At 39.0% G+C, this 72,089-nt stretch overlaps 3 protein-coding genes across 5 annotated transcripts in view; all 3 read left to right on the top strand.

Moving 5' to 3' along the window:
- Positions 1-2,912, top strand: part of zgc:153044 (uncharacterized protein LOC751678 homolog) — a 6,285-nt gene extending 3,373 nt beyond the window's left edge. For both annotated transcript variants that reach the window (XM_036599042.1, XM_036599041.1), the window contains one exon: positions 732-2,912. In XM_036599042.1, the coding sequence (XP_036454935.1) occupies positions 754-1,293 (540 nt within the window). In that variant the 5' untranslated portion in view covers positions 732-753 and the 3' untranslated portion in view covers positions 1,294-2,912. The remainder of the gene's footprint in view (positions 1-731) is intronic.
- An 11,794-nt stretch (positions 2,913-14,706) lies between these two features.
- Positions 14,707-27,780, top strand: tmem116 (transmembrane protein 116). Its single transcript, XM_036598869.1, has 11 exons — positions 14,707-14,873; positions 15,708-15,754; positions 15,843-15,906; positions 16,026-16,154; positions 20,404-20,508; positions 20,608-20,657; positions 21,091-21,174; positions 22,507-22,642; positions 23,423-23,567; positions 24,384-24,463; positions 25,343-27,780. The coding sequence occupies exons 1-11, from the start codon at positions 14,787-14,789 to the stop codon at positions 25,514-25,516; spliced, it is 1,101 nt and encodes a 366-aa protein (XP_036454762.1). The 5' UTR covers positions 14,707-14,786; the 3' UTR covers positions 25,517-27,780.
- A 4,059-nt stretch (positions 27,781-31,839) lies between these two features.
- Positions 31,840-40,916, top strand: LOC118827569 (acyl-CoA dehydrogenase family member 10-like). Of its 2 annotated transcripts, none has more exons than XM_036598979.1 (13): positions 31,840-31,968; positions 32,806-32,970; positions 33,241-33,389; positions 34,138-34,332; positions 34,471-34,629; positions 35,964-36,123; positions 36,820-36,943; positions 37,061-37,129; positions 37,591-37,772; positions 38,091-38,256; positions 39,664-39,806; positions 39,970-40,134; positions 40,562-40,916. In XM_036598979.1, the coding sequence occupies exons 2-13, from the start codon at positions 32,820-32,822 to the stop codon at positions 40,669-40,671; spliced, it is 1,773 nt and encodes a 590-aa protein (XP_036454872.1). In that variant the 5' UTR covers positions 31,840-31,968; positions 32,806-32,819; the 3' UTR covers positions 40,672-40,916. The 2 variants fall into 2 exon arrangements, with proteins under 2 accessions (XP_036454872.1, XP_036454873.1); XM_036598980.1 differs by lacking the exon at positions 31,840-31,968 and adding an exon at positions 31,998-32,124.
- Positions 40,917-72,089: the final 31,173 nt, after the last annotated feature.

The raw sequence follows: 72,089 nt of genomic DNA, 5'->3' as shown, positions 1-72,089 counted from the left end.
GGTGCCAAGTCCTGCTGGAAAATGAAATCTGCATCTCCACAAAGCTTGTCAGCAGAGGGAAGCATGAATAAAAAACTAGAAAAAAATAGGAAGCCTACTTTAGCCTCATCTAAAGATAAACATTAGCCATGCCCGTTACCCTTGGTCGGGCCTTCAAAAAGAAAGTTGTAAGTTCTATGGAAAGGGTATAAAAATTGCCGACATCCACTTCGCAGCCTGGAACAGTACATTTCTGCACATAGTCCGCCATTTTCTTGGTGTTGCTCTGTTGCCGTATGTATATTTTGGGGGTGTATATAGTACTAAATAGACAACAGTGTAACAGGTTCACGGTCAGTTCTATGTACCGACACTGTTCTTACTCAACTATGCTCATGTAAATACAGTTTTCCATTCTATGGCGACTTTAACATAACATTTGTTCATCCTTGCAGCAGTAGAGAGTACTTATGACCAGTAGCAAGTGAGAGAGGTTCCTAGGTTGTTATTTTAGTACATTAAGCCAAATTAAGCCATGTCTATTGCAAGTGCTACAGCTGTAATGTTCCAAATGTTACCCATGCTAATAATTTTTGCAACGACCACTTGTCAGTGCACAGGGCTGAACAATGTACAACACTGCTGGACAATGTACAACACGTCTGTGCTTGAGTAAAAGTACTTGTCAAAGTATTTGTACTTCATTAAAAGTACTGCAGGTAACTAATAATGTTCCTAAATGTTCTCTGTAGGTAACTCCCTGATGGAAACACCATGTCAGTCCCTGGATCCCGACTGTCAGGGCTGGGTCAGATAACCGACTACCTCTACATAGGCAATGCCAAAGCAGCCAAAGACAGCTCAGTTATAACTCGCCTCAACATTAACTGCATTATAAATGCCACGCTGGACGACAGCAAACCTTGCCTCCCTTCTGTTGATTATGTCTGGGTGCCCGTCGCCGACTCCCCTGAAACCCAGCTCGAAGAACACTTTGACACAGTGGCGGACAAAATTGATAAAGTGAGGATGCAGCATGGTAGGGTTGTGGTGCACTGCTGTGCCGGTGTGAGTCGCTCAGCCACTTTGTGCCTGGCCTTCCTTATGAAACACTGCAGCATGTCTCTGGTGGAGGCACATGGACTCGTGAAGTCAAGAAGACCGATTATCAGGCCCAACGCTGGTTTCTGGAAACAGTTAATTGAATATGAGGTGAAGTTGCGAGGAACACGCTCTGTGATGATGGTATCTTCGCCCGTAGGGCTGATTCCAGACTTGTATGAGAAGGAAACTAGAGGTTTGATACCCTTTTGACACACGTTCTGTGGTCACAACCACTGAACCAGTTCTGTGTAACTCATTCCCAGAATGTACACATTTTTGCTCTATTCCAGTTCCCAAAACACCTGAATCGAGCCATTTAAGGGACATTCTGGCTTAAGTGAAAAATTAGTCATTGTTTGCTCACATCCTAAAGCAGTGCCACAGTAGTCTTTAGAGGGAAAGTTTCCAGATTTAATAACTAGGAAAAACCCTTTTGATGATGTTTTTGAAGGTGGGAGGACCTTTTGAAAAACTGCAGCTGCTTTGAGAGGCAGGCTGAAAGGCAGATAGCTAACATTACTTGCAGAGAGCCAAAAGATCAGGGATGAACACTAATGCAGAAGGTTTAAAAAACATAGATCTAACATGGAATACATGCAAATAATAAAGCATAAACATAAATAAAAACATGAAAAAGAAGTCCAGCAAGCAAACATAAGCTAGGCTAGGCTATGCTGTGCTAACTTAATTGCATTTTGCAAATACATCTTACATATTGGATATTGTAGTGGGAGATCACTGATGAACGAAAACACCAAAACGGAAAAATCATGTAACTATGTAAATTGTGTAAAACCAATAAAAGAACAGGGAAACAATGCTGTGCTGCAAAATGCTGCCTAACACATTAAATAAAATATAATATAATGCTCCTCTAAGAAATCTGAATAACTAGTCTTAATGTGGGCTGTATGGAGGGCCCGGAGACTAAACTGACAATAACTGCAGCATGGCATGAATTAGCTCTAAATGCTAACTGCGCAATATGTACAAAATGGCCTGTTGCAATTATATTATAAAAATATTATGAAAACCACATCAGCGAAGCCTTAATGTTACGTGGTTAAAGATTAGCCTGCATTATTTTTGAAAATTAAGACTTTATTTATTCATAGAAGCCTTTGTGATTGGTTACAGTGCACAGGGAACACGTTAATTTGCATATATTAGTGTTTTGAAGGCCAGTATCATGATAATAATTTCCAAACGTGCAGTTCTAATGCTAACTGTTCACTTTGAAGCTAGAGAATACAATTAACAACATTCCTAAATGGGTTTATACATTTTTGACTATTGTTGCCTCAAATGACCAAGCTTTTTAAGATGGTTCAATATGATTTTATAAAGTTGAAGTTTATTAATTGATGTGAAAGTGTAAATAAAAAGCTATTTATACTTGTTCTATCTTTACTTGCTTAGCTGTTGTAAAATAGTTGCAGTGATAATTTTCTTAAACCTGTCTTTGGGTTTTTGTAGTTCGGGCATTTATCAGAAGATGGCAGTAGTGCTTTTAAGTCAAAAAATTTTATTCCCTTATGTCAGTTTAAGCCCAATGTTCTCTTACACCTCTTGAGTTTGGGTCATTTTCACAACACTTCTGGGTCAAATTGCCTGTTCCTCTTCATGCACAATCGAATATTGCCAATATGGTTTCTGCCATAGTGTCCCTGTCCTTTGCATTCAGTTAATTGACTGTTAATTGTTATTGTTCCAATATTATCTGAGGATTAGTCATTATTGTTATTATCTCAGGTACACTGGCAGGGAAGAATAATTGCTCACATGCCCATGTCATACAGTTTTATGTGTTTGTACTGTCTGATCACTTACAGGAGGTATAATAGATATTAGAACAAGACAGTGCAAAATGCCACACAGTTTAATAACTGAAATTCTGTGTTTCCTATTTTGCCTTCATTCTTCAGTTATTATTACAAAAACTGACCTTTGAGCTTTTTATTTTTTGACAGTCTAGCAAAGATCAACACTTCGTAGGTCACCGAGGCTTGAAGACTACCTCACTCTGCTTTGTCATACTGTCCTAAAGTGCTTTAACATGATTTACAGGAACTACTTCCCACACGTTCTTCAGTGCTGTCCTCAGACCATCCATATTGTGTGGATATTTCTTCTCCATTCATTTCACAAATGTAGCCCCACAAGATCTCAGTGGTTTTTCATCATTTAAGTGAACAGACAGTGAGCAATTCCTTTTGACTGCCAGTGTATGTTCTGAACAGGATTTCATGTCAGGGAGATTGTGATTACTATTGTGTTTCAGAAATGTTTAATATTATATAAAAAAGGGTTAGGCAGCAGTTACTCAAATTGTGATGTACGCTGATTAGCCATAACATTAAAACCACATTCTTGTCCATTTTATCAGCTCCACTTACCAAATATGAGCACTTTTTACTTTGACAATTACAGACTGTAGTCCATCTGTTTTTCTGCATACATTGTTAGCCCCCTTTCACCCTGTTCTTCAATGGTCAGGACCCCAAAAAGACCACCACAGAGCAAATCTTATGTGCGGTGGATCATTCTCAGCACTGCTGTGTCTGATCCACTCATACCAGCACAACACACACTAACACACCACCGCCACATCAGTGTCACTGCAGTGCTGAGAATGATCCACCACCCAAATAATACCTGCTCTGTGGTGGTCCTGTGGGGGTCCTGTGGGGGTCCTGACCATCAAAGAACAGGTTAAAAGGAGGCAAACAAAGTATGCAGAGAAATAGATGCACAACAGTGAATAATCGTAGAACTACAAAGTGGAACTGATGAAATGGACTTTGAGTATAGATACAAGAAAGTGGTTTTTAATGTTATGGCTGACTGGTGTAAGTTATCACTCTGTAACTGTGGGCATGTGCTATGGAGCTCATCAAAGTTTTTCATGCTACATCGCCTGTTTACCAACCGGAAAATGATGTCTGTCTGTGCGAGGGACATTGGAGCTGTCAGAACACATGCACTCTAATTATGTTATATCACATTCAGTGGAGAATGCAGCCATTTGTGAGTTCCTTTCTGAAGTGGATGGCCATCTCTGACCCTGGCTTTGCTTCTGAGGGACACACCGCCATGACGTCAGCTGGTAGTGTTATGACATCCACTGCGGTAATTAGGGGCATAACACGTGTACGTAATGAAGACTTGCAACAATTAAAGCCTTGCAAAAGATGTCATTAATGTTAGTTACTGCCTATGGATCTTATTGAAGCCAGTGTTTTCTCAGCTTTAATCATGTGTTCTCAGTTCTCTCTAGACCAATGTATGGCCCATTTTTTCCCCCTCAACTTGGTTTAAAAGTTTATTGAATGGCTAGTACACATAGTAGGGAGCACAGAAATTAGAGTGAATGTACTTCATAATGGTTCCAAATAGAGCTGGGAGATAGAGCAAAATGTAATTTTTTAATACAGTGGTTCAGGAAGCTTTTTCTGATGCACAATGTGTCACGATATTAATTTTTTCTGACATCTGATAATTTAGAACAGACAAAGTAGTGTTACATTTTAAAATACTGTCAAAACTTTGAATCCAATTACTCACATTCAACATTTCACACACATTACTGCACTAAATCCTAACAAAGAGGACTAATTATGCTTGTTTTAATCAAATATGTTATTGGGCTGTGATTTTAGAAGTACTGATGATATCCATGATATGCTCAGAAAAGCATATTGTAATGTAATTTATCACAGTAATGATAAATAGTCATATTGCCCAGCTCTAGTTCCAAGAACAATAAAAAATCAATTTCAATTGATGTAAATGCAGTGAGGGGAAATGTATTTACAAAAACTTAATTTGTTTTGTTGTTTAATTCACTTCCAATGCATATGTCCTCTTCAGATTGACACACATCATCTCTTTTGACTTTGTGCTTATAATTATGAACCAAAAAGTATGTATTTATAAATAAAGAACAAGATTGAGGAAAGCCAAAATTATTCAGACACTATTACAATATAGCTTAAAAATGTCCACATCTTAATGCAATATCATGCAAAATGCACCTGACCTTGTCTTTGTTAAGGAAGATTTAAAGCAACAACTAGCAATCATGGTGAAGGTGAAGTAGCTTCCTAAAGTTCCCAGTTCTCAGTTCTCTAAACAACACTCAAATGGAAAACTGTACACAGCCCCTAGCAAAGACCTTAAGCATGTCTTTCAGTACAGGTGGTTTAATGATATGCAATTCGAAAGTGAATGGGCCCACAACTAAATGTTCCTGGGCAGTTGTGCCATGCAAGATTTCTCTCAGGTTAATGATGAGGAAGGTAAGGGTGAATGTAGTTACACAGAGAACAATAAGCAATGAACTGCACCCCAAAACAAAGATGTTCATCTAAAATTTGCACACAAGCATTTTTGACAAATCAGAAGTCTTTTGGAACAATGTACTCAGACAAAACAAAAATAGAACTCTTTGGTAACAACTCAGCTCGTCATGTTTGGAGAAAGAATGGTTGATCTAGGGACAGCATACAGTGAAGTATGAAGGTGGGAGCATCATGATATGGGGCTGCTTCTCTGCAAATGCTACTGGAGCATTACATGTCATGAATGGAGCGATGTACTGGTACATATTAGAGAAATTTTATCTTATTGGTCAAGAAAAAGCAGACGAGCAGGACAGCAAGTCAACAAGACAATGACCCCAAGCTTACAGCCAAAATATCTCAATACTGTTTTTTTTAAAGTAGGTGAAGATGCTGCATGACCTACCCAATCACCTGATTGAATCCCATTAAAAATTTTTAGAGGACCTTGAAATTTCAAGTCCAACAGAGTGACACTCGTAGCCTTGGGGAATTATACATACATACATCATCTAAACCGCTTATCCTACTGGGTCGCGGTGGGGTGCTGGAGCCTATCCCAGCTGTCATTGGGCGGAAGGCAGGATACACCCTGGACAGGTCACCAGTCCATCGCAGGGCAGACAAACAGACATACACAGTCACACCTAGGGGCAATTTTAGCATGTCCAATTGGCCTGACTGCATGCTTTTGGACTGTGGGAGGAAACCCACGCAGACACGGGGAGAACAGGCAAACTCCACACAGAAATGACCCTGGTCGCCCGGCCGGGAATCGAACCCAGGCCATTCTTGCTGTGAGGCGACAGCGCTACCCACTGCCGCCACCGTGCCGCCACCGTGCGGAATTGAAGATCAGTTTTGCTTTTAACCTTTGTTTATGCTTATGGATATATAATATAAAAATAACAGTGTATAATAACATAGAATACTTTTTGTTCATACCTATATGAACTTGCATGTACAAAGTCAAGTTGAAGTGCACTGAAAATTAAATATTATAAGCAAATAAAAGGCAAAAATAAAAGCTTGTGAACACTTGTTTCCCCTTACTGTACAAAGCTGCTGAATATTTGTATTGCTAACTTAGTCATTTAGATGTACAAAAATTAAGTACCAGGATATTCCAGGGTATGCTGGAATTTCTTTCATATCTTTCATCTTAAGTTAACAAAAGTCAAGAATAAAAGTGAAACCAAGCTACTACTGTAGTTTAGACTATGTGAGTAACGTCCTTGTTTTCTTTGCCTCCATGGACTCAGTCATGTGCAGCGTGTGTGGCCTCGTTCAAATATTCCAAACGAGCCTGTGTAAAAATTCTAGCCGACAATGACGCCTGGGAAATTCCAGGCACAGTTTCCAAGAAATCCTTATTTTAGTGGAAGATGTGAGAATAACTATGCCCTTCGTACCTCACTCAGCTTGACTTTAATGAAAAGGTGAGGTGCAGAGGGCATAGGTGGGTCCTGCAGCTTTTCAGCGGACAATTGTATGCAATATTTTGGCCACACCTGGTGGGTTATTGATTCTTTCAAGTGAAAATAATCACACTTCTGCACATATTAATACACAACTGCTGTTTATTTGATGAATTTAATACAAAAAATAAAACACAAATGAGGCCTGTGCAAAAGCCATGGCACATTTTTTTCCAGTATGTTAAACTCAGCAAGTTTAAAAAAGTCATATTTAAGTTTTTTTTTCCTGTAGATGAACAAAGCATGTAATTTCACTGTGGGTTTTTTTTTTTTGGCAGTATCATTTAGTGTTCTACTCAAGAGGTTGCATGCATTTTTAGCAGTTGGCTTGTTTATACAACCCTAACATATACAGTTATGTGATTGAGGTTTGAGATCAAGGACAGAGTACCTGCTCAGTCAGCTTTGAGAGTAATATTTTGATTCCAAAGATTAACAATGCTATGCAAAATTTAGGCACCCCTGGTCAAATTATGCGTTGTTGATTTTCTAAGTGAAAATAAGGTAACATGTCCACTACAGACAATCTACCTTTTTTAATTATTGCATACAATTACTGTTTATTTGCTAATAATATAATAATGCTTTAATATATTGGGAAAACAGCAAAACATAAAATCATCTGGTCTGTACAAAAGTTATGACACATTTATGTCACATAGTAATTATGCACTAAAATCTGCAGAGAAATGCCATATTTAAGTTTGTTAGCTGCAAAGAGGGGGTGTATTTTTCCTTAGAAAATCAAAAAGCATGTAGTTTGACCAAAATTGGTCAATTCTTTTTTTTTTTGCTTACAACTTTAATGGAGCAATGTGCCATCTTCACAATAATATGGAAGTGGGAGTCCCTAACTGTCCAGTAAAAATTTCCCCATGCGCACCTTTAGCCTAAGAGATGTTTATTTCTCTCAACAGTGAATAATGGAACAGCACCTCATGGACAAAGACACTAGTAGCCTTCTTGTTGGATGGACTTGGTGGATATGCAAACCTACAGGGAAACTTTTCAAATAGGAAATTGGGCCTTCCTTTGTGGCCAGGCCTGACCTTTCCACTGACCAAAACGGATTCATTTGCAGAAGGCCAGTCTTTCTGGTACTTTCGCTGGTGATGAAACTAGCCTACTGCTTGACTTTGACATGCCCAAAAAATTAAAGTTGAAAAAAAAATTAAAGCTGTTTATTGGTTTTAATGGCTGTGAAAATTTAGGTATTTTCTTTAACCAACAAGGACAGATTAGCATGGGTTGTAGTGTTGGAGTGCCATAATAAACAGGTGGCCTTGAGGATGTAAACTACTGAAGATTTATTACTGCAGTCATCGATAGAACGCACATAACTAGATTGCAATGTGTTCAAAGTGACAAAAAAGAGATAGTAGTCAGTAGATGCTTTACGATAGTTATTCTCAGTCATGAGACTCTAGTATCACTCCCCCAGCGTCCAACACACCTAATGCAACTTAAACTGATTACCAAGCCCTTCCTGACATAAACTGGATGTTACAACACGGAGGGCAGTGGTACTCAAGGACCAGGACTGAACTGAGAAGCACTGCTTTAGACTCAGTAAAGCATTTTTATATCCTTTTTTGTGGCTTCACCCAGAAACGTTCTCTCACTTCAATACCCAGCACTGGGCATACACACCAAACAACCAGTGGGAATTCCCAGTGGCAATAAAAAATGCACTGATGTAAAAACTAATGAATACCGACAGGATATTTCAGCTTTCTAGAAGTATGTTAGCTATCTGGCTTGGTTTTCTGCATTAGCCAGCTAGCAGAAAAAAATAAATAAAAACAGCCCCAAAGCACTTGTAGGCTTGCTTTCAAGAGGAACATTTAATATGGCCAAAATATGGACACCTGTCCTAATTATTGATTTCAGTTATCTAAGCCACACTCACTGCTAACAGGTGTATAAAATCAAGCACATAGCCATGCAGTCTCCTTAGACAAACAATGGCAGGAGAATGGATCATACTGAAGAGGTCGACTTTAAATTTGGCACTGTCGTATGATTCCACCCTTGCCACAAGTCAGTTTGTGGAATTTCTTCCATGCTAGATCTGCCCCAGTCAAATGTAAGTGCTATTATTCTGAAATGGAAGCATCTAGGTGCAACAACAGCTCAGCTATGACATGGAAGACCACAGAGCGGATAAAAAATCACTCATTATAGAGTTCCAAATTGCCTCTGGAAGCAACATTTGCACAAGAACTGTGCATCAAGAGCTTTAGCTGCACACAAGCCTAAGATTGCTATGCGCAATGCCAAGCGTCAGCTGAAGTAGTGTAAGGCAACCACTGGACTCGGGAGCAGTGGAAACATGGAGTGATCTTGCTTCACTATCTGATTTTAGAACATGGGTTTGGTGTATGCCAGGAGAACGCCTCCTATCAGAATGCATGGTGGCAACAGTAAAGTTTTGTGGAATGATAATGGTCTGGGCTGTTTTTCAGGGTTTGGGACCTTTGGTTCCAGTGAAAGCTAATGCTAATAATACAGCATACAAAGACATTTTAGACAACTATATGCCTCCACCTTTGTGGTAACAGTTTGGGCCCTTTCCTATTCCAGCATGACTGTGCGCTTGTGCACCAAGTGAGGTCCATAAAGGCATGGCTTGACGAGAAACTCCAGTGACTTACACAGAGCCCTGACCTCAACTGCACTGAACACTTTTGGGATGAATTGGAATGTCAGTTGTGAGCCAGGCCTTCTAGTTCAACATCTGAACTCACAAAAGCTTTTTTGACTGAATGGACACATATTCCCACAGACACTCTGCAAAATCTTGTGAAAAGACTTCTCAGAAGAGTGGAGGCTGTTATAGCCACAAAGGGGGGGCAACTCCATATTTAAGACCATGGTTTTGGAATGGGATGTCCAATAAGCTCATAGGTATGACAGTCAGCTGTCCACATACTTTTGGCCATAAAATAAAAGTGCAGTTAAGCTTACCTTGTTCTCATCCAGATTTGCACATGAATGTGATGATGATGACCATTATTCCATTAGACAGTTAGACCGTTTATTCAAATAATGTTCATTACAGTCAAACCCTGAAACCCTGAGGAGCAGTGTGTCCTGTATATCAGACAGCATCATGGTTTCTCAGTGGAAGACCCCATGTTCTATCACTGAACCATGCCCAGCTTTCACCCTTTTGTGTGTGTGTGTGTGCGAGAGAGAGAGAGACCGAGAGACAGACAGACAGACAGACAGACATAGACAGAGAGAACAAACACAGTTTATTGAATATGTGGCCGAGAGGGAAAATTCTGGTATCTCCCTTCTCTTTTTTCTGTTCATTCTTTTGTTTCCTTCTCATTTCTTTCATGCAAGCTGGTTGTGGATTATACTGAAAAGGCAATTTTGTCTGGGCACGAATAGAGTTTTTGTTCAATCGTCTTGTCCTTCTTTGAACTTTCGTTGTGTAGTGAAAGAGGCACAGATACTGCATGTTTATACTCGTCTTCCACAAATGCAGATCTGGCCTAATATCAGTACATCCTGCCAAAACATGAACAGATCCTAAAACGGGGTTTGTGACTTCATAGAAGAACCACTTTGCTATCTTGAAGAACCCTTTAGTGGATGGTTCTTCAAAGAACCATTTCTTGAAATGAGATGACCAAGTGTGAAGAAATATTAGAATTTATTCCAAATTTAGAAACATTTAAAAAGTTAAGAAAAGTTAAGAACCAATTAAAGATTGAACTGTACAATTTTAAGGGTGTAGATTTTATCAGTATAGCTCTGCAATCTTCTTCTCCTACACCATTAGAAAATGAGGTTCTTCAGTGGTTTTTTAACAAAGGCAGTGGTAATATATAGAACTAGCAAAATTTATAGAGCCATTTCAATGCATAATGCTTATTCTCCAAGTTCTATATAGCACCAAAAAGCCATAAAGCCATGGCTAAAAGTGTATGTAAAACCCTTTCGGCTACGAGTGTAGCCTATGTCACAGCAGAACTTATAGCTTGCAATAACAGGGTCCTTTAGTCTCATTGTTCCTGACCACTTCATGATTAACAGAATGTGGCATGTGAGGGTTAAAGCAAGGGCACACCCTTTTGTCCTGCAAGGAAATGGTGATTCACTCTCACAGTGTGGTAGCATGAGTCTTTTTGATTGCTATCCACTCTGACCCAAGTGTACAATATTAGAGTCAAAGAGAATGAATGGGGCTCGCATAGCTATGATGAAAACACATGGTCATTATGAATGTTTTTGTCTTTGAAAGAAGTTTATAGGCCTTCACGGAAGGAATTCCTTTGGATGTCAAGATGAAGTTCAAGATCAAGAAAAACTATGTCATCTCAAAAATACAGTAAAAATGAGCAGGACAGTGTAGTACAACACTAAATTACAATATAATAAAGCCATACTGTAAAAAATCAGTCTCAAAGGCCAACAACTGCTGGGACTTTCAGGTTCTGGCAGGGGATTTTTGGATAATATGTCCACATTGTTAGCATGAAACATAAAGAGTGGCATTAGTAAGGCTATGTGGCACTGAAATAAACCTTTTTTGACCACTGATATAAACCTGTATAAACATTTATAAAGATTATTCCATCAAGTGTGTTAGTAGTTGTAACACTTTCAGAAGTGAAGTGACATCAGAATTGAAAAGAACAGCCACTATGACATCTGACATCTTTATAAATGTTTATGCAGGTTTATGGCAGTTGTTATTAAAGGCTTATGTGTAGGTATCATGTAGTCTTTCGAAAGCTACCTTTCAGTAAAGTATGACCAACAAATAGTTTATTTTTTATCAAAGTTTATATGTTTATAAGTTTATAAGTATGACCAACAAATAGTTTATTTTTTTTATAAAATTATGCATTTTTATCAAAATTTTAATTTTTAATGTGCCATAACCAGTGGTGGTGCCATAACCAGTGGTTTTGGCTAGTTTATGTTTATGAACAGAGACCTACAGATGCAATATAGTAAAGGAAAACACATTTGCGAACCTGTGTTTAAAGCATGTTTTTATTAAACTTAAACTTGTAACTAAGTTAATTAATCTTTTAGTACTTTTACTTTCGAGTACTTAAGCACATTTGAAGGCAAATACTTTTTGTACTTTTATTCAAGTGGAAGTCTAAAGGGAGGACTTCTACTTTTACTGGAGTAATATTTTACCTTGGGTATCTCTACTTTAACTCAAGTATATGATTTGTGTACTTCGTCCAACACTGGCCATAACAGATTTTCACATGTAAATTTGTTGCCAAATGTAATGCATTAATATAAATTATAAAGTATATTTTGCATCGACATACTAATTTTATTCGTGTCCCACACTTGATATCAATATGTATCAATTGTGTGTATCAGTCTTCATGTGTGTAGAAGGAAGTTCCTGAAAAATGATAAAATCTTTTCAGTTGAAATGGCACTATATGAATGTTAAATCAACACACACTCCTGGGCTCCTGGAGCCTATCCCAGCAGTCACTGGGCAGAAGGTCACCGGTCCTTCACAGGGCAGACACACTGACATTGACACCTAGGTCTTCGGGAGGAATACCGCACAGACACAGGAAGAGCATGCAAACTCCACACAGAGGGGGCCTTGGTCACCCTGGCCAGGGTATCAAACCTAGGCCCTTCTTGTTGTTGCTGCCCGCTGCACCTCCATATGTTCTTGAGTCATTTATGGCATTTTTTGTATATATACACTGGCCACTTCATTGCGTACACCTCCTTGTATCTTTAATCATTGTCCATTTTATCAGCTCCACTTACCACACAGGTGTGCTTTTTAGTTCTATACTTACACACTGTAGTTCATCCATTTCTTGCATACTTTGTTAGCCCCCTTTTACCCTGTTCTTCAGTAGTCAGGACCCCCACAGGACCAAAACAGAGCAGGTATTATTTGAGTGGTGGATCATTCTCAGCACTGCAGTGACAGTAATGTGGTCTTATAAATGGTTTATTTTTTCACAATTTTCATTTCAACTTCATATTCCTATTAAATTTGAATGTATTAGATGTTGCCCACCAAAGCTAATGTAACAGGCCGTGCCATCTGCAATTTATACTCAAAAACTCTCAGTGTGGACGTGTTATGGCAGAGATGAGTTTGCTAATGTACAGCCAAAGCTGCCTGTAGTTACAGAAACACTGAAATACACCAAAGTAAATGCATGTAATGTAACAGCAGCATAGAATAGCACATGTAGCATATAGGTAGCCCATTAGAAACAGCAGCATAATAATGTTTAGCATAATTTATACCGGGTAACAGGAGTGGTAAATGTGGATAGTCCAGAGAAGTTGACTAGTGAGATAGGGAGAGATTTTGAACAGTGAACTCATGTGAGTAACTATAAAGCCATCCTAGTTCCTATTATTAGCTCAGGTTTGTTTTGATACTACTTTTTTTTATCATTGGTCATAAAGATATACATATTCTTTGACACTGATGACCTGCTCCTACAGATGATATACTGTAAATTGAGCAGCATTTTGCTTGTTTGAACTTATAGACCCTCTTAACCCAGGAAATACTCTGGTAATTTTTCAAAGAGAGGAGGAATAGGTTACCTTTTCTTAGGCACACCTACAAATGCAAACAATTATGCTAGGAAGAGTTACTACTGACACACATTCATGCAGCATGAAAATCTGTGACTAAGCACTGAGATTAGTGCATCTGTGCAGGATCACGCACCCCATGCCTCTGTACACGCTCTCAGAAACAGCACCACACTCTTACATCACTTGACTTCTTTTTACCTATTTTCTGAGGATCTGTGAAAAAAAAAAATCACATGGTACGTCCACTGTGTTTTTCAGTTATCAGAAAGTTTCTTATTTAGCTCATGATTTCATATGAAGCTTTTAGTTGAAGTCACTGGTATGACCTATTTTATTCTTAGGTAACTGTGAAAAAATAGAATACAAATGGATTAAATTACATATTTTAGTGGATATTCCATGATTGACAACATGTGGTTTGATACTCTGTAGCAGCCATTTTGTAAAATGCATTTTTCATTAAAAATGTCACTGGTGTTACTGTCACTGGTGTTACCTTTCCTATGTATAACACCAATGAGGATAACACCAGTGACACTTATGGATAGATAGAAAAGTGGACGTGTCTGTAGAATGACTCATATAATGACCATTTTGACTGAAAACTAAATAAATGGAGGGTGCTCTTAGACTTTTGCACAGTACTGTCATTATTAGACCTGTAGCATGCTCTATTCTTGACTATTCCAAGTTTAATTCTATGTGATTTCTGTAGTGCTTTTGCAACAGACAGTATTTATCAAAGTTCTCAGTCAAATGCTGATCTGGGATCAGCTTAAGCTGGTCACGTGGCGCTGAATAGGGTTACATAGACTAATGAGGCTTGATATTAGATCAGTGTTCTGAATCTCAGATACTTGATAACAAGTGTCACACAGTAGCTTTATTGTACATTCAATAAAGCAATAGTTCTTTAATTTGTGATGATAGCTTCATAGATAAGTATCTCAGCCAACTAGAGGAAAGTCCATATAAGGAAATTCAACTGTGGGCGTGACTGCTTCATTTGAGCGGGGAGTAGATCCACTGTAGCACGATTTGCGTGAGTTATTTTTTTCCGCAACCGTGTTCCAAGCCCCGCCTCCTACGCTAGGATTGGCTGATTATTTTATCGCTGACTGCCTATGAGTATCAGAGCCATATAGAGAGAATGAATGAACTAGTAGCCAATCCCAGTGCAGGAGGCGGGGCTTGTTATGTTTATGAGAGGGAGAAAAGCAGCGCGCGCTGTCTTCTTACGTGTCAGTGCAGCCAACTGCAGCAGCGGTGTCATTTAAAGGACTTTATCTTTATGATTCTAATTTTCTTTTAATTAATGTTTCAAGACAACTTCAAGATGGTCATGCTCTTCCAAAACAGTTCTCAGCAGAACACCACCTTGCCAACTGAGAACTGGACAGCTGTGAGTATTTGTGTGGTTATTTACGTTTTCCTATAATTTCTACCAACTCGTGAAGTCATCATATGTTTAGAGGGAATATATCAGAGGATAGCGTAGCAAGAGCTAGTCATATTTCATTACATTTCGAAACTTTTATGAAAATTATGAAATTAGGTAAACGAAGCTAAAGTCAGCTTATTCGCTAGCTTCTTGTTCGATTTGTCCTGTTCCACCTTAAATGGTGCAGTAGTTTCATTGTGGCGCCTCAGGCCATAGGCTCCAGAATGTATCTGCTGCACCATTTAAGGTGGAACGTGAATATTCGAACAAGAAGCTGACTTAAGCCTGGTCCCTTAAAAGTCTGTTGAGGTTCTTTTACGCGGGTAAACACCAGAAGTGTGCACCAAACTGAAAATGTGGTTTGGCATCATGTTCTTCAGCCTAATCACAGATTTGTGCCTAGCTAAATATCATTGTCCTTTAGCCCTTGGTCATACACGGGAAGAAACTCATAAATGCATTGCTTTAGTTTAGATAGTGAGATTAAACATTAGGCTTTTTGTGAGTCCATAATGCTTCCCATATAGAAATCTGATGTATGGTTGCATATTTCAAAAGACATATATTAGCACATATAGATTTATTATCCCTTGTTTGCATGAGACATGTCTCAGACAGACAATATATATGAGATCAATGTATTATGCATAAATGTCCAATATTTGATACATACATATGTATAACATATGTACATCTATTTTGAAATACATGCCTGACCCTTTATGATGTCTGTGCATATATGGCCATATATCAGATTTGCATATTGGTTTTAATTTCCCTTTTTCCTTTGCAAAGGTCTATTCAGCAGTGCGGTGGATTCAAATGATAATGGCTATTCTGAGGTGAGACCATAAGAAAACAAACATATACATGTGTCTTTTTGTTTGTTTGTTTGTTTACTTGTTTCTTGACTTTCTTGGCTGGTTTCAGTATTTTAGGCTCAGGCTCCATAATCTTCTACGCCGTTTTCCAAAGACTTGTAAGAACATCTGAGGTAAGAAATACACATTATTTGTCTTATAAGCCATTTCATGCCATCATTGTGAAAGTGCAACGGTAACTGACCCAGCTGGTGATCGTGAAAGTTACCAGATGTCATGCTCTTTTTCACAGGTGCAGCCTCTCTTCCTGCTGAGTTTAACAGACATGCTGTTGGCTGCTAGCTGGCTGTGCGGTGCTCTTCTCTTCAGCACATCCTGTGACTCCTATGCCACCTGCTACAACCTCCACACAGTGGAGCAGGTAATTAGAACTAATATCATCCGGAATTTAACACATCGTTTCAATATTAAACCGGACATTCAATATTATCACCCTTCACTGTGTCTCAGTTCGGGCACTATTCACTATATTCTTACTCTATACACTATTCACTATATCTAGAGATTTGGGCCTTTGTAGGGAGGTATGTAGAATTGAGCGCCATCATTTTGCATTTAACAGCAATGAAAAATGAACATGCAGTGCCTCACGTCATTGAATCCTAAGCTGGCAGTTAGCTAACGTTAGGTAACTAGCTACTTATGCTGTTAGCTAACTAATATTAGCTATAACCTAACATGCCTGGGTTCCATTGTGATATTTTGACATACTTAGCTGCATATCGCAAATAGCCTAAAAGAAATTATGTCACAAAAAATACAGATACAAAGAACTTACATTTTAAACTTAGAACATTTAAGACACAAGTTTCATGAACATTGCACCAAAGAAGAAGCCACTTGTGATTATTTTGTATTTTTAACTATTCTGTACTGTGCTATTGGTGATTCTTAAGAGTTAGATGATAACGGCTGCAAATATTTCAGTTTGGCTGTTTAGCTGCTGATCATCCCAAAAAGGGAACTAACTTTAGTTAGCTACAGGGACATTCCCCATGAAGCAACTTCACCCAACCTACGGATGGGTTTGAACCTTTGATCTTTAGAGCCATATCCAAGTTTTGGGAACTGTTTCTCTGCCAGGTCCAGTTTTTAGTGTGTAAAATAGTTTGTGAATTTATGGTTCTTTTAAGCATGTTTATGCTACTTCTAGAATTCCTGATTGAGTCTTTAGTCCTTTTTACAACCGTTCATACTTATCTAGGGTTGTTAGCACCCTAACACTTATACATGAACAATAAACTTGACCAATAAACTGTCATGATAATGTAAAATGAAAACATTATTGACTTTAACAAAATAATGGTTAGTTATATTTTGATATTTTGTTTTAAACTCTTAAACATGGATGAGGTAGGGTAAAAAAGGTTTGCATTTAAGTGCTGAATGCAGTTTACTGTTTTTAATATGTGATTTTAGGCAGTATGCTTAACCATACCTCCTTAAGAGTAAATAATTTGTTAATGAATAGATCTGAGTTATATTGTTAAAAAGCCTTTCCCCATTGGGAGGATATGGGATGCTTGCCTGTGTCACGAGTTTGATCTGGAAGGTTCATTCCTATCTGGTATTATAGTACATGCTGCTGCATGTTAGCAGTGCACTGAAATCTCCAACGTCTGGCTTGAATTATGGAACACATTCTGATGCTGAAACGAGTCATGAGGGCATTTGAGGATAGGAGGCAAAATCTTTTGGTTTTGTGAGTGGAGAGCTAGGCATGTGTTTCTGTTTATGTGCACACTTGTGTTTGTTGCTTTTATAGCAGCTTTTATGAAACATTCCCACCAAACTCTGTACTTATGAAAGTGAAACTCTGCCAGTTTCAGCCAGCCTAAGACCAACATGGTCTTTTAGAGCAGGTTAACCTTGATGTTTCCCATCGTTGTTTTCCTCAAAGTGTTTGTACCAGTAAACTAGCACAAATTCCCCCAAACATTTCTAGATTCTGACATGCAACCAAGTAGGACAGGCCTGAAAAGGAAGTGGAGCAGTAAATTTGCTCCAGACGTTAAAACACAAAACAATCTGCCCCACTTTTCTCTTCACGTGCCCATCAATAGAGGACCAATTGAGCTTGTTGTGTCCCACTGGTTCAGCGTAATGAGCTAAGCAATGTGGAAATAGTGTCACATAATAAGACCTCCTGAGGGCACACAGAGACAGTATTGAGTTGGTAGGTATGCTTTTTGGGATACTTAAAGGGTTGGTATTGGGAATAGGACAGTTTGGAGCACAATATAATTCCAATGGAGAATCACCATTCAGAGTGATGTGTAGTCCATGGTGAGGTGCAATACCTGCCTGGGAAACCGACCCTTAGCTTTGATTTTAGTGAGAGTTGGTTTTAGTGTCCTTATATGTAAGCAGACACTAAGTTTGTTTCTAATTTGTAGTCTGTTCAAAACTTTGGAACCACCATTCAACCTCAATTTAACCTCAATAGGACTTCAGTTTGTCAAGACCTAGATGATTATTGATTAGCTGAACCATAGGCATGGAGCTTTATAAGATTGCTATAGGAATGAACTGATAAATGCCGCTAATAAAGGCAACCTCAACATTTTCCTGTGGAAGGAAGCCGCCTTATATCTTTGAATCCAAGTTTACATGATGTTTTCTGTGGAATTGTGCCTGTTTTTGTCAGCAGAGTCTCACTTGAGTTTTCAGTGCTTCACCTGTACTGAGCAAGATGAAGTATGCCTCAGTCACTGCCCTAATAAAACCTCCATATGCATTCGGTTGCGTATTAAAGTAGAAGTGTTCTTTTTACAATATTTACAAGTACAAAATGAAATTGTGCTAACACGTTATGTAATGTAACATAATGTTAATTTCATAGACTGCTTCCACTTTTATAATAGCAAGACAAAAAACGAAACAAAAGCTTCTGTATACTTTTTACTAGTTTGTAAAACTGCAAATCACTGTGACGTACTATCAAAAGCTGAATGCAAAAACACAGATTAACGTCAGCCTTTTAAAGGTAATCATAAACCTAAGGAACTTGTACATTCTGATAACACCCAGCATGTGACCCACTTACACATGTATAGACAGGGGTGGTGATAATACAATACAGTGTACTAAACAGAATGTTTTTATATATAGAACAGTTGTAAGGTCAAAGCGAGAAGGCAAGTGTCTGCATTCAGTGTGATAAGGAGTGCCCTAAAGTCAACTGTTTTTTCTCACTTAAAAAAAGCATATTACATTTCTAGATGCATAAACCAAAAATGATATATAAGGTTTTTAACTGTGCTTACACCTATTGACAACTAAACACCAATACTGAACTTGGGCAAATAAATCAAGAATTATAAAGCTATAAATGAATGCATGTCTGTGTTAAATGTAGATTTAAAGATGTTCCAGGGATAATCTTCCATAATTTAGTATAAAAATAATAAACAACTACATAAGTACAACTTTTAAATTCTATATTTTTTAATTCAATAACTTAAGGCTCATTATCCAGTAACTTAAGAGTTCACTATCCACCACTATGAAACTAATCTGTAATATTATTGATATTCTTAAGTGAGTAAGGGAAATCTGGACCCACAATCCAGGCCTTGGAGTTTAAGGGCTTAAGACATCATTATAAGTTAGTACAGATGGCACTGATTTAATACCTAGTATCAGTGTCAGACCCATGTTGTCAGAAAAAGCTGGATCAGATTTCAGATAGGGATGCACGAATGTAGGAATTGTGGCCTGATTCCCAAATCTGCCATCTACATTTTTTCAAAATGTAGAAATTAAAACACCTGGATTAGCAATACACAGAAATGCGAATGCATTTATTTGTAGTGGGTTACAAATCCTGTAACGGGAATAACATCTGGAGTACAATAAATACATCAGATATCGGCTAAATCTAAACATCTCTCCGATAACGATCATTTATCTGATCAAATATCTGCTGATACCAGATACCATGATTCCAATATCATTGTGCATCCAATTCAAAAGCAAATCCAATCATATTCTGTAACAAATCTGGCCTGAAATAGCACAATCAGTTGCAAGCAATCATTTGAAGGACAACATAAGTCATGTTATAATTGCAACCTAGCATTAACATAAGAATGACCATCTTAAGTAAATGCTTCAGTTAAAAATACCTAATTTTAAAGCGTTGACGTTTGTAACGAGGTTTCAGTATCATGGCATCGTGCCATCTCTCTGAATGAGGTCAAAAGTTCTTGTAGTCTGGAATTCATAGTGCTCATACTATTAAAGTTGCGAGTCACTGGGATTTACCATAGATAGATATGTGGGGTGACGAGGCATTTTCAGAGCAGAATCTCTTCAGAGAGACCTTGGAATGTCGTTCAGCCTCTTGTCAGGGTGGTTTAACATGAATGCCATGAAGGCAAAGGTGAACCTGCATCATGTGGCACATGAAAACTGACACGGCGAAGGAACATGTGGTTGTACCTTTCAGCCTGCAGGATCATGTGAATATGAAAGTTGTAAAGGGAGCAGTTATGTAAGCATGAAATGTAAAGCAAAAATGACTGTTATAGTCAGATTTGACAAATCTCTCTCTCTCTCTCTCTCTCTCTCTCTCTCTCTCTCTCTCTCTCTCTCTCTCTCTCGTACAGACCCTCTACATGGCTTCATTTTTCTATACACTCAACTATGTGTGGGTGCTCTACACTGGCCTGAAGGAAAAGTATCGTCGGAGACTGAATGGTTTCCCAGCCCAGGTAATCAAACCAACCATGTTAATGACAACCTGATCATCAGTTAAACTAAATAATAATGTGTCCATATGTGATGAGCATTGAATTTTCTTCTTATTTCAGCATCCAGCTCAAGCTAAGCCATGCAGACGGTTGGCAGCAGTTGTGTCATGGTAAGCAGACCAACTTGTTTAAGACTGTTAGGGCTGTCGCTATCAATTCTATTAGCATTACAGAGTAATCTACAGCCTTAAATAAATGTTTTTTAAGGAATGTAATGGTAACACATACAACCATAAACAAAGTGTTTTTGGGGCTATATATCATCCCTTTTGATAAGAACGTATTGTCTATTTTGACAAATAATGCTCAATAATACAGCCAGACAGTAAAAACTGAAGGTGAATAACCATGACATCCCTAAGAGCCACTAGTAGCCCATATAATTCAGTATAATTCAATATAAGCCCAATATAATTCAATCATATTCCTTAAGTTATTAATAAGACATGCTATTGATCTGTACAATAGTGTTCCTAGACTGCTTTGGTGTGTTGGCACATATGCTCTGCCATTCAGTCACCCTTTCTTTCTGTTTCGTTCCAGTGTTTTGCCACTGCTGCTTACAATGCCAGTCTTCATAACAGGAAATGTGGACCAGTGCTATGTAAACTTCACCCAGCCCTACAAGTATGTTTGTCTCTAAGCCTGTATTTATCTGCGTCAGCCTCTGTTACATGGAAAATCCAGCCTTACATAACTGATGTTGATTTCTTCCCAGTGTTTTTCTGATCATAGTGGCACTTAAAGGAATAGTTTCACACAATTTCCCCAAATCAGCTAACATCAGTAGTAATCAGCATGATTACTACCCAATGTTTGCAGTAAATGTGAAAAAATATGCAAATGTGCAGATAATATGCAGACAGCTACTGTTTTAGCCATGTGATGTAATTTTGTCCAGTATTTAGAAAACAGTGTCATACAGAGCCAGAAACAACATAAGGAATTCTATTTGTAATTACTTAACAACTTGACCCAGTTTGAAGCAAGTGATGATATTTTTAAGCATGCGGTTTACACAGTGCTAATTAGTAAGGCACAAGCTTTCATTACTTGTAAGCTTCATTACCTCTGTAGCTCCGGTGCGAAACTAAAGAAGCAACCTCCAGACACCAAATATGTCTTGGCTGAACAATATATTTGAAGAAAACTGTGTAAATCTGATTTTATGCTGCAATATTCCTTTAGGAGAAGATTACGGCTGAGCCAGGATTCTCTGAAGAAGAACTTTGACGTGTTCTGGCTTTATGCGGTCGTGTGCAAAAGTTTGAGCACACGCAGTCACATTACATGTTTTGTTGATTTTCGAAGTAACACTAAATTGCCAGAGAACACACTTAAATATGATATTTTTCTACTAATTTTAGTACACAGTTTCTATTTATCTGCTGCGTTTAGCATATTGGGAAGAAAATAGATATAAAATGTGCTATAACTTCTGCACAGGCCACATTTTATGTTTTAACAATTCCCAATATGTTAAATTTAGCAAATAAAGAGTAATGTGCAGGAGTGTGTTCTCTCTAGAGGATGTATTGTGAGTTAGAAAATCAATAAAAACATTATTTGACCATGGGCACCCAAACTTACGCATACAGTTGTAGATCCAACCACAAACTCAAGCACGTTTTCATACAGTTGAACTGAGTGTGGGCCCCTGTTGTTTCAAATCATTTAGGCATATGTCGACAGATGCTGGCCAGTAAGTGGCTGGATTAGTTTGTTTTCAATTTTCACAACTATTAGTGCTGCAGTTCATCAAAAAATGCGGATTGTTGTGACTAAAAATACTTGCTGTACACTGAAACTTCAGATGATGTGATGTGAAAATACCTTTTTGGGGCTAACAGCACTAGGAGGGGATTTGTCTGCACGTAATGCTATCTAGCTCCCCCTTGCTTTTTTTTTCATTATTAGCTAGAATTCTTTAAGCGAAGTATTCCTCATGTTTACCTCCAGATGTCTGCTGTTGTACACTGGTGCTCTCTTCCTGAGCTCGTCAGTGAGTGAGGTGCTCCCAGTCTGCAAGATCATGAGTGACTATACCATTACCATCTTCCTCATCACCTTTGTCATCACCCTTATTGGAATTGTGGTGAGCTGCTTTCTATGCTGATTTCAATTTCTCATATTTGGTCAATAAACAATGAGGAAGTAGTGTTGTCATTCTGTAGTAGGCATCATGCTCATATGAGGAAATAGGAGTCTAAGCGTTTTTTGTAAATGACAAAAATTAATGACATTTTCGGAAATCCCCATGCCCTAAAGTAAACAAGTGTTCCAAATATGAAAAGCTTTGCTATAAGTACATTTTTACTCTGAACATCGCCACATCTTCTGAATGACATTAAGTCATTAAGGACCTGGAATATGACTATTGCTACACACAAGCTAACACTGCTGCACTCTGAATTCACACCAAATCACTGGCAACCAAATTACCCCACCCAAACCATTAAGCTTTAAAAAATGTAATAGTTGAGTTGCTTTGGCAGTAGTAGCTCACAGTTCTTGGTATTTTGTGGTGTTATAATAGTGTTGAAATCCTACTTTCATTTCGTTTTCAGTGCAAGAGTGTTATCTTGTAGCATGAATGTAAGCATATTGCTGAACAACCATGATCCTGTGACACTCAAGTGAAAAAATTTGCTTAGGGTCAGTGTTCCTAGTATGGAAAAGTCATCGACTACAGAATGACCCATAATTGCTTCCAGTGAACATGATGAATGAGAACTGCATCAGTGTCAGGAGTGACGTACATGCCACTGCTAACAATACTGAACCATAACCTGAACTGCAATCATATTTGTCAGTGCTATAACTGAACTATAATCATGCCATTCCTTCACTGACAGTACTGCTCCTCTTGTTTCAGGTGCTCATGTTCAAAGCGCGCTCCTTGTACAAGCGCTGTGTTACTTCTCAGGGTTTCTTCGGAGACAGTCAGTGGACCACACTGCGTGTCCTGGAACGACGTATGGTCCTTTACCCCACAGCTTTCTTTTTTTGTTGGGGACCAGGTGAGCAAAGTTTTTATCTTTATCAGTTTTTTGGGATAAAAGAGGTTTATGTAGTATTATTTTTTGGGATAAAAGAGGTTTATGTAGTATTCCAAATATGGCGTTCATTTAAGCTGCAAAAACAGTCCATTTTGAATTTGTTGTTTGAAAGGAATGCATTTAAATATACCTGCTATTCAGCCACCAGCAGTTTAGCCTCGTCCATTCACACTGAAGTTGTAAAGAGTGTTTCAGCCCAGTATGCTTTCTGAATGAAGCACAATACAGAGCAGCCAATCAGAACAGAGAAGATTTACAATTATCAGTCTTAAAGGCAGAGTAACAAGCCTGTTTAATTCTAAAGGATGATGAGAGGTAGGGATGTGTTAAATTGTTTGTGTTTTTGGTATATAAACCCTCACATAAGTCATAAGGGGGAAAAAAAGAAAATGTAGGTTACAAACTCTTCAGTAATCTTCACAGGGATTTTTCTCTTGATCTTTTAGCATATTTTAGCTACATACTTCTATGCCTACTCCTAACCATAAATGTTAACTAAAAGGGCATTCAAGTAATCAAATGTCTTTATAGCATTAGACTGTTCATGTTTTCTCATCATTGTGGACACATTCTACCCCTGCAAACAGAATACAACAAAGCACACACACATGCACTTGCTCCGTTACGTACTTGGCCACTAAACCACGCGCACATACTTTCATTACACTTTTGAGTACCATAATACGTCTTTTTTTGAAAGCTTGAAAAGCAGATATGAAAAGAACCAGATCCCTTCTGTAAGATGTTTTACAGCTTCCTCTTTCCTCTTTTGACCAGCAATTTTCCTGGCTGCCATGATGTTATTCAAACCCGAGGAAGTGAAGGGATGGGTGGGAGTCGTCCTGTATATCCTACAGGTGAGCCAAAATAAACCTGCATTGGAACAGTTATGTCATTAATACAACATAACTGATCTAACAGGGAGACCTCATGATGCATAACTGGTTACATCAATTCAGTTCAGTTTAGTTTAATTCAGTTATTCTTCAGTTGTTCTCTTGATCTTTCTTTCTCTATTTCTTGTCCTTTTCTCATCTATTATCCCTCTCTCTCTTTCTGTGTCTGTGTCCATCTTTGTCTCGACTTCCCTTAATTGAGTTTAAACAGTAATTCCAGGTAGTTGCTATGGTGTGGCTACAGGCTTGCTATGGTATTCCAGCTTGTTGATAGGGTCTTTCTTGGTGGTTGTTAGATGGTTGCTGGTTGGCTGTTGCTATGCTATTTTAGATGTTTGTTAAGGTGGTAGGCTGTTGATATGGTATCCCAGGTGGTTGCTAAGGTATTGCTAGCATATTTGTACTTGGAGTGTCCAAAAACATTACAGTGTATACTGACTGTAGTGGGATAAGAAGTAGAGGCATAAGCATTATATATAAATGAAACAACTTTCAGGATGTGAAGGAGTCCCTCATACAGTCCTATGTAAGGAAATGTGTTTGAAAGAACATTGTATGAGCACTGAAAATCAAATCAGTTAAGCACAAGCAACCTTTTCGGGAATAGGCTCTAAAAAGTTGCAAATTCTAGACTGTAGAATAATAATAAGAAAATAAAGAACAGTCTTTTGCAAGCCAACTTAATGTTATTTACAGGATTATTAATAAGCGATAATGAAAAAGGGGACATTTTTTTTTCGGTTTGATGTTTTGCCTCACTGGTTGTCCCTCAGGTTATGACACGATGCAACAAATCTTGGTGCCTGTATAATCAGCCTCTCTCTCTCCCTCTCTCTCTAGGCCTTCACCTCTGCTTCTCAGGGTTTATTGAACTGTTTGGTGTACGGTTGGACGCAGCAGCATTTCCGCTCTCTGAGCATGCGGGACGCTGACACGCAGACGCCCCTGCTACGCTCACAGAAACGCAGCTATGCCGCCCTTCACTCATCCAGCTCACAACTCCAAAATATCTGAGGGACATGAACTATGAGGACACTTCCAGCACCTCACCCTAAGCTCCAAGCAGCCTTATGACTTTTAGACTTGAGCTCTATGGGCAAAGCCCTTTTTAAGAGGTGACTTCTGAGGTCACACAAGGGTCAGTATACCTGTTACCATGGCAGCAACACCAGGTGGCCAGTCAAGGCAGTTAAAAGCAAGGACAAACAGCCTTATCTGAGAGTTCTGAAACAGCGACATGAAACAAGGAAGGTTTCCAGCACTGGTTTTGTTATGAGTTCTGCTGCCGCACCTGCTGCCTGAAGCTAAAGCGAGGGAGGGAATTCCTCTCTGGTGACTGGGGCCATATTTATAAGCTGCACAATACACTTCGACATCAAATATGCTTAGAGACTGATAAGTGAGATATCTCACTGTGTTACTATTACTCTGTATAATTCATGAAAGAGAGGAAAGTAACTCGTCTGCCAAGGTGAAGTACGTCATGGGGACTGTAGGGCTTCACGTCAGACTGAAATACAGGAATCTACAGGAAAGTGTCTCTTTATATAGTCTAGAAACAAACACCACAAATTCCACCAGCTTGTGTGAAGTCTGTTTACTGTGTTAGTGTTTTTGATGATATTAGCAATAAATTATGACTTGTTACTGCTGTGTAAGCAGAAATCTAACTAACCTAAAATGCAAATAATGTAAAATACAAAATTACAAAAGCACCATTCACTATTAGGTCAGTTACAATTTGCTGAACAGTTATTTTTATATATAAATTGGCTAATCAGTGCTTCATTAGGTTGAATCAGTACTGATGATGGAATTTCACATGGTTGGGGGTATTGAAGAACCAAACCGTTACACTCACAAGATACAATCTACTTTTGTGAGAACAAGAAATTCTTGTTACTTTGTGCTGCATTAATGTTTGTGTGCAACATATAGACATATTTGTGTGAAATATATCATGCCAAACATTGTGAGGCATGATATATTTCTTCTATAGGCCTACAAAACAATGAAACATTCCCAATCAAATAACATCACTTATTCACTGTAATTTGTCATTGCTGCCCATAATGGTGTTTTGTTGATGATAAATATGCGATTTATCATGCAGCCCTAGTTTTTACTTATTTATTTTTTAGGGACAGCGTCTATTAAACATGATCAATGGAATCAACAGGGGCTAATCTTAATCTATTGTCTGTACAATAGCTATTTCTTGCCCCCTAAAATTGTGGAATTTTAACTCATTTTAAGGAAATTGTTATTGAATGTAAGTGTAATTAATTTGAATTTAATTTAAATAATTTAGAACACAAAAATTCACATTAACATTAGATCCATATGAATTTTTTTATGGTGCAAGTCATTTTATTCCACTGATTACACAATGAGATTTATTCCAGTAGCACAAATATCATCTCAGGCCTGCTCAGTGCATTTTGCTCTGTGCTCATTTACGTTTGTCATGAGTGGAGAAAGCGTGTATGCGGTGTGTGATAAAGGGAAAGACCGAGGGGGATTACGAGGAGAGGAAGGGCTGCAGTGAAAGAGGATCTGAGAGAACAACACTGCTGTTAATTCCATCCAGAAAGAGGAAAAAAAATGCCCTTTCAGAGTGTCAGTCCTACACTTGCATACAAACAGAAACAGTGTGGATTATGGCTCTTTGCGAGTTCAGAGACATTGAGACGTTGTTGACTCAATGTTACAAAATCAAAAAACCACAACTAAGTTAATCTGTCTTAGATTTAACTGTATAGACCTGAGACTCACACAATGCAGTTGTTCATTTTCTGTCGTACCCTTTTGATTAATATTCTGCAAAGAAGCTGTATATGAGTTTTTCAGCAAGATCAGAAATATATTAGTATTATAATACTGTCCAGATCTGTTTCTAGTCTTTGTGTTTTTCTTGTTTGGTATGCATGGACTTGAGACTTCACTTGCAATTTGTTCTGTTTGGCTTACGTACATGTCTGTTGTAGCAGGACCAACAAATGAACCATTAACCGAAAATGTCAAAGTTTTCACTTTTATTCACTTTTGTTAACACACTGTAAAATCCAGCTTTGTTCTGTTTGTGTGTAAAATATATGCTGTATCACAAATATAAAGTAAACTGGTTGTCTTAAAGAGGAATTCCACCAAATGTTTCAGACGTTCTGAAAAATCTAACCATTAACATGTAAACAAAAATATTCAGAGTGGTTTGACGTGAAATGTGCCATTCTAGAGAAACCTAGAGTCAGAATTGTTCACAGTGTGGGTGATGGGAACCAGACATCCAAAGCGTTTAATACTTTTTAAAGCTACCTCACAAAAAGTTTTTTTGCATGAAATAGCTACAAATATGTTGCCTTGTTTTTAAAGTTTTTAATACTTACAACATATTCATAGCAGAGTTATATGTGCAGGGCATTGTACTGCAAAATAGCACCCAAAGAAACCTTTTTCTTAGATGCGAAACACGCATCATGGGCTTATAACATACTCATTCACACTGAACAGACTGAAGATTCTGCACAAGGGGCGCTAATAGCATTTTGATGTTAGTAGATTTTGTCACTTCAAGAGTGGTGCTTCATACCAATGATACCATGCGCTTCTTCATGACTTATCTCTATAAACATATATAAAAATCAGAACACATGGTCGTTTTGTATATCAAATATATTTGCATTGGTTCCCATCATTACTGTTGCAAAGAGATTTTTTCATTGTATCATTTTTCTACAATGAACCATTTCACATCAAACCGCTCTGAATGACTTTGTTTGCATCTCAGCGACTGAACTACGCAGATGTTTTAAACAGTTGGTGGAATTCCCCTTTCAGTTGTCTTTACTGTGAAGCTGTGAAGCTTTCATTCATTATGTAGTCACATGTTTACACAGCCACTTCAACTAAAGGTAATTTTGACTGTTTAAGCCATTAACAAATTAAAGTGTTCTACATTTAGAAGTTTTAAAAATGATTGTGTAAACCTGGATTTTCTTTTGAGACATTATTTTAAAACATGGTGTAATGTTTAGTCTGTTTGCATTGGAGGAACAATGTTGGGAATGTCCTTATATGTTGGGTATATTTGTAGTAAATACATATTAGTATTAGAGGAATTTCCAGTTTTGCAGAAGTTGAACTGAGTGAACTCTGATTTTTTTTTTTTTTTAGATCTCCAGTGTGTTTTGATTGTTGCACAGTTCCAATCCAGTTATCAGCACATGTCCTATTCAATACAATGGTTGTCATAGCCTGACTTGAAGTCATATATTCATGTATTTCAGCATCAGGGTGAAAGAACATGTTTTTTCGTGACAAATCTTGCAAATAAATATTACTTATCACTTAGTTGTGCCTGCTGTGTGGCTTTATAACTGTTGGAATTCTGGATATGCTTATGGCTGAGCTCCAGCTTGAACAAACTCAGGGTCAGCCGTGCTGCAAATGAGGCCTGCCGGGCAGTGCTGGCAGAGAGGTGATGGAAAGGGATGGGCTTTGAAGTGGTCCTCCTTTCACATGGGCTGTTTGCAAAGGGTCACTGCGTGCTATTCGGGAGTGTGTTTACATCTCTCTAAGCTTGTGCCAATGTAAACGTGCAGCCTGTTAGCAAAAACATACATCTCTCCCTCTCTCTCTCCCTCTCTTTTTCGCTCCTTTGTCTTTCTCTGCCATTTCCTCCCTCCTAACCTCTCTGCATCGTGGAAAACAGGTTACAGTTATTGCAAAGTTATGATTACTGGTTTGTATATAAACTTTAAAATGTATAGCTCTTTGTCATGATAGAAAAAACACATAAAGCTTGTAAAAGTTACATTACCTGCTACTCTGTGACATCAGAAATGCTCCATTATTTCCAGCTCTACAAATGTGATTAAACTTGTAGGCCTGCTGGTGTTAGTAAAGAGCCTGTTTTGCCCAAAGTGGTTCAGCTCCACTACTGAAGATCATACAGGATCGCAAATTTGTCTGTTGTCTGTCTGATGATCTCAGATGGGTATTTCTGACTGTAAGCTTATTAAATCCAGCTTTCGTTTTCCAAGCCAAGTAAGAAACCCTCAATATCTAATGGCTTTAAACCTGTAAGACAGTGGTGTTCAGTTCTTGTCCTGGAGGGCCGTGATTTCTGTGCTCAAACACACCTGATTCAACTTATTTGTTTATCGCTAGGTTTAGAAGGTATGTTTGAGTAGGGATATCACCAAACTGTGTAGGACAATGGTCCTCCAGGACTGGAGCTGAACTCCCCTGCTTTAGGTCCTCTGTCTGTCTGTACTTCTATTTGTGCTTCCTCTTTTGCTCTGCTAACCTTTCCTGCCCTTTCCACATACAGCTGCCCTATTTCTAACACTCTAAACAAAATCTACCTACAACATTTACATAGTTTTATGTACCAACACAGCTTATTTTTACATGTCTGATTTATACCATGTCTTTTTTCAGGTTGAATGGGTGGATATACACCGATCAGGCATAACATTATGACCAACTCCAGCAGCACTACTGTGTCTGATCCACCCGTACTAGCACAACACACCCTAACACACCACCACCACGTTAGTGTTACTGCAGTGCTGAGAATCATCCACCACCCAAAGAGTACCTGCTCTGTGAGGGTCCATGTCCATGGAAGAACAGGGTAAAAGGAGGCTAACAAAGTATGCAGAGAAACAGGTGGACTACAGTCTGTAATTGTAGAACTACAAAGTGCACCTATATAGTAAGTGGAGCTGATAAAATGGACAATTAGCGTAGAAATAAGGAGGTGGTCATAATGTTATGCCTGATCGGTGTATGTAAATGTGTTCATGGTTATGACATCACAACCATGATGAATTCAAAACAGGCCATTTTGGCAGCTTAGTTACCATGTATAGATTGTGTAGAGATGTGTAAGATCTCAATTAATGTGAGGAAGGTCACATTACCAAACCAGAAAAGAGTCTTTCCAAAACTACTGTTGAACCAAACATTATGGTGCTTTGAAGCTAGCACCAGCGCTGCTAAGGCAAGTAAGTTAGTTAGCCAATGCTGGAGTAGCCAGCCAACATGGGATCCCCCAAATAACAAGAAGTATTTTGCACACTGGTTCACTCTTTTTCTAGCTATACTTCCACTAGATCACCCTCTATCACATTATTAATTATAATTTATGTATCATCCTCTTGTCAGTCAGAGCCTGCCTCCTCTGCTCAAAACTCATCTGTCCAACGTCTCTACCCCAGTTTCCCAAGCAGATATTTTGCCTCTGGCACTGTTCCGTTCTAAAAATCGCTGTCATAGCTCCAGTTCTTAACAAACCTGCTTTAGATCCAGCTGAGCAAACCAACAGACCAATCTCAAATCTCCATTTTTATAAAGCATTGTTGCCTCCCCCAGTTCTGCTACAGACTTGCCATCTCCCTCATAAACAGCCCATATCTGTGACATAAAGCCCATGTCTGTTTCTGTGGCTTGAACCTGATAAAAACTAAGTGGCGTTAAATGAACCCAAAAGTCTTGTCAGATATGAATATTGCTAACAGTGGAGATCGTGTTAAACCTTCCCAAATGTGTTCTCACTTGCCTTTGAAACCCAAGAATATGTTTTTCGTCTTCAGAACATTTTTTAGATATAACCACGTCTATATTTAAATTGCCATCTGCCACCCTCACAGTTATCAAGAACTGTGCTTATCCTTGTAATCATGTTTTCTTCCAAAAATCTAAACTGCTTTTTGTCTTCACTTGTAAAGCTTTTGATTGTTTTGCCTTGTTTTTTTATCTTTATACATAAAATAATAAGTAGCATTAAAGAAAGTCTTATAATCAATTTTAACACACATCAACATACAATAAGAACAAACTAAGCCATGTTATTAAATAAGAGTGAGAGGGCAGTCATGGGCTGGAGGTTAGGGCTCTCTGGTTAGGGAACCAACCCTGTGACCGGAAGGTCGCCACTGCGGATTTCCCCACGTTGTGGGACTGATAAGCGTCACTTATAACTTTGGTACAATAATACCATTGAAGACAGTTCACGACAGATATACATATTGTTCTTAAATATAATAAAAAAAAACATTTAGTGCCTGCTACTCATGACATTAAGACATGATTTAGAACCATATGTACGTTTTTGTCTTTTTTTCTGATGTATCTGTAGGTTTAAGTAGCTTCTCAAGAATATGGTTTGTTTATTACACATCGAAATCCAATAATCGTGTGTCTGTTTTTTCGTGGCAACAAATGAATAGAATAAATGTGATAAAATATCCTCTTCTGGTATATTTATAAAACATTATACTTTTTGGAAGTGGAATTTTTTCGGTTTTAACTAGACTCTTATTTTGATATCTAACCATTACGTTGTGTAATGTTGTTATCACGTGAGTGTCCTACTTTCGCTGGCTTGCAAGTTCATGTGAAAATGAAGTGAAATGTTGCTGTAATAGGGGCGAATTTCTAAGCGCTTTGTCTGTGAAGAGGTAACTTAAACATTCGTGAATACTTGATTAATAAAAATCGAGGATCTTTAGGAGACTAGCCAGATAATGACTTGCTGGCTGGTAACCACCAAACTAAATTAAAGGTTTAGCTGACTGTCAAGGGTTCAAGCTAGTTTCCAAAGCCTCTGGCTAAGTGTAAGTATAAACACGAAAGTATAATGATACCAGTATTTCGGTTTAGTTAGTTTTTGACAGGAATAAATATAGTTAGATACACATGGTACATGCTTAACTGGTTCTTTGCATGGCGAAATAGTTATTCATATTGATAAAGAATGTGTTGTATATGGTTCTATATGGGACCTTTTTGAAAATGATTCTACATAGCACCGAAAAGCGTTCTTCTATTGTTACAAGCTTGACATCCTTGAACCCTTTTTGGTGCTTTAAAGAACTATTTTCAAAAGGATTTTATATAGAACCATATATGATACATTTTCAATCAATCTGAAGAACCGTTTAAGCATAAAATGGTTCTAAATAGAACCATTGCCTTTACTAAAGAACTCTGGAAGAACCATCTTTACCTCCCATAGCCTTCAGTTGTATCTAAAATGAACTGCATCTAAAGGGATTATGTATGGCTGTAAGCATGAAACAATTCATTGACAACGCGTTTTCTAGTTATTTATGATTGTGATTTTTTCCCCTACTGTTTATACTATTTACATAATGCATATAACATGCATTAAAGAATAATGCATGTTATAATAGTGGTATATTGCTTTCTAAATGCAGTTCTACTGGGGTGGGGGGGGGGCAATTTCTTTAATATTTCAGTGGTTATACAGTGTGTTTCTGCTGCTATTATTGCAGGTAGCGCTGTGAGGATGGCGCAACTGTCACGGAAAGCTTTGCGCTTGCTTAGCGTGAAGCAACTCTTGCATCCACATATCAGAGTGGCTTGGGTCTCCACCCATAGAGCCATAATATTTGATATGTTTGGAGTTCTGATACCATCACCGTTCCCTAAAGCAACAGGTAACATGCGCAGTGCATGCCAATGTATGAGCCTGCATCATATAGGCAATCGACTGACATATAGACAAAAACTCAAAGCTGTAACATACTTTAAATCAATGCATCTTAAATGAGCACAACACATTTTCTGTGCTTTAATAATGTATTTGCTGCTGGTGAGTTCTTTTTATATTTAGCATCTTATTTAACTGTGCATTACATTACTTTCTGTAGTAACAGTGTGCACCTTGTCTGTATGGTAATCTGAATATTATACCATTTCTGTGACAGAGTGGGAGGACAAGAATGGTGTTCCACGTGGCACAATAGGTCAGGCCATTAGGACAGGGGGTGATGGGAACGCCTGGAGGAAGTACATGAGAGGGGAACTAGGGCCAGAGGAGTTTGTGGAAGCCTTCAGCCGGGACTGCAGTCAAATTGTACATTTGCTTCTTGTTTGATTCTTGCCGTAAACTGATATACCTGATAGCATTAAAATGCCCAGTCAGTATTTACAGATTCTGAGTTCAGAATATATATAATATATATAAGATATGACTATTGTTACTGTCATTCTGTTTCCAAACTGGTAACTTTATAAGAGAAAGGAAAACATTTTTAACATTAACGTAAGTTAATGTAACTAGATGTTAGTTCAAGTAATTTTGGATGATTTCGTCCGTTCAGCAGGAAACACTCATACAATGTAAAGGGCAGCTGGCGCTTTCAAATGGCAAGAAAAAAGAAAAAAAGAATGGTTTTGATATGACAGTAAGTGTTTTGTGTATGACTGAATACAGTACAATACAGTTTAGGCACTACTCAAAGAAGAGTTAGTATTTTATAATAAGACATTGAAACTATAAACTTAATCTGGTCTTGTTCTTGACTCAGACTCGACTAATACAAAGTGTTGGTCTTGACTACAACACTAGTTTGTATAACTGGAGTAAGTTGCAATAACGCCGTCTTGGCTTCTTTTGTTCAGTGGATTATCAGATTCGACTGAAAAGAGCACATCAGGCAAAAGCAGAAAATGTATATAGTATACAGAAAAAGGAAAAAACACTTTTAAAGGTCATTGTCGTTCATTGAATCTGAACTTGAACTTGAAAACTGGAGATGTATCAGCTGGTGTCACATAAGTCTTGCCTATGTTGTAAATTGTCCCTGTTTTGTTTTTTTCAGGTGGGCTTCAAGGTCGATATTGGCTCGTTTCATTCAGCTTTAACCAGCGACACCATGACACGTCCTCTCACAGTTATGATGGAAGCTGTGCAGTGTGCGCGTGCCGAGGGTCTCAAGACCGCTGTCCTTAGCAACAACTTTCTTTTGCCTGGGGGAAAGTCCTACATGCCTCTGGATCCCTCTCTCTTTGACGTGGTAATTGAATTTTGCCTGTTTCCCATAGCCATGGTGTTAACATATACAGTAGACCCAGAAGCTGCCAAATCTAGCTGTAGTAGCTTTACAAAGTACAAAGGTTTCTTGTTTATATTTGTTTCTCTGTGTATTTTTTAGATAGTAGAGTCCTGCAGGGTGGGCTTGTGTAAGCCAGATCCAAGGATTTACCAGTTGTGTGCTGACAGGCTGGGGGTCTCACCGCAGGAAGCAGTGTTTCTGGATGATCTGAGTTGCAATGTGGAGGCCGCAGAGCGAGTGGGCATGCATTGCATCACGGTGAGTTCTGTGTAACAGTCCTGACCAACAACGTGTTCTTGCAGTGGGACAGTGATCCACAGTTTTGCCACTTATTCGCACACATGTTCACCTGTGTGAATGTGACTGTTTACAAGTCAGACTCAGATACAACCAACCATTATCAGAGCATTTTTAAAAGGCACCAAACATCAAACACACACGTGGCTGAGAAGGAATAAATGCACAGATGCCATCACGATGTTCATTGTAAAGGAAATGGTTAGGTTTCCCACAGAGAAGGTTTTTTTCAAGGATGATACTCATCAGTTTTGACCATGACTGGGTCACTATGGAAAGCTATTTAACGCCATCATGTGGCCAAATTGGAAAATTTGGTTTTAAAAGGAAATTACAGACATTTCACAGGCTCACAGACTATGGATGTTTTTCTACTTCAAATGAACATCTTTTTCAAGTAGTAATAATACATATTGACATTCACTTTTGATTTTGGTTTTAAGTATTTTGTTTCTGTCTATCTGTACAAATATTCGAATTGTTATCATTGTTATTAGTTCAGCGAAAAAAATTCTGATGTAGAATATAGCACTGGAGCTATGAGATGTTTGTAGCAAGTACTGGACGTATATTTCTTATAAATTAGCTCTGTGTAATGGACGTTCATTCCTTACCAATTAGCTCTACCTCAAACATGCCTAAATCGTCACACATCGCAATAAGCAATCGTCACCACAATAAGCAATCTCAAATAGACTTGCTTATGTAGTGTTTGACACTGACTGACATTGCTGATGTTGCAGAACTAAAACAGTTGCATCTACAGTTGGCATAATGGGTATAAGTACACCGATCAGGCATAACATTATGACCACCTCCTTGTTTCTATGCTCATTGTTCTTTTAATCAGCTCCATTTACTATATAGGTGCACTTTGTAGTTCTACAATTACAGACTGTAGTCCATCTGTTTCTCTGCATACTTTGTTAGCCCCCTTTTACCCTGTTCTTCAGTGGTCAGGACCCCCATGGACCCTCACAGAGCAGGTATTATTTGGGTGGTGGACTACAGTCTGTAATTGTAGAACTACAAAGTGCACCTATATAGTAGGTGGAGCTGATAAAATGGACAATGAGCAAAGAAGCAAGGAGGTGGTCATAATGTTAAGCCCGATCGGTGTATATGTATATAAGTACATTGCAATTATAATTATTTTTGGCCTAATAATCCATAAAAAAGCTATCAAGGTTTACACTTTTTCCTCAATACTCAGTTGCTTTACATATGAAATCTGTCATGATTTAGACTTTGTAGTCAGCCAGTTTCTTTACACTATGTGTAATGTTTCACTTTAGGTCAGAGACCCTGCAGAGGCCGTCAAGGAACTGGAGGAGGTGCTAAAGGTGCCGTTATCTGGTTTTGTTCCTGGTACCCGGTCTGTGAGACAGAGCCAGCAACTCCCCATGGACCGACTTACCCAGTATCTCAACAGTGCTGTTCAGCTTCCTCAAACAGGTACACCAGAGCTGATCATGGACCTCAAACATTCATCCAATATACTGGTTTTGGTACTGAAATTTGTCTTTGTTATGCTATATATGTGAAAGTTTGGGTGGCCCTGGTCAAATTACAGGTTTTCTTGATTTTGTGAATGAAAATAAGTCAACACATCCTCTGCAGAGAACATACTTCTGCACAGTTTAATGCATAATTACTGTTTATTTGCTGAATGTAACATATTGGGGGGAAATTTTAACATAAAATATAGGCTGTGTTATGGTTAAAGGTTATGGCACATATACTCTGACTGGCCAGTTCATTAAGTACACTTCCTTGTTTCTACTCTCATTGTCTATTTAATCAGCTCCACTTACCATATAGGTGCCATTTTGTAGTTGCAATTACAGACTGTAGACCAACTGTTTCTCTGCATACATTGCTAGCCCCCTTTTTTCCCTGTTCTTCAATGGTCAGGACCCCCACAGGACCACCACAGAGCAGGTGTTGGGTGGTTGGTCATTCTCAGCACTGCAGTGACAATGACATAGTGGTGGTGTGTTAGTGTGGATCAGACACAGCAGTGCTGCTGGACATGTAATTTAACCAGGGATATTCAAACTTTTGCATATGACTGTATCTGTTCTTGTTAATAGTTGTGTTATATTGTTATATTGGGAGAATCTTAGTTACCGTTATTTTGTTGTCTTCTAGAACCAGTTACAGTCCGACAATTCAGCCATAGTCACTCTAACTCCACATACCTCCTGAGCTGGGGGGGGTGCCAGCTTGTGCTAAAGAAGAAAGCAAATACTGAAGCTCTGAGGAAAGAGTGCAGGTTTGGCATGTTTCGTATGAGTTGCTTTATTATATTTGCATTCACATACATTCAGCTCTTGTAAGGAGTGAAACAGTATGTGCTTCCTTGCTCTGTCCAATATTTCTTTCTCTGTAGGCTTCTAAAAGCACTTAATGAAGATGGAGTTCCTGTGCCAGATGTTATTGCCAACTGTGAAGTGCCCAGGTAATTGTGTTTTTTCTCTGAAATAGCTGGATTCAAAAGTAGTGCATTCGTTGTTCTGCATGAGATGCTGTTTGAGGTGGTCCATTAGGATCTTGGTGACATTCACAGTGTAACAATGTTACTTATTTTGTCTCAAAGTGAATATAATCATATTTGATACATTACTAACCCCAACTGAGAACGCTAGCATGAAGCATGACCCAGTATCTTGATATATGTGTATAGTCTGGAGTTTACAGTCGCTTGTATTTCTGAAATGGTAACTTTATACCAGAAGGGAACAAATATCTTAATTTTAACATAATGTCAATGTAACAAGATTTTATTCCCAAAAATTGTCGACCGTTTCTATTGGTCCATTCATAATGTAATGTTCATACAACAAAAAGGTGTTTTTAAATGTTATAAAACCATGGTTTTCAACTAGTTTTATGCCTTCATGTTACTTTTCTTTTGGTCAGTGTCCTGGACACTCCATTTTACCTGAGATCTTACTGCCAAGGTCGTGTGTTTAATGACCCTTCTCTACCTGGACTTGATGCTGATGAGAAGAAATATGTGTTTGAGGCCATGATTCAAACACTCTGCCAGATACACAGAGTCGACCTAGGAACAACAGGCCTGGAGGACCTCAGAGAGCAAGGTAGGACATTACTGAAGATGTAAATTAGAAAAAGTAAGGTGATGTAAGACATGTAAAGCCCAGTCTGAATACTTGTTTACTATACTTTTACCATCAAAAAAAGTTTTATGTAGCAAAAGAGGATTGTCAGAAGAGGATCTCAGAAATGTCAAGTCAGAAATGTGATATTTGGTACAACTTGCATGCACAGCATAATGCCTGCATGAATAGCACCACCCTCTCAATGAAGTGTGGCATTGCAGTTCCTTAACTATACAACATTTCGTTTCCAGATGCTGCTGTCAGTCAGATCTCACAAATTAAATTGCACTTTTTCAGTGTCGTGTAATTCAGGGGACTTCATGGAATTTGAAGTGAAGAGGTTGGCGCAGCAATACAAGGCGCATGAGACTCAGCCCATTCCAGCCATGAACAGGCTGATAGAATGGCTCCTGTTGCATCTTCCTGAACAGCAGAAAGCCACACTGCTGCATGGAGCCTTCAGGTTAGACACCCACTCTTCTTATAAGCAGAAATAAAATTCACATTAGCTGTAATTTCTGATCTAACCTTGCAAGCTATTCTCGTCCCACTCAAACTGCTAACCAGCCGCATCATAGTGAAGAATAGCTTCTGCAAAAGATCCAATTAACATGATTGTCCACTTATGACAGTTGTACTTGATTAGCCAATACATGTTTGGTGTCCAAATGTTGCCTTTTAGTTTAGCATTGGAGCAACAAGGCTAATGTAGGTGACTAGAAGTCATTAGTCACCCAAATCTTTTCCCTAAATTCATCCCCAAAACTTCTCTCAGTCCATTTAAACCACATACAGGTCTTTAGTAAGGTTGCACAGACTTGTAGATGTAGTTTAGGTCACAGAATGACTTACTGTGAACTGTAAAAATAATAAAACTTCACCATGTAGCTGAATGCTGGGGTTAGCTATCACCTGTTTCAATGTCTGACTTCCCTTCACATGCACGTAGGCACATGGACGCTAGATTATATTTTTGATTTCTGTTTGTTTCTATTTATAAACATGCATCTTCACTTTGAACATTAAAGATTAACAGCTGTCTATTAAAGGGGAACTCAATATTTCTGCATAATGAAATGGTTAACAGATCAGAAGAGTCATTCAGTGTGGTTTGGTGTGAAATGCTTTGTTCTTAACAAGTCTGAATTGTTCACAATGGTTGTGATAGGAACCAGACATCTGAGGAGTTTAATGCCTGTTACCAGAAAGTTATTTCATGAAACGGTTATGAATACACTGCCTATTGTCTGACACATTGTTTTATAGTTTGGCCTAAAACACATTTTAATCAATTTATTTTAATCAGTTCATGGTGGAGGGATACATGATTTTCCCTTATTTTTACTCTTTTCAACAGTTAAGACATCAAAACTGTGAAATAACAAATATGTAATTATGTATACTCTAAAAAAAATGTTAAACACTCAAAAATATCTTCTAGATTCTTCCAAATAGGCCCGTTTGTCTTGATGCAGCTTTGCCCACTCTTGACATTCTCTCAGTTCACTTGATTAGGAACCACCTGGGATGCTTTTCCCCTTGAAGAAGTTTCACATATTCTGAATCCGAGAATACTAAGGCTTCGTCTTCTCTATTTATTTTTGTCTCACAAACACATTTCAAGCATTTAAGCTTAGGCCTTCAGATCAGAAAATCTTCAAGATTATGAAAAACATATGTCCAATCAGGTGTGTCCAACTTTTGATTGGTTCTGTATATGAGTAAGGGATCCTTCTGAAATCTGGCTATGCACGATGGCAAATACTGGGTATTACATTACTGACAACCCACTGATGTTAGACTGACAGGAACCACTGTTTGTGCTCGTTGAAAGATCTGACTTTGCAATTCAACTGCTTTTTATTTACAGGCTGAACAACCTGGTATTTGACTCAGAGAAGCCAGAGGTGAGGGCAGTGTTGGGATGGAGCCTTTCCACTGTAGGAGACCCACTTGTGGATGTGGCTTCTTGTTGTATGTCCCAGTACCTGTCTCAGAACACTACACAACCAGGTAAAAGCAAGGGCAGTCAGACGTTAAGTCAGAGGTCCTTAAGTGGATGTTTAATTATGGTACACAAAGCACATGCACAAAACAATCAAATAAAACAGTGAATATCATTTATGGCCCTTGATCACTTGACCGAGTTGTATACGTTGTTTTTATGCTTTCATAGGGAACAAACTTGCTTCAGTGGGCATTCCCAATGCAGAAGAATTGTTTGAGCTATACAGTAAAGCAATGGGGCTGGAGAGCATCCCACACTGGCAGTTCTACATGGCTTTCAGCTTTTTCCATCAGGCTGTCATCTTACAGGCTAACCATATAAGCTCACTTAAAGGTAAGTTTTAAATTAACAAACTCAAAGTGGTGAAATAAAGCTGTAAATAATGGCGGCTTATCGGAACCGTCTGATATACAGCATTCCAGAGCTTTTGGCCTTTTAGCTTTTTTCTGCATTCATCAAAAAATGTTTACTTTTTCAGAATTTTAGAATTTTGGAGTTCTTTGTTAGTTTGCATTAACTTAAGCTACAGTGCGCTCCAAAAGTAATGGCACCCATGGTGAGCATGAGCAAAATAGGCTGTAAAAAACATTCTTTATTGCTTCCATTTGATCTTTTATTTACTGTACTACCAAATCTAACTTAATTTGAAGGATCATGAAATGATTGAAAGAAAAACTCTAAATCTTATTATGAAATAAATTTTTCCTCAAATCTATGTGTGTCACAGTATGACCAGTATTTTTTTTTTCTTATTGTTTAGTCACTGCAAGCACAAGGGACATAGAAGACATGGCAGAATTGGCATGGGTCTTTGCCATTAAAGAAGGCTTTCGTATCTTCAATGCTGTGCCCAAAGCCGCAGGCTTCTGAGCAAAAGGACCATAGACAATACATTCGCCGTCCTCTGTTCCAGTGTGTCTTGCTGTGCACTTAAATCATCTGAAAATGGAGAACCTGGATTTCTATTAAAACAGCCTGTTAAAATTTCAGGTTTCGTATTGCACCACAATATTTAAATCAATAGCTGCAAGGTACTTTTTCTTCATCCCATGACATTTTCTACCTTTGCCTATATGGAAAGATGACTTTCATATTAAAAGAGCTGAAAAGCTTGAGCACCTTCTTTTCTATGAAATTCTCCTATCCCACAATTAACCAGGTTTACCTTTGCTTAGCTTCTGAGACCAGACAAGTCCTGGACTTCCCAAAGCTATCCTGTATATCCCGGTATAGCCTGCCCTACAAAAGAGCCTAAAGTTTAAGTTCCTTCGTCAAGCACATCTTGTTAAGGTAGAAAGTTGCTAACATGTTCGTTTCATGTTTGTGAGTCTTGTGCAACACTCTCCTGCAATAGTGTTTAACCATTATTACCTTCTACAGCCCCGTTTTGGAAAAAGTGGGACCGCCGTGCAAAATGTAAATAAAAACAGAATGCAATGATGTGCAAATCAGTTAAACCTTATATATAAAATTGAAAATAGTACAGAGACAATAGATCTAATTCTGAAACTGAGAAATGTTATTGTTTTTTTAACAGTTGAAATATTGAATATTGGCCATTAGGTGTTTGATGCCAGCAACACGTTTCAAAAAAGTTGGGACAGGGGGCTCTACCATGCAAAAAAAGAAACCATATATAAACAGGATCCAGAAACACCGCTGCCTTCTCTAGGCCCAAGCACATTTAAGATGGACTGAGGTGAAGTAGAAAAGTGTCCTGTGTGTGTTAGGTCCCAACCATAGGCTCAGGTCTAGGAGGAGGGAGGGACAGTAACTAAAGGATGGAGGAGCACAATAAAGGGGTACAGAGACAAGTATAAAGCAGCTAAAGTTTTAACAAGTTATTTATACAGACAAATAAACAACACACACAAACATGTTAAGCTACAGATAATTGAGTACTGTAGTAAAGTTACAGTGGTACTGGCAAGCTGGGCAATCTACCCAGGAGGGGACTACAGACAGTACCAAAGCAAAGAAATAAACAAAAAGGATCTAGTCTAAACTAAGAGCTAAACAGCTCTAGCTACCACCCTATGCTAAGCTACTAAGACATACAGGGAGTGGTACCTGCCTCTAATCTAGTGTTTTAAGACAATCATATACCTACTGTTGTGAATGTAGGTGCACGCACAGTCTAACCTGCCCTTCCTCCCATGAGAAAAGCACCAGTTTAAGAGACTTTAAAGCCAGTACACTCAGACAAACCACAAAAGCTAACAAATGCTAACAAAGCTAAAGCTAGCAAGCAGAGGCTAATGCAACTTAGCTTTACTAAAAGGACACAGGAGGACACATGGCCATGATTTCCAAAAAGAATTTCAAATTTTGATTTGTCAGACCAAAGGACACTTTTCCACTTCACCACAGTCCATTTTAAATGAGCTTGGGCCCAGAGAAGGTGGCAGCGTTTCTGGATTATGTATGGTTTCTTCTCTGCGTTTTAGAGTTTTAACTGGCATTTGTGGATGCAGTGATGTATTGCTTTCACAGACAGTGGTTTTTAGAAGTGTTCATGAGCACATGTAGTGATTTCCATTAGAGCAGAGGTCACTAATTGGTGGACCGCGGTCCGAGTCCGGACCCAGACACTGTCCTATGCGGACACACACAAGGAAGGGACGAGGCGAGAAGCAGCAGTCAGAGCCAGAGGAAAGTTATTTTACATGGCGTGCTCTAAAAAGAGAAAACTGGCAATAAATGTTGTTGAAATATGACAATTGTACTTCATTTGATTTGACATTCAGTTGTTCACTACATAATATGTTGATATACCTACTAGGCTAATAGTATATGGCACTGAATCATGATGCAAGATATTATGATGTTCTGGACCTTTGCTTGAGGACATTTTCTCTAACTGGACCTTATTGAACTTTAATTAAAGACCCTTGCACTAGAGAATCATGTTTGTTTTCAATGCAGTGCCGTCTGAGGGCCCAAAAATCATTGCCAGCAAACACTGGTTTTTGACTTTGTCCCTTGCATACAGAGTTTTCCCCAGATTCTCTTTTAATTAATCTTTTAATGATATTATGTACTGTAGATGATGAAATGCAAAAGTTCTTTGCTATTTTACATTGAGAAATGTTATTCTTGAATTGTTGCACTGTTTGATCGTGCAGTCTTTCACAGAGTGGTGAACTCCTCTCATCTTTACTTCTGAAAGACTCAGCCTCTCTGGGATGCTCTTTTTATACTGAATCGCATTACTGACCTGTTGCCAATTAACCACCTGGTGTTTTTTTTTTAGCATTACACAACTTTACCAGCCTTTTGTTCCCCGTATCCCAACTTTTTTGGAACGTGTTGTTGGCATCAAATTCAAAATGGGCATATATTTTTCAAAAAAACAATAAAATTTCTCAGTTTCAACATTTGATATGTTGTCTTTGTACTATTTTCAATGAAATATAGGGTTTAAATTCATTGCATTTTGTTTTTATTTACATTTTGCACAGCGTCCCAACTTTTTTGGAAATGGGGTTGTAAAAGAGTCCGGGTGCTAAACTTGCCTGCCTGTCTCCATTCACCCCTATTCATTTAGGCCTGTCTTGTGGGTGCCCTCTGGCAAATGCAGTAGTATTTTTGATATAATAGGAGAAATAGGAAGTAAGTCCCTTTAAACCAGGTGTGCATACAATATTCAAAGGGGAGCTCTGCCCATTTTTCAAAGATTCAACATAGTTAAAAGGTAAACAGAGTTAATCAGAGTGATTTGGTGTAAATGCTCTTCACGTCGTAGAGAAATTTATTCAGTCAGAGTTGTTTGCAGTGGAGATGATAGAAACCAGACGTCCACTTCTAAAAGCTCCCTCACATAAAGTTATTACATGAAGTGGTTATGAATACGCTGTCTGACATTGTTTTGCAATAATTTTGTGATAAAGTTTGGTTTAAAATATGGCAGAGGACTACACATAAGGCAAAATAGTCCCCAAAGAAATCTTTTTTTTTCAGATTTAAGACTATTCCCTGCCAGAAAACTGTAGAGCATTGAGAGCAATGTCATAATAAAATTCATTTTCAGAATTCCTTTCATTTGCAAAGTGGTGATCAAATCTTGATCAAATCCTGAAACAGACATTGAACTAATCAAATATTTAATAATATAATAACTTTTAGTAAAAGTGAAGTATGTAAGGAACATCTGAAACATTTTATTTTTGGTTGTTTGTAAAAGAAAAATAAGACAACAACATTCCTTAGTTTAAAAACTGAGAAGCCGGACTAACCTCAATTAGAGACTTTTATCAATCAAATTTGATAATAATAATAGATTAAGTTAGCTGCTAGATAAATGGGTTAAAATTGGAGTACATTCTATTTTTAAGAGACTTGTGTGTACTTCTATGTTCACCCACTTTAAATTCTATTATTTTTCATTTTATATCATACTTTATAGTAAACTGTTAGGATTTAGGTTAGAATAGATATATTTATGATCACTAAACCTTCCTGTTAGTACATGACAGACATTTACATCCGTTATATCTGTTTATATCTGTTAGTACAAGTAGTACAACTATTGTAAAGCAAGGAGTTCCCTGATATAAATAGGTATTATTTATATCTGGGAACTCCTCGCTTTACAATAGTTTGCTGTTCATTGTCTGAGAGATCTAAGGCTTTCATGTTGATTGTGAAAATGTATCAGCAGCAGAATAAAACTATATCAACAGCATCTTTCTATTAATTCCTATTTCGCTCTTTTTCATTTTCTGCTATTTCTATTTCTCATATTATGTTGTACCAATACACATTTCTGATATATTTTTAAAGATGAGAGATTTTTTCCTTATCTTCTTGGCAGCATCAGGTCTGTCCTGTGAGAGGAGACCCAGTGTGACTTATAGTTGTACATGTGTGTGATATAACATCACTGTCATATCAAAGTCTTCTAATTTGTCACTGGTTTTATTGTTTTACGTTATTTGAAAAGGGTAGTAGCCCTTAAAATCGTGTGAACTTTTCACGGTTTATGGACATACATACATAAATAGTTCAGTATTACTTATAATGAAGTGAATGAACTCATATAAATATTCTGTGGTTCAACCCCGTCGATTTTCAGCTCAAGGTTGAGCCCTTACTGTTACCCGATCAGAGCGCTGGAGGCGGGGTTTGACTGAATATGGGTGGGATTTCAAATTACGACCGTTTCCGAGACCGCGTGGTTCCGGTGTGAATCCGTTTCAGGCCAGGTGGTGGCGCTAATTCTGTAACTACAATTTTCTCCGACTGCTCTGAAGCGGAGAAGTAGAAGATTGTGTTGCGGTCAGCAGTCCCCATACAGTTTTGTTGGAGGAGCAGATACAAGAGCTGAACTGTTGAAGGTAGGAAGCTGTGCGACACTTTAACACTCACTGTTCTGCATTCACTCTGAGACAAACAGCTGAGTTCAGAAAATAAGATTTGATGGGTTTCTAATGGATTAGCCAACACAAAAGCAGCTTCATTCAAACCAGAGCTGAGTAATGTGAACTGTTGAGCCAGAATATTTGGTTTGTTTATGATTTCATTATATAGAGGCTACTTACACTTTATATTATGTTAATAATGCTCTCATCTAGTGGATTAAAATGCTGTTTTGCTTTCGACTTTAACTAGTTAGTTCTAAAGACACGTCCCTTTGAAGCATAAGCTTCGTGATTCTTGGTTTAATTTTATGTGCTTCTGTTCTTTAGTGTGATAATATTATCAAGTCAGTTCCTTCATTGTCAAGCAAATTATAAAGATGAGTCCCTATGGAGTATTATGGATCAAGCTTCAGCTTCTCTAATTCCCTCGGGGGGGAGGGTCTCTTGTTGTGAGCCTAGCAGCTAGCAAGAGTAGCCGTGACCTGAGGCAGAGCGTCATTTCCCGTCTGTGTTGTGTTTGTGTGCCGTGCCGAGTTCTAAGTAAAGGTGAGTTATGGACGAGAAGTTCGACTCGTCAGAATTTCTCCCTCTCCTCCCCCAACAGTCACAATATATACTTTCTGAGAGGTGTTAATATCTGGATGGGGATGGCTGGTAGATTAAGAGCTGCTAGGAGTGTCTGTGGTGGGTGTTTGAGGTCAGTTTTGAGGGGTTGTAGTATATGAGAGCTGTTCAGGAGCTTGGTCTAGTTCAGGTGTTGCCAGATCTTGCTAGATCTTTTACTCTCTCTCCAGACTGCATGCGTGTCAAAGGTTGGGTAGTCATATTCATGATAAGGTAATTCTTCCTGCAGACTTTTGTGGTCTAAGCAGTAAACAGTACCTCAATTAATACAAATTGAATATTCAAATTCAAATCCACTGGAAGGGGTGCCCAAACTTCTTGTACATCTTATTTAACTTATATGTAGCACTTATTAGGGGTACTTTACCAAGCATTACATTAGGAACACTATCCTAATGCTGGGTAGGGCCTCCCTTTGCTCTCAAAACAGCCTCAGTTCTTTGTGGCCTGAGTTCCACAAGATGTTGGAAACATTCCTTTGAGATTCTGGTCCATGGTGACATGACTGCATCATGCAATTCCTGCAGATTTCTCAGGTGCTCTTTTTGGCATGGACTGCTGTTTTGAAGGGCTAGAGTAAGATTCTCTAATTCTAATTCTCTAGGGGAGGGGGTCTATGTTGTAGGCCAGAGCTGGATTACAAATTCTCTGGTGTGGGCTTAGCAGCTACCAGGAGTAGTCGTGGCTTGAGACAGAGCGCCATTTTCTCTTTCTGTGTGTTCTGTTTGCTCTGCCAGGTTTCAAGTAATGCTGTTATGGACCAGTAATTTGATTTGTCTGAAATTTGATTTGCCCCTCCTCCACACAGTACACACACACAGTATGTACTTCCTGAGAGTTATTAATGTCTGAATGGGGGTTGCTGGTCAGTGTAGATTAAGAGCTGGGAGGAGTGACACCAGAAATTCTCTGTGATGGGTATTTGAAGTCTGTTTAGATGGGGGTGTAGTATGTGAGAGCCGTTCAGGAGCTTGATGGCCTAGTTCAGATGTTCCCGATCGCAATCCTGGGGGCCACATACTCTGTACACTTTTCTGAATGAGGTAGGTTACAAAAAGGAAAGCTTAAAATTGTGTATAGAGTGGGGTCTTAAGGACTGGGGCTGAGATCCACTGGTCTAGTTGTTTGAAGTTACCTGAAATCTGGAGATCCTTTAGCTTTCGCTCTATCCAGACAGCATGAGTGCGAATGGAGTGTGTGCAGTAATATTCACAATGAAGTATATGTTCCTGCAAAGGTTTGTGGTCTAAACAGTAAACAGTACCTTAGTGATTTGAATACAAATTCATTGGTAACAGTCTTGCTGTTTTGAGATAAAAGGTAAGTTTGTCAGTACCGCAAATGTAAGTTGTGCCTGAATACGTGCCTTATGTTCACGTGTTAATGTTTGCACATGTATGTGCACTAGGGTGTAATTATATACATATTTACAGGCCTGAAACACTTTTTGACTCTGAGGCCACGATTGTTTGATTTTAAATGTTTTGTGTGTTAAGAGTCGTCATTCTGCAGAGCTCTAATTGGCACATATAATAATAATAATAATAATAATAATAATAATAATAAAAAAAACTTCCGTAGAACTTTTTTCAGTGCCTACTTTCTCATATAGTTTCTGGCATTTGTTGTAAGTAGGACATTCGTGATTTGGACCAGATTACTTTGTTGCATTTCCCATTGAGTTTAGATTTTCTTTTTTCTTTTCTTCTTCCAGAAATGAACGACACCCTGTTTCAAGCCGTCTTCTGTTCCTAAGGTCTACATTCCTACCCTGCTCAAATGTAGCTCTGTAAACACATCAGGACATTACAGTTAGACTTAATGTTAAGTTGCTGAAATAAATAAAATATAAGAATATGGAGTCCGGAACAAGCTCTGATACTCAGCAAACGTCATCTGGTATCCTCCACTCAAACACATCTCATGGACAAACACAGAAAAGCAGCCAAGAGAGAACTCACTGCTGCTTGGAGTGTGGAAAGAGTTTTAATAAACTGCATCGTCTTCGTAAACACCAGCGTACTCACACTGGAGAAAAGCCATATTCCTGCTCAGAGTGTGGGAGGAGGTTTACCCTACCGAGTAGTCTCAGAATACACCAGCGCATTCACACAGGAGAGAAGCCATATCCCTGTTTAGAGTGCGGGAGGAGGTTTACTCTGCAGAGTCATCTCCAACAACACCAGCGCATTCACACAGGAGAGAGGCCATTTCAGTGCTTAGAGTGTGGAAAGAGTTTTAATCGACAAACAACTCTCCAGCAGCACCAGCTCATTCACACGGGAGAGAAGCCGTATCACTGCTCAGTGTGTGGGAAGAGGTTTACTGTACACAGTAATCTCAAGACACACCAGCGCATTCACACAGGAGAGAAGCCATATTACTGCTCAGAGTGTGGAAAGTGTTTTACTCTACAGAATCATCTCCAACAACACGAGCTCATTCACACAGGAGAGAAGCCGCATAACTGCTCAGTATGCGGGAAGAGTTTTTCTCAAAAGGGAAATCTCCAAAGACATCAGCTCACCCACACAGAAGAGGACTTAGATCTATATTAATTATATATATATATATATTATATATATATATATATATATATATATATATATATATATATATATATATATATATATCATCTGTCTAAAGCCATGTGCATAACATGAGATGTAATTTCCTGTGCTGAAGTCAAACCTATAAAATAGAAGAAACTTCTATTTTAATTTTAAATTAAAATAGATTTAGGTTTAAATTATGCTAACTTATTTGTGAAAAATAAATAAATTATTTCATTGATGTTTGCCAATGGCACATAAATAATTTTGGTCTAAATGAACATTTTAACTCTCTCTCCACTATGAGCACTGTTAATCTTCACAATAACATCCCTAAAGCCTTGCCAACTGTCCTGATGTAGGGCTGTTCTGGGAATTCTGGCTGTGTAAGGTGTCTACTATGCCTTGGGAAGGAGCTGCTCTGCTCCCACCCCAAGTGGACTGCATCTTCCAGAAAGTTACTACTTTTTCTACCAATCCCCCTCCTTTTCTCTGTGACTCGGAAACCGATTTTGTGACGCTCTCTTACCGGCGGTCTGACTACCAGAGGAGACAGAAGAAGCTGCTCCAAACACCTGCTGAAGCATTTTCCATCGAAGGATACATAAATGTGCATGTTACCCAGGAAGTCTTTTACAGATTTTAAAGTGACATGACTGCATGCACACCCAGAGAGGACAGACAAACGTGGAGCAATCCAGCTATGCTATAAATTCTGTTTTGTTTGTATTTATATATTCTCTGTATTGTGTATTTTGTACTTAGTGTAAAATAAAATCAATAGAGTAGAAAACCACACAAATGTGAATTGGCTGGCTCTGTGTAGCAGCTCGATTGGATACAGTTTTAGGGACGTGCTTTCAAGGTGAATGTTGTGATAGCCTCAGTTTATCAATAGTAGACATCAAATTTAATGATGGTAAAAGGAATCTGCTGCCCCATCCCCCAATTTCTGATCATTCTCTCCATTCCTCAAGTAGAAAGGGTGGGGGAGGACAGGAAAGGGGGGAAGAAAGCAACAGTTTCTGAATGCACCTTGGTAGTACTGGTTTAGGTAGGGATGTTTCCAACACGTCACTTTTGACTGGTCAGAACAGGCAAGCTTTTTTAAACAGTAACAATTACAGTAACAGTTTTAAACAGTAAAAATTTGGTCAAGATGAAAAGGAACTCTGAGTTAAATCTGAGGATACAGGAGGAGGGTGAGTGAAGAGAAGGTAATCTCAATGTGATATGTCTTTTTACAATATTTTTTGAATAGCTTCATGTTATTCACTAAAAATCTAACCCGTAACTAAAGGCAGGTTTACACTGTGACAGTCTTCAGAATACGGCTGTTGTAGACAACAAGAAATAATTATTTGATCACAAGCTTTGAACATTGTGTAACATGGTGACCTATTTACTGCCTCTGTGGAAAAGTGAAAAAGTTTAGTCCAGAATCTTGCAGTGTGAGCACTTCTAAGACGCACAACTTAAAACACCAGAAAGGAGTGTTCAGGATTTAAAGGTGTGTATGTGTGCATGAGAGAAGGTATGAGATGAAAAATAAAGGTAAAAACCTGCTCACAAGTTTAATATTAAATTATTGGTGAAGCCCAGCCCACAGTTCATTTTTAGAGTGAGTTGCAATGAAATAGCAGAGGATTCTCTCGCCAGAGGCACTGCTACTTTACAATCGATAGAAAATTTTGGTCTACTGACCTCAAGTTCACTTTGGAGGATAAACATTCCATGTAGCCCTGTCCCCCCCCAGCCAAGAACAAAGCATAATACAAACCCTGTTTTTTCAGCAAAAAAGAAACCTTTCTGAATTTACGCATTATCATTAATCTATCGCTGGAAAATCTTTATAACTGAATTTGCACTGTCTGACATGGAGTTTGGTCAAGATTTTATTGGCAGCATCTCATGCAGTGTGACATGCAGTAAACATATAAGACCACTGTAATTGCAGTGTAAAAGAGGCTTCAGTTGATTACATATTGTTAACATCTATACTGAAGGTTAACCTACTGAATAGCGTTGCTTAATATACTCAAATGTAATTAGAAGTGTAATGCTCCACAGACTCAACTTAAATGTGAATTATATGAAAAAAAGTGAAATGCCACGCACACAAGACAATACTTTTCCATAGCAACATCCAGAATGCAGATCTATTACTTTGTTTTCATGACACTTGATTTCCGAATGGAAAAACAGGATATGCCTTTAAAAAGTGAAATGCTGAAATTGTCTCAGAATTGAATACAATCCACATTAAAAAGTAAACAAGGCACAGCTATATTGCTTTCCACTGTGCAGTACTTCAAAGATATAGGCTTCTTTAAAATGTAATCATAACAGTGGGGGAAAAAAGTGAAATGCAACGCACATATGAGATTGTATTTAAACAATTACATGAAGAAAATGTGCTAAACTGAAAAGTAAAAAATCTGTTACTTGTTTGAAGTACAAAACAGTGAAACATTTCAAGTTAGATTGTACTAATTCTGACAAATTCAGCATTTCCTTTTTTTTAAATCCAAATGCAGTTTGACACAAATTCCACTCCAAGCCAAGAACTGAAAAGTGGGTTCTAAAGACATTCTTACGGTCTGGACTCCATTGTGAGTAGGGGCGTAACGGTTATTTGACTTAGTTGACTAAAATTGACGACCAAATTAGTTGGCAGCTAATTTAATAGTCAGTTGGTTGTTGACGTCATTACGCGTCTTTATTGCGCTCACTAGGAATGTTTTGACATTACCACTCACTGGAGAATTGACAAGGGCAATGTCAGCCTCAAAACCCAAATTCCTAGAAGTGTGGGAGCATTTCTATGACGACGTTTTAGGGCCACTGTTAATAAAAATAAAAAATAGTAGACTTCGAGAATTAAGTCGTAATATTTCCAGAAAAAAAGTCGTAATACCTCGAGAAGAAAGTCGTAATATTTCGAGGAAAAAAGCCGTAGACTCACTACATTAAAGTGGCATTAATACCAGGAAAGGTCGCAATAAAATGAGGGGTGTTGAGTTGGTGGAGTTATACTTTCATATCGATTTCACCCATTAAGAAATACTCAGTCTCCCTGTCTCTCCTGGCACATCAGCACCAGCCTGTTATTAGTATAAGAAACGGCTGAAACGGCTGAACAGGAAGCTGTGTTTATTTAGAATAAAGAATCAGACGGACTCGGAGGAAACTGTTTTGTTGAAGGTGAATCGCAGGCAGTGCTCGTCTACACAGCTATCGGTGGCTACATCTCCGCGCCATTCAAAGAGGGCATGCAGTTTCACAGACAATGAGAATGCTAATCAAAATTATCGATCTACAGGGAGACAGGAGTGAGTGGCAGCCCCCTACAGTTAGCCCACTTTATCCTCGAAATATTACGACTTTATTCTCGAAATATTACGACTTTATTCTCGAAGTCGACTACTTTTATTTTTATTAACAGTGGCTCTAAAACGCCGTCGTAATTATAAGGTGTGGATGAAATGACTGAAAATCGGTTTTCAGAACCACTCTGACTCTTGCTGGAGCATGTTATTCTTATTAAGTGACAAACACATAGTGGCACTGTAAATGGTAATCGTTGAGATTACTTTAGACAGCAGAGACACAGATTGCCTCACTTTTTCTAAGTAAATTATCAAATTGATTTGAACTTAAATTGTTAACTCTAAACTAAAGTAGTACATATATTCTGAATTTCAAAATCAAAACTTAACACCTCTTAGTAATTTTTGTCCACTCTGAAATTTAGTTCCATTTCTTTTCTTAAAAATTCTTTAAATACAATTCCAGTTTGTACAGTTGTTTAACACTTTGTTGTACAATATACTGTTGTCATTTACAGTGTACACATTACCTGCAAGACAACTTTTGGCTGAACAGAAATAGCTCAGAACCTGGTCAGTCTTTCTTTGCTGATTTTTCTGAATTCTTGCTGTAGTTTTACAGTTTGGGAAGATTTGTTTTCCTTTTGTTTTCTTTTGTAGTTAACTAATGTCTTTTAAGATTTTTAAGTGTTAGCTTTTTACATTTAATTATTTTAATTAATCTTAGGCTGCAGTTGTAAATCACATTGAATTGATTTACATTTTCTTTTGAATTATTATTATTTTATAGGTTTTTTTTTAATTGTAAGGTTTTCATGTGAATTATATTGCCATTTGTTGATTTTGTCTCTGCAAGAATTGTTCCTGGGTGTTAAATTTAAGTTTACTCTGAACCACCAAAATATCCAAAAAAAAACACTGTCATTTTTTGAGGAGGCATGTTAGTTCAGTGTTTATATGAATTTAGCTTATTCAACTATTAAGATTTACCTTTATGCTTATCATGACCATCTTTTTTAATTTAACAACTATTAGAAATTGCTGCCACTCTGACCAATCCAAACTGCCATTTCAGTTGTGCTATCTGCTATTTCAGTCAACTCTGTTTGTGCTATCTCTTGTGTCTTATAGAGCAGTATGATTTGTTGTTGGCTCCTGGATGTCAAACTCCTGTAACACATCTCATAATAGGTGATTGATTGCTCCATGCTCAGTTTCTGACCTAGCAATGTGAAAGCCCAGAGGGTACCTGCCAGCTTCCTCTGCTGATGTTCCAAGGTTGGAAGTTCTGTAAGGTTTCTGCCATTGCTTGAGAGGAGATGTTCTACCCTCACCCTAAACGAACTGTTATCAGCATCTACATTTCAGAGACCTGGTGGTACTGTTACAGATTCCTGGATGTTTTGACCATGTGGTCACTTTTGATTGGTCAGAACAGGCAACTAGTGGTTTAAAACAATAACAATTTGGTCATGTATATTTACATCCGTTTATATTTGTTAGTACATGATAGATATTTACATCTGTGCATATCTGTTATGTGATACATATTTACATCTGGGAGCTCCTCACTTTCCAATACTTTACTATTTATTGTTTGTGATATTTATAGCTTTCATATTATTTGTATAAATATATCAGCAGTTCACAGAGTAAAACTATCACATTTCCAGCTTTAGTGGTGAAACCAACTACTATTGAAAGGCGGATCTAGGAAACAAGGAACAGGTGAAGGCTGAAGACAGGGGAGGACAGGGTAGGACAGGGAGCTAACACAACAACAAAAGCACATGGCACTAGGCAACAAAGACACATTACACAGGGTAACAAGAAAACAAAAGCAAGTGGCAAGAAAACAAAGGCAGAAACAGAGAAAGACAGGGACAGAGAGTGAGAGGATGTTACAAGAGGTTTTAATTCAGGTGATTCTGGAGTATTGACATTTTCAACAATTTTTTTAACATTAAAAATATTCAAAAAGCAAATATAATGTTCTTGTTGACTAAAAGAGATGAGCACATACTGAGGGGCTGTTTGTTGGTATGTACAGCTGGTGTGTTTAAATCATCATTTTATTCTGTATTTCTGAACTACCTTAACATCCTTAGGTAGCAGTCAACCTTCAAAAGTGACTGTCATACCTACTTCGAGGGAAATTCTGAATTTGTAGATCTTTGAATTACAGTTGTTTCAAAGATTGGTATTAATCTATGTTTTGAGTTTAACATTTCAATCAATAGACCCCTATGGTATTTTTTCTGGGTCAGTGCAGATTGGTTCTGAGAAGGAATTAAGGGCTGTTAAGGTATGTAAATGAAGTGTATATTCCAGAAAACTGTTGTTATGATCAGAAATCAAGATCTAGTACTCTTTTCCTTTAAGCCAGGCCTAAATTTGTACATTTTCTGGTTTTCGGGAGCATCCAAATATTAACGAATTACACAAATTTTGCAGTAAAATATTTTTACACAACTATCCATTTTACAAACTAGAGATAACAACGTTAAACTCTTGTATAACTCCACGACTTTGCTGATAATTGTATCCATATAAAAGTCTAAGTTAAGCTGAAGTTAAGCTAATCTCAGAGATTTTGTACGGGTTGGTGACCTGATCGATATGATGCTCCCAGTTTTCAGCTCTGCTCCTTTTGCAGGCTGATCTTGAGGGAAAATCTCATATTTTTCTGAAAATGACTCTTAGCATTCCAATTTTCTTTTGGGAAAACTTCTGCTAGAACTGATTATTTTCTCTCAGAACTGTAGAGTCCTCAGGCTGAGAAAGTTTCAGTTTAGCCTCCAGAATATTTAGCATCTCTTTAGCCAGAAGACCGCATGTAATTTTCCAGTTCTTGGGCAGTGAAGATGCTTTAGAGGAGGCAACCTTGCAGATTGATTTTTTCATCGCCACTTTCACTTCACTTGCAAAATTCTCAACAGTGTCGCATATAAGATCTGATTGGTCCACAAAAAATCTGGATTGAGACATAAAGAGACAAACACGTGAAGACAATATTCATTAAAATACTAGATATTAAACACAACAGTGAGGTCTTTTACACATTAAGTTCATATTTTGGTAGTTTGCTTCATTTTATAGAATCTCTGCATTCAGAAATGGGAAAAGGGGCATGTCTCATGAATCATAGCCAATATATTTATATAAACCTGTGATCATCTGTGTGTTTCATATATTTTTGTGTTTTTTTATATGTTTGTTTACCAAAATAACTGTTCCAACAAATTTGGATTTTAATGACTGAAACACAAGACTTGACATCGTTATTTTAAATTTTATCCTACATGCTTTTAAGAAAATGTTTACACAGATTTATTTTTCCACCTCTGCTGCATTAGGATCCATTACTATTACTAGTAAACAACAATATAGATGTGGTCAGCAAGTGAAATTGAAGAATTCGGGTTTTTCCAAATGATGATGTTTTTCTTCTGCTTTACTCATTTTAGAGACTGGTCACATTCTAACCTTTGAGTTTTATTATCTGTGTAATTATAAGAATGCATTAAAAAGGGAAAAATAGCACCTGCTGTGTTGATAAATGTTAGATTTACTAACAGGTTCCATTTTAGGTCTACTCAGGAGTTTTTGACCTTTTACTTTTGTACTCAAGTTGTTTTGTCTCAGTGGCCAAAAGTGGCCAAAAAATGGAATTGCTATTAGCATTGGTATCAGCATCAGTTTTTTTTTTTTTTTAATCAGTGACAATACCGTCTGAGCCATCAGCCCCACAGCCTGCTGTCTTAGAGTGCAATGCATCTGGACAATCAGTCGTACAGTCTCCTACACCTCCTCCAGCCATACAGCTTCCAGCACTGCAGTCTCATGCACCCTACACCACCAACCCCACAGCCTCCTGATCCTGCCTCTACTGCCTTACAACAACCGGCACTACAGCTTCGTGCACTGCAGCCTCCTGTCCTTGCACTGGTGCTACAGCTCTTCAGCCCCCCACACTGCAGTCTTCAGATCTACAGCCTCTTCCTTTTGAATCAAAGTTATTTTTATTTCAAAGCAAAGGCTAGGTTAAAATCCCGATTTCAGCTTCTAATGTGAGTTAGTTTTCAATACAAGCCCTGACCAAGCCCCACACTGCTAAGTTTCTGACAGGAGACCAGACCAAGAATTCTCAAAGGTTTGTTTACACTGGCTGAAGCTGGCAGCCAATACAGGCCTTCTGAAGTAATTCAGAAGAATATGTAACCGAGTACATGCAGACTTCCTATTTGCTGTCTTTAGCCTTTTGCTTAGTCGCACCTTATGAACGTCTTTTCACTGTATCCATAGTTTAATTTCAAAGTAAAGCTTTGATCTCCTGGCAAGGCAACACAGTCTCCCATCCAGTCACTGACGTGGACTAGCCTTGCTCAGCTTCATAGATCAGCAGAGCCAAAGGGTTCCCAACCTCATAGAGCCACTGGTTGTGGCTGGCTTCCAGTATTGGCCATTTAAAGTATCCCAGTAGTTATTAACCCCGGTAATGGTCAAAATGATTGATGAGTTATGCGTGACGTCACATGTGAAATATGTAAAGAATTTTCCCGTGAGGTAATGTGTATAAAAAACGTAAACAACTGTTGTAGGACGTCACGTGTGAAATATGTAAAATTTTTCCCAGTGGTTGGTATGTGTAAAATATAAACAACAGTTGTATGACGTCACGTGTGAAATATGTAAAGAATTTTCCCAGGAGGTAATATGAAAAAATTTTAAATTTTCCCTGGGTGCGGCTTGGAGGGGGGAAGCGTGAGCAAATTTTCCCTTGAGATGTGTTAATGAAAAAAAATGATGTGAATTTTGTGTAAAAGTTTAAAGGGTAAAAATAAAACGGGTGGCCATGAAGCGTAAGGATGAAAATAGAGATGAAAAAAAGATGCGGGGACTTACCGTCGGGGTGTGTGTGTGTGTGTGTGTGTGTGTGTGTGTGTGTGTGAATGCTTTTTAAAACCTCCCAAGCTTTGTCCGGTATGGTACGTGGGAAGAATTTTCAATTTTTCCCAGGATGTGTTTTGGAAAAAGATTCCCAGGATGTGTTTTGGAAAAAAGATTCCCAGGATGTGTTTTGGAAAAAGATTTCCATGATGTACTGGTATGATGCAACCGTATGTAGTTGTTGTTGTGTATTTGAGTGACAGTAGCAAGTGTGGGGGCCTCCGTTCCGCTAAGCATGACTAATAATTGAACAGGTGTCGTGGTGTTTTTCTCCTCACAATACTATAAAAACTGGCCGTAAATGAGACAGATTGGTGCGGAGAGTGACTTTTCTGCAAAACCATCGTCATGGATTCTCCAGACAGACCATCTAAGGCTCAAGATGGATCTCCGATCTTGAATTCCTTGAGCAAATAGCGCTATCGTTCATTTATTCGGGACAACTTACAAAAGCGTGGAATACCTAATTTCGTGTGGCCAAACAGCCTTAAACGACTGAAACTGAATGAGCTGCCCCCAAGGACCAGTCAAATTTTGAGCGCGAGGAAGGCCTTCGTTCGCAATGACATACCTAGACACTGCTGGCCCCGTTCGATTCGAGAAGAAAACGATGTTAAACCTTCGCAGAAGAAAAAGCAGGAAATCGACAGATTCAGAGCGGACGACAGTCTGTTTAAACCGAGCATAAAGAGAAGATGTCTTTTGATGACGTATTTGACAATTTTGCCGAAAGAAACCCGGCTGAACAATCGCTACATGGTTTTCCGTCAGAGCAGGCTGTGTCACGGTAATAAACCAGCCGAAGTATCCATTTCCGAAAAGGAGTTGTACCTGTGAAACCAGACCGTCCCGAAAACGAATGAAGTGGGTCCAGAAACAGGTCATGTATGGTTCACGACATAAAACACAAGACTGAACTGTCCAGGTCAGCCACAATCACACTGAAGGTCAGATCCGCGCATTATTTGCGTCAAATCACCCTGACCATCACAGGGCTCAAAACCCCTGAGTTTACCTACAGAGTTCGACTGGAAGTGTGCACGTCACCAGTGATAAGGCATGAAAACGTGTGCTCCAGCGATGACGACCAGTGGATTTTTTATTTTGCCCCTATGGAAAAAGAAGAGCACGTTCAGCTGATTGAAATAACTTTGCGGGAGAGTGAACTACTGGATATTTATCATGCGGTCAAACATGTTCTGACAGGTAAGAAAAAACGAATTAATTTTGACCATTTGAGGTACCGTAGTTTGTGAATATAAGCAGTGAAAACGGTTATTCCGTTTCAAGTTGCAGCGTGTGGCTGAAGAGTAAGCATGTATGAGCCCGTTAAACCTTTTAACGATTTCCTCTCTTTATCACCAGCCAGCGTAATATGCGGTTGCGACAGCTGTCGTATTCCACGCCCGACAAATCTGATGTCTGAATACCAAGATGACAAAACAGCGATGCGCATGTGCAAGGACATGCCCAGCGGGAGAGATTGGGGGAGTTCCCCCACACACAACCCAGAGCACGATGAAGAGAGCTCTGATTTAGACCGTGTGGAACGTAAAAAAAGCGGTGAAAATGACATTTCAGATTCGACCAGCGCGAGCGATGAAGCCTCCGACGTGACCGATCTGGACAGCGATGAATTTATCGTGGTGGACGAGCACGGGTTATAAAGCCGACCGGCTGACATCGAGCAGCGTGAGAGAGAGAGAACGCGAGCGCTTTCTCAGGAACGGGGTCACAAGGTCAATGCGAGGAACCTCTTGACACTGGCGCCAGCTCGGAAAGTCAGAGCGAGAAGCCTTCGGACCCGGGCTGAAGGACCGAGCCAAGAAAATCGTGGAATTTATTTGGGCAAGAGCGATCGTCCTGGCTGTGCGTCAATGGATCACGAGAGATTGTGGTGGGTGTCAAATCGAACATCCTTCACAAAAACAACACAGTTGCATTGAAGGCTTCCCTGTAAGATTTCTGGACAACGAGTTAAAACAGAAGTGGCTGAATCTCATACCCGCTTGTGAATTGGAGATCAAAGAGTCTCTAAAGCAACACTTTGAATTAAAAGAACCTCATGATGCTTTTGTAATAAACATTTTACGTAGAATTTACACGCTGACGCAGGAAAAATTGGGTGAATATAACCCGCTGTCTGGGTATCTGAGCAGAGACCCGTCGGAAATTTTGAGTCGGTTTCACATGCGGCTGTGATTCACGAGAGAGATTGTGTATTTGTACATAAGACATTTATGACACCGATGTTTTTTTTGCTGCTAGTAAGTTTACACATTGTATATTTTTAATTAGACAAACCATGAAACATTATTATTAGAAAAACTGGGTAACCTTTTTGTTTTATTAAAAACCATCACATGCTTTTCTTTTAATATTTTTAGTAAAAAAGTAAGCTTTTTATTTTGTATTTTAATAATTTGAGAGTTTGTGTAATTGTTCCTAACACCTTTATGACATCTTTTGATCGCTGCTCGTAGGTTTACATACCTTTTTTGAACCCCTTTGTGCATGTTTACTAGACAAACTGTGTAGTCTTTTCATTTTAATATTTTTAAATTTTTTAAATCATGTAACCAGTTTTCTTTTTAATATTTTAGTAGAAACGTGTAACCTTTTAATTTTTATATTTTAAATCATGTAACCATTTTTCATTTTAATATTTTTAAATCATGTAATTATTTTTTATTTTAATATTTTAGTAGAAACGTGTAACCTTTTAATTTTTATATTTTAATATTTTTAAATCATGTAACCATTTTTCATTTTAATATTTTTAAATAATGTAATTATTTTTTATTTTAATATTTTAGTAGAAACGTGTAACCTTTTAATTTTTATATTTTAATATTTTTAAATCGTGTAATTATTTTATACTTCAATGTTCCTCACATTTAGTTTGAACCTAATTCACCTATATCTTGGACTAACGGTTTGTCAGTAGATTAGATACTAACAACCAAAAAAATAATAAAAGAAATAAACCATTTATAACAAAAAAATAAAAAAAAACACATAAAAACCTTTAAACAAAAAAAAAGTAATAATAAAAAACATAAAAACCTTTTGAAGTCGTCTTCGTATCATCAGTTTGTTTTCTCCACATTTTATTTTAAACCGTGTTTTTTGAATTGCCCCAGAAGAAAATATAAAACCCTAACATTTTTCAAACCTCGGCCATTTGAACATGTCTCAGACGACACTGCAAGAGTTGTATCATAAACCGGGGTCGGAAGGCAGTCTGTTTGGTAGGCAGCCCTTTCTCAAAAGCGTAAGAGAAGATGGTGTAATAAAAAAAAAAACGTGAAATTGAACAGTTTTTACAAAGTTCAGACACTTACACGCTACACAAACCCAGAAGAATAAACTTTAAAAGGAGTTTCGTACTGGCGTCCGAAAGAGATTCACAATGGCAGATAGACTTGGCGGATTTAAGCCGTTTATCGGAACACAACGATAGTAGTTATTAACCCCGGTAAATGTCAAAATGATTTATGAGTTATGCGTGACGTCACATGTATATGTAAAGTATTTTCCCAGGAGGGTTGATGTGTATAAAAATATAAACATCAGTGGTATGACATCACGTGTGAAATATGTAAAAAAATTTCCCAGGGGTTGGTGTGTGTAAAATTATTTGCAACACCCCAGAAAAGGACGCGCCAAACTCAGCTGTTGTTCAGGAAAGACCCAGCGTGATCGTGTGGCAATCTTTCAGCGGCACAGGCTCAGACGAATCACTCAGAGCGGGGGCGGTGGATGAAGTTATTTGTATCACCCCTGAAAAAGATGCGACAAACTCGGCGGCGGTTCAAGAAAGACCCAGCGTGATCGTTTGCAACGTCACCAACTATGTCAACTGTATCACCGCCACGCGAACAGACAACGTTTTCATTTCGGACGACGAGGAGGAGGAGAAGGAGGAGGAAGAGATTCCGGGGGTTTGTCAGCCACGACCCGGCGACCGTGTTTGCAACACGCCGAAAGTCGGTGCCGACACAGGTGACGGACCGTTGATCGCATATTCCAGCCCGGTCTCCGATTACGAGGAGCGAGTTAATGAGTCGAGAGTTTCTGCTAATTTGACGTCAACGATGAGATCTGTTTTATTTAACGACAACGCTGTATCTTTTTTTGATGACAGGATACAGAACGACGACTATGACCATGTTGCGACAAACGGAGGTGTGAACTTTCTAAACGTCGAAGATCCGGTTGATTTGTTTGAACTTGAAACTTTAGTGGACAGAACTTTTCGCTGCGACTTCATTCAATAGAATGAGTGTCGCTCAACAAAACGATACAGGAATATTGACCAAAGCTGAGGATGGATTACTGTCGCAGAACGAATGGGATTTATCGGATTTTACCTCACACGCTGACGATGGAGCGAATCAGGATGTTTTTATGCAGGATATCAACGCATCGACTTTGGGGGAGTTACCACCGCAGAGCGAAGGACACGCGTCACACGTTAACGATGGAGCAAATGGGAGCGCTTCGATGGGGTGTGAACGGAGTTGTCAGGCAGCAGACCCTGAAATTCACGCAGAAGACCTTTCAATCAGCAGGCCCTTCACAAGCGGGAAGGGGGATGGGGTGAGGCAGAGACACAGACCCATGTTTAATCACAGTGAATACAATTATCAAATAAATTTATCGGATCTAGGTACAGGTTTGAATTTAATTCAGTTTATGTAGGCTCTGCACAATCGAGTAGATCGTTTGTTACAAAAAGCCAGACAGGTTTCACAAGGGGATGACATTATCCAAATAAGTTTGAAAGGTGAAAGCTTGTTCTCGCCCGTGATATTTCAAACTAACGCAGAGGAGCTGAACGCTGAACATTTTCTGAATTACGTAGAATCGGTTGTTCAATCAAATAAAAAACTATTAAGCGACAAATCACTCACACTGAACGTTCAGATAGTGAGAAACTTTCGAGGCGGAATAGGTTATTCCAGAATGATAAACAGTATTTTGTCATCGGAAATACTTACAAAAAAAAGTAGGCATTTAGTTATATTTTTAAACGCTTACCAAAATTCCTGCTTCGCGTGTAGTTTGACGGGTGTGATGAAACTGGGTTTGACCCAAAGTGAATGTCAAAAGGAAGCTCTATTACTTTTAAATCGGTTAAATATTTCACCGGAACATTTAGTTTCATTTAACGACGTGACTTTATTCGAACAGTTTTTAAACATCAAAATTGTGATTCTTTACAGAGTAAACAATGGTGGTTCCTTTCAGACTTTCCAAACGCATGAAGAGCCGCACGAGAAGACCTATTACCTTCTTTTCATCATTATTATGGTATTTTGAATTTAAAAGGTTTTCTCGGTGTTAAACATGTATGCAAAGCCTGTCACAAGCCATATTCGCACAGTAAATACACGCACCGCTGTGATTTTATGTGTAACGTGTGTCAGAGGGTTTGTTTTAAAACCGAGAACGTTTTGAGGTGCGCGGAGTGTCTTAGATTCTGCAGATCACAGGATTGTTTTTCACACCACAAACAAATGGGATATTGTGAGAAGGTTAAATGGTGTGAAAACTGTAATCGCTCATACATAGTGGCGACCAAACACCACAAGTGTCCCCGGACCACGTGTAACATTTGCAAGTCGCCTTTAGCCAAGAAAGAGGATCCCTCTAAACACCAATGTTTTATCAGACCCACTTTGCTGAGGCCGCAAACGCAGAAATATGTATTTTTTGACATAGAGTCCCGTTTTACGGAACAAAACGAGCATGCGGCGATACATATACACACCGTCACGTACGAAGGTCGACATTGGTGCGCCACGGGTCACGACTGCATAGCAAAGTTTTTTAAACGTTTTAGAAAAAACAGATACAAAAAGTATACATTTATCGCTCACAACAGCAGCGGTTATGATTTGTATTTTATGCTAAATTACCTAACAAAGAACAAAATAGTACCGCATCTCATTACTCAAGGAAATAAAATCTTATGCATGACCGATATTTTTTTCAAACAACGTTACATAGACAGCCTGAGCTTCTTCCAAAGGAAACTGGCTGATTTACCCAGAAGTTTTGGTTTTGAAGATGAGAAAAAGGGTTATTTTCCTCATTATTTTCACACAAAAGATAATTTGTGTTATGTTGGACGTTACCCGAAACCTGATATGTACGGATATTCACAAATGGCTCCTACGGAGCGGACTGAATTTATAAACTGGTACGATTCTGTAAAAAACGGTGTGTTTAATTTAAAAAAGGAACTGTACCAATATTGTAAGAATGATGTGGTTATTTTAAAAAAACCCTGCATGATATTCAGAGAACGAGTGCTGTCCATGGCCAACGTGGACCCGTTTCAACACGTCACCATAGCCAGCGCCGCGCAAAGCCTGCACAGAACAAACTTTTCGCCGGATAGGTGTCTGGCCTTAACGGGGCCGCGTTATTTTATGAAAAAAAAAAAAAAAGTTTTTCAAATTGCAGTATACAGTGGTTAGAGTTTGTCAAGTTCAAGGAGAACGTTTTTATCCAACACGCGCTGAACATGGGGGAAAAGAAAGTCGGATCTATTTTTGTGGACGGGTTTTAACGCCATCCGTTTGCTGCACAAAACCGCCCCCGACGAAAAAATCCATTACTTGGACTTTACCAGTTTATATCCTTACTGCAACAAGCGTATGGCCTACCCAATTGGACACCCGACGGTAATTGTGACTGATTTTAAAGACATCAGAGAGTACTTTGGCATCGCCAGAGTCAAAATCTACCCCCAAGAAATCTTTTCCACCCCGTGTTGCCTTTTAGATGTGATAAACTAAACAAATTAGTTTTCACCCTTTGTAGAACCTGCGCGGAGGAGGAGGCCGAGGACGCGTGTCGACATTCGGAAGAAGAGAGAGCCATATCGGGCGTTTATTGCACGGAGGAGATCAAAAGGAGTTTAAACCACGGCTACACGATTGGGAAAGTGTACGAGGTTTGGCACTTTGAACACAAGTCCCGTGATCTATTCGCAGGATACATCGATTTACATTTGAAAAACAAGGTGGAAGCCAGCGGTTTCCCCCCGGGTGTGAACACCGACGCTGAGAAAAATGACTATTTGTTTAAGTTTAAGCGACACGAAGGTGTCGAACTGGATATGTCAAAAATCGGATTTAACCCCGCTCAGAGGAGTATTAGCAAACTGTTTCTGAACGCTCTCTGGGGGAAATTTGGACAGAGAACGAATCGGATGAACAGGGAATTAATAACGGAGCCTCGTGACTTTTTAGAACTGATGTTTTGCAAACATAAACGCATTTCTTATTTTACTTTTATTAATGACGACGTTGCTTTGGTCCCGTGGCAGTACGAAAAGGATTATTTGCAAAAACCCGTGGTTTCTAACGTATTTGTAGCCGTTTTCACGGCGGCTTACGGACGATTAAAACTGTACGATGTGCTAGAAAAATTACAAAAGCGGGTGTTATATTTTGATACGGATTCTGTCATGTTCACGGCGAAACCGGGGGAATACACTCCTCCCACGGGGTTTTATCTCGGTGATCTGTCGAATCAGCTAACGGATGGTGATTATATCAAGGAATTTGTGTCTACAGGACCCAAAAGCTATTGTTTCGTCACAGCCGGCGGGAAAGTTTCTCTGAAGGTCAAGGGGTTTACAGTTAATCCGGAGACTTCTGAAATTCTTCATTTTGATTCCTTTAAACGGCTGGTGGAGCAGCACGTTAGGACGGGGCGATCCGACACTCTGCTGACCGAGACCCTTTTAATTCAAAGAAACAAAAAACGCTTGGCTCTGCGGAACGTCAGAGCTCTGAATTTTCATTAGTTTATAACAAGAGAGTACTGAAATCCGACTTTACCACGGTGCCTTATGGATTTTGACGTCAGATTAAAGTTGCCGTTTACATGTATTTTATCCGGACCGAGCCGTTCGGGGAAGACGTGCTTTGTGCAAAGACTTTTGGAATGTTCTTCCAAAACTCTCAACGGGAAGCCTGGCAAAATCATGTGGTTTTATGAAAACTGGCAAAGAAGTTACGACGAACTACTGGAGATTATTACGTGGTTTTCGTTCAAGGAGCACCGAGCAGCCTGCACGACGCTGAACTACAAGGAGGACTATCAGGAGAAGGAGGAGGAGGAGGAGGGGTAGGGGGTCCTCTGATCGTTCTGGACGATATGATGGACGTTATGAGTCAGTCGGTAGAATTAGAAAGGGCTTTCACGAGATATTCTCACCACAACAATCTTAGCGTGATATATTTGACGCAGAATCTATTTTATAGAGGAAAGAATTCTCGCACCCTTAGTTTAAACGCCCCCTACCTGATACTTTTTAAAAATCCTAGAGACAAGTTACACATTTCAATTTTGGCTAAACAAATGTATCCCGGACAATCGAAATATTTCCTGGAATCGTTCCAGGACGCTACGAGTAAACCTTTCGGTTATTTAATAGTGGATCTTAAAGCCGAAACGCCAGAAAGATTTAGGTTGCGGAGCGAGCTGTTACCCGGACAAGAATCTGTGGTGTACGTACCTAAAACATAGATATTATTTTTTTTAAAAATGACGTCAGCCCGTTTAAGAAAAGCTCTCCCTTTTCTAAGCACTTGGATAAACGCCAAGAGAAAAAAAAAAGCCGACAAAAAATTTACCCAAATACGTGATTTTGGCCATATGCGAAATCGTTTTAAACGTTTTAAAAGGCAACGTTCCGCTGACTGACTCTCAGTATAAACAGTTTAAGAAAAGGCGACGCTGTTTAAGGCATCTGGCTGACAAAAGTTATCCGTTTGGGGGGTTTTATCGCCCCGTTAATAGCCGCGGCCCTGCCTTTTGTGTTACAAATGCTGACCCCCAGGCAGCAATGAACCACGCGCGAAAACTGTACCTAGTCTGTGCCGACCAATTGCAAAAACTCACACCCTCCTCCTCCTCCTCTAAAGGCGACATTAGGGAAAACAGCGAGAATGAACTGGAGCGGGAAATTAAATCCCTGTAGAAGAAGAAGAAGAAAAAGAAGAAAAACGAGAAAGTAAAACACCGGACGGCTTCTCCACAAAGGTTCTGGAACACTTGCCCGCTCGTTCGAGAAACAAAGCCCGACTGATTATGGACGCGCTGGAAAACGCGTGGACGGCTCGCAGCGAATTCGTTTACAGAGGGGATATCGTGGAAGGGAGTCATATATTTGATTTGTTAAAAACGGCAACCTCTTATCAGAAGCTGAATTACAAACCCGTCGGGTGGAGCAGTTTCCTTCGCAGCTTGGCGGACGCCAACGTTCCTTCGGGAGCCTCGCGGGTTAAAAAAAAAAGAAATAGAAAAACACACTTTGAACCTCCGGGGTGGATGTCGTATTAAGAAATGTTTTCATTCGTATGCTTAAATAACCACATCATTTATATCTGAATCAAAGTACATTTTATGCTTTTTATAATCGTGTCATTTTTTTAAACCAACGGGTAATGTAGATGTTTGAATCTTTTACATTTTTATTAAAACCAAAATGCTTTCATTCGTATGCTTAAATAACCACATCATTTATATCTGATTCAAAGTACATTTTATGTTTTTGTTTTTTTTCATTAAAACATAGTCTCATATTTTTCAACTCTTTTAATATGTTTTTTCTTGTGTGTGTGTTTGAATAAAGTAAACATTTTTTAAAGCGTAGCGATTTTATTGAAATATATAATCACACAGACGTTAAAAGATCATTTTGTAATCGTATATTGATAAAATCACAACGGTAAACACAAATTTGCACGCCGTGTACAATATGACAGTAAGAATCTATCCGCACCAAACGTTTTACATATTTTTTAACAGAGCGATCATTTTCTCGTAAATCGGTGGAATAAGAATTTAGAACCTGAGAAAACGTAAGACCCTTCATACACTGTTTTACAAAACACACGCAGTGATGACCACAGGCGTCCGACCTATGGTCTTGAACTTGTCTAGCGTTACACAAAACTCGTCGTGAATTATTTTTTAGAAAAAGCATGATGTAACTGGGGAAAAATTCAGAGTCCGGCGGAAACCCGTAGGAATCAAAAAACTCGGCATTTCCATCTGACAGTATTAAAACAGCCAACCAGTGTTCTCCAGGCCAGGTGTGAGGATGTGTATTCACAATAAAACAGGACGGAGGTGTGTGTTTTAACACCCGAGGCAGTTGATTGCAGGGGAATACGCCCCTGAAACCGAGGGTGCATCGCATGGCTTTAGCGATCTGTCTGGTGTCCATTTTTTTGTCACAAATAGTCCATAAGCACTTCACGTTTGTAATTAATTTCTAACACGTTGTCAAAAACCGCAAACACGATGATGTTTATGGTGTTGGGCAAAGGCGCTCGAAACCGGAGGTCTAGCCTGACGTTCCCCGACTGTATTCGCCCGAGCTTTCGTCGGGGGTCAAGTTGAACGGGAATAAACAGTAGCCCTGAGAAAAATCTTCACGAGAGATGGCCAAAGGCTGGTCCCTCAACCCTCTGTCCGTAGCCTCGACCAGGCTGAAGTATTCTCGCAGGCAGCGCTGCCTGGGAAAAAGGGGTCGAAAAGGCGTGGACGGGTAGGACACACCGTCTACGCTCAGATTTAAAGATTCCACGTCGTAATGATGAAAATTAAAAGGATTTCGCGCGTAAGATCCGCTGAAAGCTTCGTTATGAACAAAACCTATAGCGATGAATTTTGGCACTTGGTCCAAAAATAGATTATCCTGGTTTGACACGCGACCCCCCGCCGGCACGCTTAACACTTTCACGTTAACTCGTTCTAATGGGTACCTCGCGTTAGACTGAAGCAAAGCTGACGCGTGCCCCAGTTTCACACTGGGTGACACGTGTATTCTTTTCACGTACAAAAGGGCCGTTAAATGTGAAGTTTATAGCCCGGGTTCGGATCCGATGGCATTAAAACAAATTCGTTTTTATTACGAACTAACTTGATTCTTACATTGACAGAATTAAAAAAAGCTCTTCCTGAAATCCAAAGTCGTTATGCAAATGACCCATCAATTCATTTCGCAATAAGTGCTTGCCACCTTAACCCCTCATTGTCTCTGTTCGGGTCAGCTTCGTCCATGCGCCCCGCCGTGTCTTTGCGAAACAGCCCCGCTGCGAATTGCGAATTCAGAGTAGTTTCGGAATAAATAAGCAAACACTCCAGAACGGCCCTGTAGGCGTACGTGGAACCGCTTTGAGAAATGAGCTTATCGCCGAGGGACAGGTCGACTTGGCTAAAAAGAGTGGCCGCGGGGTAATTGATCAAACCCACGGCCGCGCCGGCCGCCAGATCGGTTCCGTCCGCGTTGGTAACTTTGCACGTGAGGTACAAAAGCGAACGGTTCAGATCGACTTAGGTGTCCCCCGACCCCGCTATAAAAAATTCCAGGGGGCCGTTTCGGTGATGGCCGTGATTGGTGGTGTTTCTACATATTTGTAGGATTCTATACTGTGTTGCGTCATAGGGATCGTAAATAGGTCCAGCTCGGACTTCATGCATTCCGCCGAGGCGCTGTGTATGAGAGACATCTTTTAAAATATGTCGGGACCCGCACCGGTTTTCCGCTCGCTCTTTTTTTTCTTCTTATTCCTTAAACGAGAGGCGCGGACGAGCGCACCCGCCAGCTTCCTGTTCAGACTGAGACCTTTTGAAAAAACGCTTTTATTTTTAAAAGGTACGGAACCGCGACGCCCCGGCGGGCGCATGCGTCGATTCGCGCGGCTCAAAACCACCAGGCCTTCGCCCTCCTGCCGCCTTTCCGACGCGTTTCCCAGTAATTTCCCCGCCGCTGCGGAAACCACGTTTTTCGCGATATTTTTAGCAGCGGTCTTGAGGTGCGGTCTGACAAAGTTGAAGCCCGATTTTAGCAGAGGCACCGCCAGTCTAAACAAACCCCGAAAAACGTTGCCGATCCCTCTTCCGTACTGCACGGGCGCTCCGCTGAAACCTTCTAAACCGGACCCCGCCTGTCGCGTATAGTAGAGGACGTAGGAGCTAGAGTCGGCGTGATAAGCAGACATTTTTTATCGGATCGGTCTAAAATGTAGCTTCACGATCACTTTTCCAAATTCGAATTTGACGTTTCGGTTTTGATCAGTCTTTAACTCTATTAAAATTTCATCAAACACGTGTTTGCTGACTGGGTTGTAGTGCACCTTGTCAAAGTTTAGCGTGACGAAATCCAGATGCGCTTTGGGTATTTGAACGGTTCGCAAAAGAGGTGCTAAGGTATCGGCTAAAACGTTCCGCCTTTAATATGGGCAGGGAATTTAGTTTCGGTCGGGTCAGTCCACTTCTGTTCCTCAAAGCCCAGAATGTGCGCCAACTTTCCGTGCGTTTGAATCCGAATAGGCCATCTGTTCAGCGAGGTCAGTCGTATAATCTCCTCCGGTGTGACCCCTAATTTTACCTGTCTCGTGACCTTATCCAAATAGAATTCGACGTGGGTTTTGGTGGTTCTAAAATATTTGTTCATTTCGGTGACATTCAAAATGTCAGCGATGTAAGTATAATAACCGCATAAGCGACCTGTTTACTGAGATCCGGCCCTTCGCACACCCAAAAGTCAGTTTCCTGTCGCCCGCCGTCCGCCAGCGTGTTCCAATGAAATTTCTGCTAAGCCGACCTCCCAACCGCCCCTGAGGTGAACGGTTTTGGCTAACTTCACCCTGTAGCTGGATATATCGTTTTGAGGGTATAATTTGTCGCTAGCGTTACTCGGCAGAGTGATGAAAAAATCTCTGGTTTCTTCCATGGTGGGGGTCCGCGCTTCCGAATAGGGGCTCGCGCCGCTCTTTCACGGGGTTTTTATCGAGCGTCCAGGATAGAATTTTCGTTTACCCAGGAGTCAAATTTTTTATCCCAACCTTTCCATCTCACCTTAACAAGAACCTCGGATTTAGCTTTTTTCCTAGCCAGTATTTTTTCTACACGATAGACTTTATTTTCAGGTACAATCATTTTCTGCATTTCTTCTTCATAAAAAGAACCTTCTATTATTTCATTATCGAGGTCTTTTAGTTTATACATCGGCGGGTCTCGTTTAATAATTTTATCCACAAAAAAATATTCATCCGTGAAAGACTGTTCGTAACCTTTCGCGAAGACCCTGCGCTCTTTCGAAATCCGAACCGCGTCACCTATTTTAAACTTGGGTCGGGGTAATTCGCCTCTCATTCTTTTCCCGTACATATGCTGAAACACCTGTATCTGATTACCCTCGTTCACTTCTTCGGGACGCATTTTAATAGATCTGTGAAAAGCGCGATTGTAGCTCACTAGTTCCTGAAGCACATCTAAATATCTCAAGGTGTTAAAACCTGTAAAATATCTGAACATCCGCGTTTTGAGCGTTTTGTTAAATCGCTCCACCACAGAGGCTTTCAATTCGCTAGCCGTAGTAAAATGTCTTATTTTATATTTGTTTAAAAGTTTTTTAAATAAATGATTACAAAATTCTCACCCCTTGTCACTTTGAAGAGTGATGGGTTTTCTACCTCGTAAAAGTATTTGTTCAAAGGCCTTCGTTACGCTCTTGGCGTTCTTATTTTCCAACGCCTCCACCCACGCATATTTTGAAAACACATCTATGCAGGTTAAAATAAATTTTTTCCCATCGTTGTGTTCCGATAGAGAGGATAAATCTGTCTAAGTCTAACTACCATAGTGAATCTTTTTCGCACGCTAGTACGACACTCCTTTTAAAGTTTATTCTTCGGGGTTTGTGTAGCGTGTAAGTGTCTGAACTTTGTAAAAACCTATCAATTTCATCTTTATTTTTATTAGCCAACCCCACCTCCCTTACGCTTTTGATAAAGGGCTCCCTACCACACAGACCGCCTTCCGACCCGGGTTTATGGTACAACTCTTGCAGCGCCGTCTGAGACATGTCCAAATGGTCGAGGTGTGAAACACGTTAGGGTTTTTATATTTTCTTCTGGGTAAAACACGGTCTAAAATAAAATGTGGAGAAAACAAACTGATGACAGAAAACGACTTCAAAAGTTTTTTATGTTTTTTTATTTTTTTTGTTTAAAGGTTTTTATGTGTTTTTTTATTTTTTTTGTTATAAACGGTTTATTTCTTTTATAATTTTTTTGGTTGTTAGTATCTAATCTACTGACAAACCGTTAGTTTGAGATATAGGTAAATTAGTTTCAAACTAAATGTGATGAACACTGAAGTATAAAATATGAAAATAAAAATGATTACACTATTAAATATATGAAAATGAAAAATGATTACACTTAAAATATGAAAAGAAAATGGTTACATGATTTCAAATATTAAAAAAAATATTAAAATGATTACACTGTTAAAAATATTAAAATGATTAAAATATTAAATGAAAATGATTACATGGTTTAAAATATTAAAATGAAAAGACTATACAGTTTGTCTAATAAACATGCACAAAAGGGGTTCATAAAAATATGTAAACTACTAGCAGTGATCAAAAGATGTCATAAAGATGCTATAAACAATTACACAAACTCAAACGACTAAAATATTAAATGAAAAACATGTGGTGTTTTTTAATAAAATAAAAAGTTCCCAGTTTTTTCTAATAATAATAATGTTTATGGTTTGTCTAATAATAAAAAAAAAAAAATCGGTGTCATAAATGTCTTATGTACAAATACACAATCTCTCTCTCTCGCGAATCACTACACCGATCTGTCATCCTCAGACCCCATCAGAATTTTACACACGTCGGCGGCCGTTGATTCCGCAGCGCTGTTCAGAGGTTCATCCGGCCGCATGTAGAACCGGCTCAGAATTTCGGACGGTTCTCTGCTCAGGTACTCGGACAGCGGATTATATTCACCCAATTTTTCCTGCGTCAGCGTGTAAATTCTACGCAAAATGTTTATTACAAAACCATCATGAGGTTCTTTAATTCAAAGTGTTGCTTTAGAGACTCTTTTATTTCCAATTCACAAGCGGGTATGAGATTCAGCCACTTCTGTTTTAACTCGTTGTCCAGAAATCTTACGGGGACGCCTTCCACGCAACTGTGCTGTTTCTGTGATGGGTGTTCAATTTGACACCCAGCGCAATCTCTCGTGACCCATTGACGAACAGCCAGGATGATTGCTCTTGCCCAGATAAATTCCACAATTTTCGTGGCTCGGTCCTTCAGACTGAGGTCCGAAGGCTTCTCGCTCTGACTTTCCGAGCTGGCGCCGGCGTCAAGAAGTTCCTCGCATTGACCTTTTGACCCTGAGAAAGCGCTCGCGTTCTCTCTCTCACGCTGCTCGATGTCAGCCGGCGAAGAAGATCGGCTTTGTAAGCCGTCCTCGTCCACCACGATAAATTCATCGCTGTCCAGATCGGTCACGCCGGAGACTTCCTCTTCCTCTTCTTCTACCTCGCTGGCGCTGATCGAATCTGAAATGTCATTTTCACCGCTTTTTTTACGTTCCACGAGGTCTAGATCAGAACTCTCTTCATCGTGC

The sequence above is a fragment of the Colossoma macropomum genome, unplaced genomic scaffold (assembly GCF_904425465.1).
Source record: "Colossoma macropomum unplaced genomic scaffold, Colossoma_macropomum, whole genome shotgun sequence".
Classification (NCBI taxonomy): Eukaryota; Metazoa; Chordata; class Actinopteri; order Characiformes; family Serrasalmidae; genus Colossoma; species Colossoma macropomum.
The sequence above is the reverse complement of the archived record's forward strand: the minus strand, read 5'-3'. Positions and strand labels throughout refer to the sequence as shown.

Excerpts from the sequence above, each read along its gene's own strand:
- tmem116 (XM_036598869.1), top strand. The coding sequence starts at position 14,787 with ATGTTTCAAGACAACTTCAAGATGGTCATGCTCTTCCAAAACAGTTCT. Across the intron at positions 15,755-15,842 it reads ATGATAATGGCTATTCTGAG|TATTTTAGGCTCAGGCTCCA; the intron begins GTGAGACCATAA and ends GGCTGGTTTCAG. Across the intron at positions 15,907-16,025 it reads GACTTGTAAGAACATCTGAG|GTGCAGCCTCTCTTCCTGCT; the intron begins GTAAGAAATACA and ends TCTTTTTCACAG.
- LOC118827569 (XM_036598979.1), top strand. The coding sequence starts at position 32,820 with ATGGCGCAACTGTCACGGAAAGCTTTGCGCTTGCTTAGCGTGAAGCAA. Across the intron at positions 34,333-34,470 it reads ATCCCTCTCTCTTTGACGTG|ATAGTAGAGTCCTGCAGGGT; the intron begins GTAATTGAATTT and ends TGTATTTTTTAG. Across the intron at positions 37,130-37,590 it reads GCCAACTGTGAAGTGCCCAG|TGTCCTGGACACTCCATTTT; the intron begins GTAATTGTGTTT and ends TCTTTTGGTCAG.